The 55,144-nt window shown below is 41.0% G+C and overlaps 1 protein-coding gene across 1 annotated transcript; it reads left to right on the top strand.

Annotated features, from left to right (window-relative positions):
- Window positions 1–2,639: 2,639 nt before the first annotated feature.
- HSPA12A (heat shock protein family A (Hsp70) member 12A) lies at window positions 2,640–54,733 on the top strand. The gene is made up of 13 exons (XM_041415660.1): window positions 2,640–2,764; window positions 14,223–14,375; window positions 16,220–16,305; window positions 18,172–18,299; window positions 24,662–24,848; window positions 25,694–25,798; window positions 27,658–27,774; window positions 41,818–41,989; window positions 45,009–45,095; window positions 45,639–45,743; window positions 46,256–46,514; window positions 48,151–48,254; window positions 49,599–54,733. Exons 2-13 carry the CDS (start codon window positions 14,360–14,362, stop codon window positions 50,231–50,233), a joined length of 2,001 nt encoding a protein of 666 aa, XP_041271594.1. The 5' UTR covers window positions 2,640–2,764; window positions 14,223–14,359; the 3' UTR covers window positions 50,234–54,733.
- Window positions 54,734–55,144: the final 411 nt, after the last annotated feature.

The following is a 55,144-nucleotide window of genomic DNA, read 5'->3' as shown; positions in this document are numbered from 1 at the left end:
GTTTCCTGAGAAGGAAAGAAACTCTTTCCAGACCCACACAAAAATGGACTCTTGTGCAAGGGACAAGCTAAGGTGTCTGTAAGTACAGGTGTTCAGAGGATGTAGATGACTACTCGTGGCATCCTTTTCAAAGTTTGACCATCCATTTTTACATTTTGATCACTACATTTTGACTCATTTTCTGTTGTTCTTATAAGATAATCTTTAAAATCACAAAGTCCAAACAACCTGGCAAAATGACCATAAGAATGACAAACTTCCTATGGAGTAAGTAACAAAAATGAAGCCACTTCAGCCCCAGGGCAGGCTCACTTGAGACGGTGACCTTTTCAAAAAGTGTTTTTCTTTCACATGAAATGTAATTTTTTGTTTCATTTCCAGGAGAGAGAGATGACAAGAGAAAAAAAAAAAAAAAAAAAAAAAAAAAAAAAAAAAAAAAAGCTGTGTTTCATTGTTCTATAATTTATTTTCCTATGATTTTTTGCCTTTATAAAACAAAATTAAATTTAAGAGGCTTTAGTTCTTAATTTTATATTTCAGATTGAGAATCTGATTTTACTTCAAATGCTTTTTTTAATGTGGTTCCTCTCATTAGGCTTTAAAAGGACATACTAAACTCTCTGGAAAAGGGTCTAATTTCTGAAACTAGCAGTCAGTCACATGCCTTCAAATATTCTCCTTCTGCATTATTCAAAACACCTACAGCTGAGTGTGTAACTTAGGCAACCTGGCTTGATATTGAATAATGTAGTCACTGCCGTGGCACTTAGAAAGATGTCTGTACCTAGTAAAATGCTATTTTTGTGGGTTGTCTTGTTGCTTGAGGGATCACAGAAAACTAGCCTGAGTACTACATTTTTTTTTTCCCAGAAAGTATATGATTTGGATGTGTGTTTACAAGTTTTTTGGTTGCTTCTTTTCTTTTCCCCAGCCTTTGTTAATTACCTCAATACATGTTTAAAGCCTACCATTAATTGCTATTGAAGTGCATTTAATCTGAAGCAAAAGTTTCTGCTATTTAAGTCTCTTGTCAGGAAACCAAGTATTAGAGTTGTTTGGTTTCTTATTTCCGAAGCTGTTTAATGACAGCATAAATATTCAGCCTGACTCTGAATAGGTAATTAAAGCCGACTCTTGGCCAGATGTTCCCCTTTGTTGCCTGGCGTGGAGCTGAGGGAAGAGCAGGAAGCTGCAATTCCAGTGCCTGCTGTCCCACTGCACTCTGTGGTATTGGAAATTGTGTGAGTTAGTTAGAGTGCCCCCAAGAACAGAAGGTTTCTCCCATGTGAACAGAGGAATGAGCTGCTGTCCTCCATCCCAGAGTGCTCCTTCCCTATCTCCTCCTCAACCGTTTAGAAAATCCCTTTGTGCAGCGGATTTTGGGAGGCAGGAGGAATGAGTTCTGCATTTTCCCTGGGCGAGACAATGGATTTCAGGATGAGACAGTCTTTTAAGTGTGTACAGTGTGGGTGAAGGCTTTTGAGACGAGTCAGGTGTGCAGATGTGAAGATATTTACTGCTTTAACTTTTGTGCCACACCTTCAGTCCCCAGAGGCAATAAAGCTCTCAGGGAGCAGAGCAAATGCCATGAGAGCAAGAAACCAGGGAACAAATAGAGGGAGATGCTGAGAGGAACCGGCAGTGCCAGGGGCTTTGCTTCAGAATTCCCTGGTCCTCAGGGGTTTCACAGGGATCCCACCTTGTGTGAGCAACAGCTCTGGTGAGAGGATTTGGGAGAACTTTGTGTGGATTTTACCCTGTCATGAATACCAGTGACCTCCTGAGCCCAGGAGTCAGCAAGGACTGAGGCTGTGCTTGGAGTGAACGTCCTTATTTATTTCACGTGAAATAGTAGCACTGCTTTCAAAAGATGAATGGCTGCTGAGGCTGGAAAGTAAAGGAGAATTACACCATGAAGCACGGGTGGACAAGAGGAAAAATATTTTCTGGCTTCAGGATTGTTTGCAGGAGGATACCAGCCTTATTTTTATTCTCTTGTGCTAGTAAAGGCTTCTTACTTAGTTTGGAAAACTCTTAAATTTCACCATGGATCAAGTGCCAGTAGAGGTGTCTCTCTCCCAGGTCCTGGAGACAAGCAGCTAAAAATCAGTGCAAACAAGAAGTTCTTGGCCTGACAGCACTGCAGAACCATGTGGGAGAGCTCACTCCGAAGACAAATATAAAGAATCCCATACCGTACAAGCCACCCCGTAAAGCATGATGTCAGGGGACCCGTCCACGATTTCTGCCTGTCCGGCTTAGCTGTGCCTACACCCCTGACAAGCGGGGGAGCAGCTGGGGTAACCTTCGCAGCCTTCTCACGCTCCGTCCCTGCAGGACCCCAGCTCCCTTTCCCGGCGCACGGGGCTGAGCCGGGGTGTCCCCTCCGGCCACAGGCAGGGGTCTCTTTCTACGGCTGTCACCGCGGAGGGCTTTCCGCTTCAGTGGCCGTGAAATCCGCATCTGGGGCCGGGCCGCCCCTCAGTCGCAGGCGGCCCCCCCGCCGGTGCCTTCCTTGTGCGGCTGCGGGGCGGGGAGGGGCGGCGCAGCCCCGCAGCCGGCGCGGGAAGCCCGTCAGCGCCGGCCCGGGCGCGCAGCCTCTTCCCCTCGGCTCCGCACCGGCCGCAGGAAGGCGCAGCGGGGCGGAGACTACAGCAAGCGGCGGAGCCTCCCCCGGGGTGGGCAGCGCAGCTCCGCCGCCGGCCCGTGCCCCGGCGAGCGCGGCGGCACCGGGCCATGTCGGAGGCGGAGAGCGGTGCCGCAGGTGAGGGGGCCCCGCCGCAATGCAGGAGCGCTGCCGGCGGCCACGGCTCGTGGGGGGAAACGCTCTGGAGCCGGAGGGAGCCCCGTCCGGAGCGGGGGAAGGCGGGAGGCGGCAGACAATGTCCCGGCTGTGGCCGCGCAGGCGGGGCAGGGCAGGGCCGGGCCGCCGGCCCCGCGGTGCCCGGCTCGGGGGATGCCCCGCGGGCAGGGCCGGCCGGCGCCGGGCGCTGCGGCGGGCGCGGCATCCCCGCCGGACGGGCCTTTGTGGCCGCGTCCTCCCCGCGGGTCGGGGTCTCTCCCTTTCCCAGCAGCGGCCAGAGGGAGGAGGGCTCGGACTGGAGCTCGGGGGCTGCTGCTGCCATAGAGGCAGCCCCCCTGTATAGCGAGGAGCCTGATGCACTGGGAAAGAAAGACCTGGCAGCCGGGTGGGAGAGACGGCGCTGTCTGACTGAGCGCCTGAGCATCCTGGCGCAGCCCCGGGGACCAGCGAGGTGTAGGGGTGGGGGAAACCCCCACCGGTGCCGGTTTACCACGTTAAGGGGCCCACATGTCTCCGATTCTGCAGACTTGACCCGAGATGAGCTGAATCTTGTTTTGCCTGAAACAAGGATGCTGTGGGTTTGATCCGTTTGGGGTTACACTGCCCGATGGAAACAACACAGCCTTTTGCAGGACGGGGTGGGCTCTCCTTTTGTGGGAAGGGAGCTGGGGGAGGGAAGAGGATTCCTAGGATACAAATGATATGGGTGAATAACCCTAAGGGAAATGCAGACTCAGCCTGATCTCATTCGATCTCTCCATGCCTTCTTCCTCACTGTGTGCTGCAAAGGCTTGAGGAAACTGCAGTGCTGAGCCAACGGTGCTGGCAGAAATGTGTGAGGAAACTTAAAAGTTTAAGTTTGATTATAGTAGGATTTGGGGAGCGTTTTGAATGACATAGCTTAATTTCGGTGTAAGTGGAATAAAAGAGCCATAAAGTGTCCATTAAAAAAACCCAAACTAAACCAGAAAATACTACTTAGAAACTAGGTGGATCTTCAGGATGCTCTACTGGCTTCTTCCCCCTCCCCATCTAAATGTTCTCTCCATGCTTCCTAAATGAAGTCTCTGATGTCTGTTTGGTTTGAAGTAACCTGTAACAATTTTCTAGCATGCAGCTGACAAAGGGAAGAATAGACTGACAGATTCATTTGTCTTTCAGATGACAGGGTATCACGTTCTGTTTTCTGCCAAGTTGCAAGGTTGGTGCAATGCAATACTGAAATGAAGTAACTTGTGACATAGTGAGAATCTGTGCAGGAGGGATTTGGTTAGAAGACAGAAGACCAGGTAGTAAAGCAATGATTTGTGATGCCAGAAATCTTTATGTTCTTTCCATGCGCTGGAATGCGGAGACTGTCAGGGGAAAAAAAGGCTTGAGGGATAAAGTGTGATTTAGTGTGTGTTGTATTGACAGTATTGAAGCTGCAGCCACTTCTTGCAGCACAGTACAATGCATAAAAGAAATGTCTGTATGTAAAATAGCTGAGTGCTGTATGCAGTGCCTGCCCATCATCTTTATAGCTCCACTTAGCACAGCACTGCGGTATCTGCAGCTTGGTGAGCGAAATTGTTCATACCCAGGAGCTACTGCATGTAAAGCTTCTAATTATACTGATTTCTGGCATTTTTCAAGCCTTTGGCTTGTAATTGGGTAATGCTGGTTGAGCTGACAAGTTTTCCTTCATGACGGGCACCCTGTAAGCTTTCAGTCTGAATGTTTAGTTCACTCCCGTGGGGACAGCACCTGGTGTTCAACAGATCTGTCCCTGCAAAGTCTCCCCAAAGCTTCAGTCAGCTGTAGAGAGGCCCCAAGAGGTCTGTTCTGTCCTGAGGCATTTTCAGCTGATGCATTTCTGGGTAAAGGGGCTTTATCCTGGTCTGCAGGGAGTGACCAGGGTTTCTGACAAATGCAACTGTCACCAGGAGCTGGGAGAGGATGCTGCAGCCTTGGGTGTCAGCTCAAGTTAGAGCAGCCTCTGGGAGGCCAGGTCTGTGCAGCACGGCCAGAATGCTGCCTCTGCTATAAAAGACCTGATCCCTTCATGAACATGTCAGGGTTTAGGATATGTTTTGCTTTGGTGTCTCATCTTGTGCTTCTATTTCTGCCAAATGCTTCTTTTGTTGGTTGAGTTGATGTGACCTGCCATGGCCAATTTCTCCCATTTTCACGGCAATGCTGTTGAAATTTTTTAGGCCCCTTCTGGACATCATATCTGCTGTTGCAGTTAAGTCTGGATTTCTTTTCATTTTTTCCTTTTAAAGTTACAGATCTGGTCAAGTATTTTAAAATTTCCAGTTACTTGTTCTTCCAAGCTGTTCCAAGGGATGAATTCCTTTTTGCTCCCCTCTACTATGATTTCACCTGTTCTCTCTATAAATGCACAAAGCAACCATCCGTTTCTTAAAAAAATCTTAAGAATATACTTTTTACTTTAAAACAATAATATTAAAAGATCCCATTGTGTCAGTTTTCTCTACCTGAATTGGTTCTGCCTTTTGACGATGTGTCAGATGGGATTTCACAAGTATTTGACTTCAAAGAGCATACCAGTTATGGTTTTAGAAACTTCTCCCTGTGGATGTTTTAGTCTGTAGGTATTGTGAAGAAGCAAATTGGCTTTTTGGATTTTAAAAAAAGCTGTGCTGGCTCCCAGAAAATGTGAAAGGAGTAAAAAACAATGCACGCAAACAATGCTACTTTCAATTAAGAGCATGAGTACAGTCATGACCTTAATTTGGTTTGAAGCAGCATGACCTTTTTGGGGAGTTTGCATCTGTTCCTTTTTTTAAATTTTCTTCAGTGAACTAGCTGTTTATATTTTCTTTATGCAGCTTTAGTGAACTTTGTCCATCCACAGATGACTTCTTACATAATTACTGAGGTTTTGTATGGCACTTGTCACGTTTCTATTAAATATTCTGGCTGGTTGAAAAGAAGGATGGGTGAGGCTCCAGGTTGCATCAGGTTGGTGTTTCTGCTGTGGTGAGAGCGGTGCCAGGAGGACCTGGAGTCTGTTTCAGGGGGAGCTCTGATGTCCATGGGCTGTGGCTGTAAATGGTACACTTGCTTCACAGATGTTCCACTGCAGAGTGTGCAGCTGTTTGGTGCTGTAAGGTCACAGATGTTGGTGTTGCACTGAGGGAATGCTGCTGCCAAGGCTGAGCCTTGGTGATCTGAAATGCCTGTGACAGACCTGCAGGCTTCATCTTCCTCGCTGTGACAAGTGTCCTGGCTCCTGGGTCATTACATCCAATCTGCCTTTTCTCAGTGACCAGGCACATTTTTGATATTGGAAGAACATTACATAGCTCTCATTATTCAAAATGTGTCAGCTCTGGCCCGTGTGCTGTGCTGTTAAGAATCATAGTGATATGCATTTAAAATAAACAAATGCAAGTTTAAAATTTTGCTGGAACTGCTATTAAAACAGCGACTTTGCAGTGTTTTAAAATTAGTATGGCAGTGGTGATCTGTGTCAGCAATCAGTATTAAAACAGGAAATTCCTTCAAAGGCTGTCTCAGAGGGATTTGAGAAACGTTTTCATGTAAATGAAGAGGAAAATGCGGTCATTTCTAAGAAGTAAGCAAATAAATAAACGAAACTCCTCAGAATATGGTGGCCAGAAGGCCTAGAATGCCTTTGTTCTTCACCCAGGACTGCACAGGGTGTGTCAAGGGCACCAGAGTGGCTTTGTGAGCTGTGCTGGTGCTCCCCTGCCCTTGCTCAGTGCTCTCCACTCCCCTGTGAGTCATGGGTGCTCCCTGGCCCAGATCAGGAGCTCTGTTACAGGTTTGCAGCCTCTGAGCACATGGATCAGTTCCAAGGGTACCTAAATTTGCAAGAATGGTAGACCTGGAGAGGATTTGGCTTTTAGCTTTTAACTCAACACTCACAGGCTGTGCTCTGCAGATGCACTCTCTGAGCAATATTGAGAGAGACTTCTAGTAATCATTACCAGTTGGAGTCCAGAAAAGTGTGGATGTGAATGTAGTTCAATAATAGCAATTCCGTATCATTTGAGGGAGTTAATTCACATTCTCTCTCTGAAGAAAATCAGTTCCTATTGCAGGAGCCTGCCCAACCTGCACTAGTTTCCTTGGGGAAGGAAGCAGAGATAAATTATTCTCCCTTTGCTACTTCCTTCGCCCAGAGGGAATGATCTGGGAACACAACTTCAATTTGTCCATTTCTGAATACATCCCTAGTTCTCAGTGCTATTCAGGACCAATCTCTAGGGTTGAAGCAGTTTTTCTCAAAGGGTTTACATTCCTGAGTACTCTATGTCCACCTGTCCCTACAATATTCTGTGCATTTCCATCCATGCTTGCTTTTTTTTTCCTGTTCCCTGTGAGGTTGGAAGAGTGATTATTTGGGTGTCTCTTTCCTCATTACAGGGATTGGGATATTTTTCTCTCTTGAGAGATAATAACACCATTAAAATAACAGCTCCTCAGTGCATCCTTGCACCTCCTTTTATCATTGTTTGGGAAATGTGACATTCGGTCAGTTTCACCATCATTTGAGGACTCTTGATGCCTTCTCCATGATTAAAGATCAGAATACCTGTGGTTAGACTGGACTAGCTGGCAACTAGTCCCATTCCCTGATGGCAAACAGATGCAACAAATTTAACATCTATCTCAAGTTTCCATGGATACCTGAGTAGAGCACTCGCAGTAATCAGAACGGCAGGGCATGCCACTTACAAAAGCTTTCAGTATTGGCACTGTGGAAGTGCTGCATTCAAAAATCAACCTTTTGTAGGAGCTCTCTTGCTTACTCAGCTATGGTCCTGTTAGGGTTTTAGCCACAGGAGCTCCTTTGAAGGTTGTGCCAGGGGCTTGTCACCGTGACAGTGTAAATCTGCAGTTGGTTTTCTGGCTGGTCACTGTGGTCTCTGGGCATGCACTGTCATGGCACTTGAAGGTAACAAGGTGTTAGCATAAAAACCTCTGCAAGTGGATTTTGGTTGGTGACCCCATGATTTTGTGATCTGCTCTATAAATACTAATAAGGCAATTTCTTCTTTTCTTATCAGGTATTTTTCCTTTAAGCTTTTCTTTAAGCCTGGTAACTGTGTGTTTTCGAGAGCAAAAAGAAAGAAAATCTGGTTTTTGATGTAGCAATGAAATATTGCTCAGAAGCTAAATCAATAGCCATAGACTGTGGTTTCATAGATGACTTTGCTAATGACTTTTCAAATGTGATACCTACATTTGATGTTTTGTCGCAGTTACTGTTTTATTTTTCCATCCTTAAACAATATAGGGTTTAATAGCCTTGAAGAATATGGAGGGATTTATATACAGCATCACTCATGCTGATTGCTATAAGTAATGGCTATTCTAGTTTGGCTTTTCTTTTTACCTTGCCCCATGCTTATCCTTTTTTTTTCTTCCTTTGAATTGATGAGAGGGGTTGGTTTTCTCTTGTCAAGACTCTGTAAATGTGTGAATCATGTTAAGCCTTCCAGAAGATTGTCAAAATGAAGACAAACATATTCAAATTTTTTTCCCAATTCATGTTTTAAGAAAAAGGTGTCACTACATTCATCCAGCTTGATGCATTGCAAGATGCTGTTTGAATCTAGGAATGCTTGAAAACTAAATAACCTTTTTGACTTCTAAGTAAACAAATGCCCCCTAAAATGTTCTTATTCCTGTGTGCTGGATGCACAGTCTGAAAACCTGAACACTGATTCTTTGAATGTCTTGATTGAGAAAAGTAGGATTGCATTTTCAGGATACAATTGCATCTTGACGTGGTTCTTAAATAGAAACTTGTAGTCAAACGTGTTTATAACTGTAATATTTTGATCTTGTTTTTTAAAAAGGAAAAGCAGTGAACCAGTCCAGTTGAGCTGGGAAATGGTGTTTTTCTCAAAGAGAATGATTAACATCACAAATGTTGTGGTTTTGGGTATGATCCTAGGAATTAAAGCACAATCTTAGTAGTGCCATTTCTGACAACCTTGCAGTGAGCCAAGTAGAGGAGGTAGGTGAGGACAGACAAGATGATGAAGGAGAAGCAGCAGGAAGCCTTTTCCAGGAAGGTTCTTTTCATCTGAGTTCTGTACATCTTGTGGTTTTGTTTTCTTTTCCTTACGTGTTCCTGGAAGCAGCAAGGGAGGAGGTGAGAGGTACAGGAAGACGGTGCTTGCTCAGAGGCAAATAGTGCAAGGAAGTGTGAAGGATGCAAGTTCAAAGAAGAGCTTATTGAAGGAAGAGAAGTTTAATTAGTGGGCACTGAAGGTGTCTCTTACAGAACTGTCAGGGAATATTTAGGGAAATCACGGAGAATTGTCTTTTACCACTCTGTTGTAAACCCACCCTTATCACAGCATGTAGCCTGCCTTTGGCAGCAGGTAAACCAGGATCAGAGTTGTGTCTCCTGGCAGTAATGCATGACTGTGGAAGAGCTGGAATGTGGGAAGAGAGGGATCACTGCAGGGCACTGCTGGTGAGTTCCCCTCACCCCAAGCTCTGGGGCATGAGCAGGTTTTGAGCACACTGGAATCCCATCAGGGGTGGGGAAGGAAATGGGAGGGAAAACGGAGCTGGCTGATCGCAGAAGCTGGAACATCTCAGGTCATTCAGGGTGAAGCTGGATTTGAGACCTTGAAGTGTAGATGGTGAAAGGGTTTGAGCTGAAGGTGGCTTAAGGGCAGATTTAGCTCTCGGTGAGGACCTGCTGGGGCATTACACACCCAGTGAATGTGATTGCTCAGCTTTAGTCCATCTTACCAAGCATCAGGGAGGTCAGATCACTTGTAGGTAAAGTAGTTTAGCCTATGTCCTGTCAAATAGAGAAGAAGTGAGCATAACCCATGTGGCATTTTCAGAAGGTTATTGCGAGTTCTTGCGTGTTTCTTTCATCTCAAATTAAGTTCACAGAAAATTGGTGGCATCTTTTGGTCTCCCTTTGTTGCTGAGGCTCAGGAAAATGAAAATGGTCCACAGAGTGAATGATGGAATGAAACTGGGGTTGGTTTTTGATACTCTTAACTTAATGGTAAAATCTTAAAATTACCTTAGAAAGCATTCATAGTGTAGTAAAAATGTAATTCCTCTAGTCAAAGCATGATCGTGATGGGAGACAATATAAAAGCAATACATGGAAAAGGTCAAAGTTATAATGACAAACTTGTCTTATTTTTAGAATTCTGTGCAAAGTATTGGGAGATTTTTTTTTTTAAACTTAGGAAATCCTTGTGCACTAATTGGTATCAGTGCAATGAATTCCACTTCTTTGGGGGACCAGATATTATGAAAGGGTATCAGGAAACTTGGATTTGTATCAGAGATTAGCTATGGCTGTATTCATGGAAGAGAAGTGTATTGCAGTCTTGAGCAAACCAGCTGGATGCCTACTGGCATTTTAAAACAAAGAACTCTAATTCCATTGATGGTCATAACAGTGGTGCTATTGGTTTCAGTAGGAACAGAAGGTTCTTACTTCTGATATGACATATGGGATCTTTTTATTATGCATAAGAATATTTTAAGATTTTTTTATTTGCTTCTCTCCATCTCTTTTTTTATTGTTCTGTAATTATTTTAAAAGGCCATCTTTGTATTTGCAGTAAATGCTCTAGGTTGTCACGTTACATTTGGAAGTTCTGACATTTTGTGCTTAATGCAAAGGAAAATCTCAGCAATAGGAAAAGCTGAATAAGGTTTTCTTCATCAATGCAGCAGTTGCCAGCTAATGGCAGTATAGTAAACCCTTATTTTCTTGTGCAAACATCATTAGGAAGGTTTGCTTGGGTCAAAAGAAACAAATCATTTTGATGTTCAAAAGGTTATAATCTTTTGAATGAAAAAAATGGGTTTATTCCATTCTTTTGTTGCCTGATGGCTAATCTATACCCATGTTTCGTTCAGTACATCCTTATTATTCCCTTTTTTCCCCTTGTTTTTTCCTAAATTTTAAATCTAGATATAGTGCCTGAATGGGACATAAAAAAATTTGGCTAAGAGTTTGGTATTACCAGCAACCTGACTGAGAGCAGAGCAGTGTATATACACATAGCAGCAGTCACCTTTACCACATGCTGGATGGCTGGAAATTCCAGATAAATGGCCATGAGATATGTGCAAGTGACATATTTGTGACATATTCAGTGTGTTCATGGTGAATTCAGTTAACATGGATTTATTGGAGCCACAAAGATCAGCTGCAGTAGTGACATTTTTAGTAGGTCTAATGCATCCCACCTTCCCCTGTGCACCTGGTTCAGCAGCCTACAAATAGCTGAGTGCTGGGATGATTTGGCTTTTGGAGCAGTGGATGTGCATTACACTAATAAAAAAGAGTTATTGCAGCTTTCCTTTTGAGCCAGGGTGGTGTCCTGCAGCCACTCTCATCTGGGAGTTTGGGAGAGCCTGGAAAAGGCTGTGCTGGGACCCACTGGTGTCTTTATTGTGAAAAACTTACTGAAATACTGGAACTCTGATCTGAAATGGGGAATGGTATTGATCCTGTTGTTAATTCAGAAAATTGTGGGAAGAGTTTGTGTTGGGTTTGTGGCCACTCTGTCAGGATAGAAATATAAATTAACTTGTGTTGATTGGGATATAACACACACTGGTGTTCAGGCATGTTCTTACAGAGGTGATACCACAGTGATGCTCCTTTGCTTATTCTTTGATTTGTGAAACAGCTGTAGGAGAGAGATCCAGTCACATGGGAGTGAGGTCTGAGAAAATTTGGAAAGTGCAACTTCTCTGGTGAAGCCTTTGCTTTTGTAGTCATCACTCTAAAGTAGTGCAGAATGTGCCTGAAATGGTTTCTGACGGCAGACATGGGGGTTGCATCCTTATTTCTTCTTTTTTACAAAGTCATTTCTCTTTCATGCATAGAACTGGTGACACGAGGCACATGCAGAAATGCCTCCCCTTCCCTGGTGTGACAGCATTTCTGGGCACTGTGCTGCACAGCCCCACACCCTGATTCCCAGGTTCCTGATTTACTTGTCCTGTAAAATTCTGCCTGGTGACAAAAGCCCACTTTAGCTTAATCCATAGTTTATGGCACCTGGGTTACACAGAATCCACTGCTCTGGCATCTGTTCCACTGGGGAGATGTACAAGGTCCGTAATATGTGAAGCAGAAAATTTTACTGATGCCTTATGTAGCTGAATTATATGCAGATGAAAAGTTGAACAGAAAAGAGAAGATTTTGTGTGGCTGCTGAATTTTTTTGTTTTGTTTGAGTACCACCTTAGTGGCTTGTGGCTGGGAAGTCCAGCAGTCACCCTTCTTTACCTGCTGCCTTGAAACTGATTATCTGGGACTGTATTGGTCCATGTCTGGCTTTTTTAGTAGTTCCCTAAAGTTTATTCATCCAATCCTGAATAGGAATGTGTGGCAGGAGCTCTCAAAAATTCAGAATAGACTGATGGCCTTACAGCTGCCATTAACTGATCTTTCTAATTAAATAATGAGCTTGCTCCTGCTCTCCAGTTCTATCAGAAAGTCAGATTCAGCTGAACACACAATCACTGAAATATCCACACTGCATCAGCAAAGTTTTTATAAATGTTGTGGATTTTGCTTTTAGTCTGCATTCTTTGACACTTAAAGGTTAATCCTTCCTTGCATTTTGTCAAAATTTATAACATTGCTGATTATTTACTGAAAAACGGAAAGAGCTAAACAGATTAGGCATTGCAGGAAACCACAGAAAATAAACTCCTGCATCTGTTTAGATGAAAAGAAGGATTAATTTAAATTAGGTCTGCTAAACGAGCAATTGGAGCTAATGTGATAATGGACATGATTTCGTTATTAATGCAATATATTCTGATCTCATAAGTTTACTAATTCTGTAATGGTTTGGGAATCTGCCTGAAAGTGGGGGCCTTCTCTGTTTTCCCTTCTACTTCTGATCTTAGAAATGTACAAGGTGTTCTTTGGCAATTGCTTAGGTTAGGACTAAAGTCAGAAATCTTAATGTGTGTGTTCAAATTTAGTCTATATACATTTATTGCAATTTCCCAAACCATGTTCCAGGTTAATATTCATATCAGAAGTAAATACAGGACTTTTTATTCAAGAAGTTTGCATAATATTTGGAAGAATATTATTTTAAATACTGGTTTGTTTGAGGACTTACTTAATTTGGATTCTAAATCAGATTCCTTAGTTTAATTTGGTGTGTAAATTGGCAAGAATTTAAGTGTTTATGTAGTACATACTGTTTAGCTGTGTTTTTGTCGTAGCATGTAGTTTGACAGAGATAAAGATCCTTAGTAAACATGGAGATAAAGCTGGAACTTGAGCTATGTAGAACATGACTTGATTATGTTTTTTTTTTTTTGTTGCAGAAGCTATAATAAGTCATTTTAATTCTAAGAACTGTTCGAAATGCCCTGATCCTATCCAGGACAGTCTAGGCATCAATTTTCAGTTTCGTGATTGCAAATCAGGTTCCTTGGAACCCTTTTTCCATTCTCTGGTTTGGAGCAGTTACTTTTGTTTCTGTCAGATCAACCAATCACAGTGCTTTAGAGATAAGGGATTTTTAAAATATCCTGGAATATCCATGCATTTACTGCTCTTCAGAACACAGCTGTAAAAATTGTTACACATGCACATTTTTTTCACCATGGAAACACTTAACAAAATATGAAAGCCCCCACATAGACAAATATATTTTAACACCTCACAGTTCAGATGGGATAGATAGTATAATGTTACAAATAGCCTATTTTCATTTGCTTTTAACAGTCATTTCACTACTTGTTGAGAAGTTTTGGCATTAGATTCAGGATGCATTGCAGAATTATTTTATTTAGCTGGGTATTTGCAGGAGGGGCTGTGAATACAGTGCAGAAAAAGACCCTTCCTGGGTTTGGAAGGGTCTTTTTTATTAATTGACTTGAATCAATTCTTGGTAGGATACCACCCAAGTTAGTGGTTTCATTGGGTGGATGTCAGTATTGCTCTGGATATTTATTCACTGCTCTCTGAGATATGAAAATGTGTATCCTGTCACAGAGAATTTTCTGAGTTGCACACAGAGATATAAATAACTTTTCAAGGCTGATAGCTGAAGACAGGTTGGAAAATCCATCTTAGAAACACAGAATAGTTTGGGGGGTTGGAAAGGACCTTGAAGATCATCTTGTTTCAATGCCCTGCAGTGGGCAGGGACACCTTCCACTGGACCAGGTTGCTCCAAGCCCTGTCCAGCCTGGCTTTGAGCACTTGAAGGAGTGGGGCAGCCACAGCTTCTCTGGACAGCCTATGCCAGTGCATCTCCACTGTCACAGTAAAGAATTTCACCCTGATGTCTAAATGTCTAAATCATGTCTTGATGGAAATCTACCCTTGTTCATTTTAAAGTCTTTTTAAACCCTTTCTCCTGTCGTTAGCTGCCCTTGTAAAATGTCCCTCTCTGGCTCTTTTTAGGTCCCCTTTAGGTACTGGAAGGTGCTCTAAGGTCTCCCTGGAGCCTTCTCTCCCAGCCTGTCTCCACAGCAGAGGTGCTCCAGCCCTCTGATCCTCTCTGTGGCCTCCTCTGGACCTGCCCCAGCCATCTCTGAAACATGAGTGCCGAAACAGGTAACCATAACAATTAGTGGCAGAGTGAAACACTGAAAACACATGGGTTGATGTCTACATTTTGTGCTTCAAATCAGCATCCTAAGTGTGGGTAAAGTGCAGGTTTCCAAAGATGTTGAGTCAGTGTTGCCTGGTCTGCTCAGGAAGTATGGTTCAGGTCGAGCCAGGAATTACAGCAGGATGCAAGGAATATATTTTGTTAGTAATTTAATTTTTTTTTCTATGTTGAGATACTGTTCTTCAATTCTAAAATAAATACCATGTTGCTGGTGCAAAAATTAAGAGGTAAAAATGGCGCAAAGGAGGCTGATAACAGCATCTGTTCCAAAGATGTCTTAATGAACCGAGCAGATTCTGTGCTTGTCGCATTTGGCCTGTGACTTTTTGTACTTCACTGCAAGAGGAGTGACTTAATATATTCCTGAAGAACTTGTGTAGAAAATGCAAATACTGTGCTTCTGCACATGCTTCTGAAAATCAGGCTGAATATGCATGTTATAACTTCAAGAAATAAATGAAGTTTCAAGAGCAATATTAAGATTCAGAGGAAGTTTTTTTTTTTCCTGCACGTGAATTATCTCATACTTGCCCACTGCAGGGTTTTTGAATCTTCCCTAGGAAACAAGACATATTTGATTACTATTCTTCCCTGCCTAATTCTGAGGTCTTGGAGAGCAGCTCCAGTGTCATCTTGGAGTGATGCTCTGAATTGTCAGTTGTGTCTAGGAATTACGTGCTATGGATAAATGTGTGATGCATCCAAGTAGGCGATAAAAATGCATTGAAATGTATTACTTATTATTTAATTATTATTATTAATGTTCAGAGACCTATTACATCATTCTGCTGTACATCTAATTATAGCTTGTATTCTGTGGAAAATAATTCAGTAAGCATTTAGGGCTTAATTTGGAGCAGAGGGGTATGAGCATGGACAGGGTGTGTGGTACTTTTTCTACATTCTATTTTGATAAACTATTGCATTCTTCATTGGAGTACAGATTATATATAAATATATATATTTATATATATATATTTATATTTATATATATATATATATTTATATTTATATATATATGGATTTATTATATAAATCCATCTGAGCCATCAGTGCTTATTTTAAGTAATTTCCTTTTCTATCATCAACAACTTAAATAAAATAATGAAAAATAAAATTAGTGCATTACAATATTTGTCACTCATTTGGTCTGTGCCTTTAAATGAAGTTTTAGTATTGTATGCTGGGTAGAAATATTTCTTTGATGACTTGTTAATAATGCTTTCCTTTTTCCCAGCTGGATTCTGTCCTGCAGTAGTATTAACAGCTGCAGGATGTTCCAGTGCAGAGTGTAGTGAAGGATAAAAACAGAGACAGCATTGGGAAAGTTTCAGAATAAAGGCTCAGGATGGACGAATTTCAGCTTACTCTTCCTGCTTTCTCCAGTTGCTCTCAACTCCTCTTTTTCTTGTAAATGGGTCTGTCTTTTTGGATCTCACAGCTTGTGCTGAGTTTCTGCATTCATACATTTAAATCCTAGGTAGTGTGTGGTGCTCAAGCTGCTTGTACCAGCTATGGTTTTTGAATATGTTTAGGAAGACCTTTAAGATTGTACATGACAATGTAATAAAAGGATGTTAATGAAGGTCAGACATTTTAAAACCTAAACAGCAGTTGTGTCTTAGCATGTTTTAAAGGCAAAACATGTTTTAGATGGCAGCTGTGGAACTGGCTTTGTGTTTTAGCAGATTCTTTACAACTGGAAAACAGTTTAGCAGTATGCAAAGTAACTGTTGTATTCACTCATTCTGCTGGCTGACACTGATGGGTGTTTGTTTCCTTTTAGATGCAGTTTCCACATCTGCTTACTCATCACCAGCCAAAAGCTTGGGAGACCCTGGAATAACTCCACTGTCTCCATCACACATTGTGGTAAGAAATGCACTCTTAACTTATACTGCATGCTTACATTGCCTTCTCCTGCCTGTATAGTGTGACTTAATTTCTTTAGAATTGTCATTTCTTCCGTACTGATCCCCTTTATGCTATCCATAGTATTAAGTGAGATTTTGGGCATACTGGAGTTCCTGACAGAGCTCTGATTCCTTTCATCGGGCTCCTGGTTTTTGCTGTTTTTCATTTGCTAAACTCATAGTTGTGCTCCTGCATATTTTTATATCAAAAACTTCTTGATCCTGAGGGTTCCCCAGGTCTGTCTCTGTCTTTATCACTGATTTGTTTGGGCAGCCCCTGAAAAGTCTTCTTCCTTTCAGAAAAAAATAAAGATCTATATGGTACTCAGCAGTAAAATCCAAATTCTCAGAGAAAAGAATCTGCCCAAAGAGAGAGAGAGAGAGATAGAAGCTCAAAATAGAAGTAACTGGTTTTATTTCTTAAGGAAAATAACCACTTCTGTAAGCTTTTAGAACCAAGACCATGTCCCTATAGGTAGTGTGTTTTAATCTCTTGTACATCATGCTCATTTTGTTGATAAACTCCTATGAAAACTCCCACTCTTCTTTCAGATCACTTGTATGATTTGTAACACAGTACATGCAAATGTATTTCGTGTTATTGCAAGGGGTTGGGTTCAGAACATTTTTATCCTTGCAGCCCATGGTGGAACACTGCCTTAGCTTTCTGATTCCAGTTCAGAATTGTGCAAAAACCCATCTTCAGGATTTCCAGTGCTCTCCCATAGGTTTTGGCTCTTATTCCCTTCTTTCTCTGTATACTCTTGAAATTCCTCTTTTACTTCTGTCATACTAATGAATTACATCATGTTTCAGTTAGATTTGCTCCTTAAACACTTTGAGGAAGACATTGTCCTAGTTGAAAAACTCCTTTTATTAGGAGAATCCAAACAAATCTTTTATGATTGGACACCAAAACTTGTTGCTCTTGTTTCTCCATTTCAAGTAGCAGGTGTATGGAGTGATCTTGGAAAATGTAGGGATACAACAGGAATGTGCAGGAAGTGGGAGGTGTGGAATTAACAGAGATATGTGGTGGAACACTGCCCATAGAGTGAGGCCATGTGGCAGCTGGTCTGTGAAAGGTAACATCAGTTGCTTCCAAGTGTTTCTGGGAGTACAGGCTGAGCAGCCCTGGTGGATTTAGGGCAGCAAGGCTGGTGAAGGTCTGGAGCATATTGCCCTTGACTGTGTTTTTCAGGAATTGCAGGTAAAAGGCAGGGGAGAAGATTCAAATTCATCACGAGCAGCTGAACAGCTTCCCACATTCCAGCATAGGCAGGAGGAGTGCAGCATGTAGTGCTGGCTAAATAAGTGTTATATAAATTCTTCTTTTTAACATGGGATGTAAACCTTATTTCTGTATTTTGGGTGGGTTTGTCTCTGTTATTTCTGAATGGTAATAGTATCTCATGTTCATACTTATGATATAGCTAACTCCTAAAACCACCAAGTAAGGTCCCAAATATATCACATTGATGGACAAATTCTTCAGTTGATCAGTATAAGAAAAACAACCAAACCAGCCCCAAAACCATAAGTTTTAATAATACAGCATAAGAAGTATTCAAAAAATGAGTATGAAGGAAGCTTTGTATAGAAAATTATGTATAAAAGGCTCTAGCATACATGTTGAGTCATGTACTGAATTTCCAATTCCATTGGAATGTGCAGCTTTCTGATATCAACTTCAGTCACAAGGGCAAATATAGGGAAATCCTCATTTTCACTGAAGAGATACGCAGGTGTTGCAGAGCAGAACTTGTGACAGGTTACAATGATTCTGATCAGTGATTGTGTCTGTTTTGCTTCTGCTGTTCAACAGAAGGACTCTGATGCAGACGAGGCTGTAGAACAGTTATTTCTTGTTGTTGTGGCTATTGATTTTGGCACAACATCCAGTGGCTACGCCTACAGCTTCACCAAGGAGCCAGAATGTATTCATGTAATGAGGTAAGGGCTGCAATGCAGCATTTGGTTTGTGACTCTGATAACATGGGTTGCCTGCAGTAGCCATAGATATTTTCTGCAGGAGCCTGAAGTGTCTGGATTTGTCTGGCATTACCACAGTGTGCAGATTTCTCATGGTTATGACTTTTACTTGCATCTTATTGTATTCTGATTTGCTTTAGTAGTCCATGGGAGCACATCCCCTTTCTTATTTTGCTGAGTTTGCAAGATGACAGAGTAGAAGGAGCAATCTGAGTATTCAGAATTGTTCAGGGAGCAGAGTTAATAAGTAAATCAGGATGCCCTTATCTCAGACACTGATTTTCTAAAGGTCATGGCATCCAGGAGGTGCCCATCCCCTGGAATCACACTGGGTATAGTTGGGTGTAACACCTCATTACTTGCACTGGGAGTTCCTTTGGCTGATGTAAGCTTTGTGGTATTAAATCTGAATCAAATCTATAATAATGATCCATTGATATTGGGAAATAAGCAATCAAAAGGCATGAATTTGAAAATGAAGGTTTGATTTGAAATCTGTCTCTGTTATATATATGTAAAGGACAGACTTTTGATGCCGTGATGTAGGGAGTTTTTAATTTTTTTATTTCTTGATTAAATCAGCACAATACAACTCTGTGCAATCACAAATGCAAAAACTGTTATGGCAGTTACCTGAGATGTTTGTCCTACAAACTATTGCTATAATATTTTATAGTATTTGTTAAAAAGTTATTTATAACTTAAAACTTAATTTAAAATATTTAATTCTTATTATAGTATATTTAAAATGACTATATTGTAATGAGAGCAAGATATAGATAATTTTAGACATAAAAAGTATATGTATAAGGATATATAAGGGTATGTAACTTAAAACTTAATTAAAAATATTTGATTCTTATAGTATATTTAAAATTACTATATTGTAATGAGAGCAAGATACAGATAATTTTAGACATAAAAAGTATATGTATAAGGATATGTAAGGATATATATGTACGAAAAACTCAGCCATAGATGCTCTTCTAAACAATGCTGCCATTGCACAAGTAGGTACTGTGCTGTAATAGTGAGAACAAAAGGTCAAAAAGCCTAATTTGCTGCAGTCCAGTGTGATACACTGCATTTTTTCTAAGCAAAGGTGGTAGCTGAATGCAGCTCCCTAAATCTCAGCAGACATTATTGATTGTGCAGTCAGCCTGCATAGTTGGTTTGTGTATGGCTGCAAACTAATGCAGCTGAGGGACTTAAAGTACTGTCTAAAGGAAAGTAAATTTAGAAATGGTATTCTGCCATCCAGATGAAAAGATATATACCATTTGCAGGATGGGCAAGTAATGCTTTCCAGGTCTTTTCTGCATTTCAGCCCTCTCTTGTTCTCTGAGCAGCACAGGAAGGTGCACAAGGCTGCAGTCAAAGGACACGCCCTGTGTTGCTGCCTCAGTCAGCTCTCAGGGTGGGCAGGCTGCACCCCGTGTTTGTCATCTCCTGTTCTGTTTGGCAGCACGTAATTAATTAAAGTTCTTAAAGAAATTGGATGGAATAGGGAAGAATCTCTGAAGCTGTATCTGAGCAAGCCTAAATTGTGTTTAGAACAACTCTGTGTTCATGTAAACGCTGGAGGTTTTACTGTGTGGGATCGCTGCTGTTTCTGGGGTAGTCCTTGAGGTGCCTTGGACTCAAGTTTTACTTTAGGACCTGATTTTGCTGCTGGATTCACAGTATGGATTAGATTCTCCTTCCCTGAGGAAATCCCTTCTCTTTACCAGACTTCCTGCTGTCAGTCACTGGGACATTGAAATCCAGGTGCTGATTCCAAATCTCAGCTGACATTTGGCTACTTGTGGTTCAAAACATGACATTTTCCTCCTTATGCCGTAATGGCAGCATGACTGTGATTTCAGAGCTATGTGGCTATGATAGGAGATACTGGAATTGATATGTACTTCATGTGCTTCCAACCAGAGGAGAAGAACTTTTTTTTTTGAGGGGGGTGTATTTGTGTTTCCAGCAGGTATTTCAAACAGTGGTAAATATTTTAATACCAAGTATTATTTTAATTTTTTTCAAAATAGATATTTATATCTGGGAAGGATTTTTGCAAGATGTAATTAAAATGGACTTAGAAAATAACATATGTAATATTTTTATATATATTTATATATTAATACTCACGAAATCATGAAATTCAGTCAGAAGAATGCTTTATTTATTAAGGTAAGTCTACAGTAGTTCAGAAGGCATTAAGGGCTGTATATTATGGGGCTTACATGTAGGATAACTTACAAATATTTCAGCAGAGTAAATGTAGCTTCCTGCCGGCACTCGAGAATGTTTACATTAAAGTAAAGCATACCAGTGATGCATGGTCCTCTCCACTTCCTAACATTTTTTCCACCTTCCCTCCTTAGTGTTGATTCTTTCCAGATACTTAGATTTCTGACTGCCTTTTAACAAAGCTGCTTTTTTCTAAAAGGGTAAGCTGGGTTTATTTAGAAGGTCCAACTTTGGAAAGGAGTGAAACACACAAGGATTTAGCTCCAGGTTTGAGTGTAGTGCCAGCAGTGCCATGATTCTTGTTGTGTAATTAGGATGTAAGCAAAGTAATTTTTGACTGTGTGTTTAATTGCTGCGATGCCCAAAGCTAAAAATAAAAAAAAAAAAGAGTTTATAAGCATTGACTGAACAAAGTTCTTTAAGCATATATTTATCTTCAAATGTATGAGTGGCCTCACTCATCTCAGCGTGTTTGGAGTTGGGTGTGGGTTTGTAAATGTTCAGTGAATGACTTCACTTTGATTGCAAAACATTGGTTACTGTTTTATCAGTTTTAGGTAGTACTGACAACTCTTGATGGTTGCCTCCAGCTTCTGTTACAGGTAGCTGTGGTTCAGGTTCTTTTTGCAGAGGGAGTGTGTTACAATGAGTGCTGTTTGCAGCATAACTTGAGACTGGAGGAAAGGCATCTGAGCTGCCTGGCCATGAGCTCAGCACTTCAGTGAGCAGGGCAGTGCCAGAGCCGCATGGAAAATTTGCTGCTGTAGAACGAGTTAATAACATCTCATTTGGAGGGAATACATGAGATATTACACAGTTCTGAAAAACTCCTCTTGAGTTATATGCACGTACACGAAGTTACAGATGTTTTGGCTACTGGCTAGATAGCTGAATGGGACTATTTCACTGATGGAGAATAAATAAAAAAATGCATGTGGCTATGAAACAAATGGCATCTGTCTTTGGAAGGAGGGAGAATGTGGTGTCTTTTCAGTGCAACTTCAGCTTTTTCCCCTTTCCCTCTCTTCCCTGTTTGACTGTAGTTATTGGGAGGCACACACCTGCCTTTTTTCTGCCTACACACTGCTGGTGGCATTCAGCTGCGTTTTGATGACCCCAGTGTTTCATTTCCTTGGCTGTGGTGCTGCAGCTCTGGATCAAATTCTCATCACTCTGTACAAGTCCCTCTTTGATCTGTCTTAGCCAGATTGAAGTGCAAGTAAAGGCATTTCTCTAACCTTCTTGTAACCTTGTGCCTCTTTCCTCTCTTTCCTCACTGACTCTCTTGCCTCTTCTAGTATACAGTTAGATGCTCTGTGGCTATAAACAGGTCTATGTTGTTTATATTTCTGTTCAGATATTCCACTTTATATCAGCTTGGGAACTCATATGCCTGCATTTGAAAGAAATCTACCTTGGTTCTCTTTGAATAGTTTTTTTAGCTGTGATTCTGCACTGCAAAAATAGCCCACACGTGTATTTAGAGCAATTCTGGCTTTATGCTTTTGATAGGCATTTCCTTTTTATTTTTATTTTTCCTGATTTTTACCATTATTTTGCCTGTTTTGGTCCTGTGAAAGGAAACTGCAAACAAAAGTATTGCAGTCCTAGTCCTACTGACTAAAATCCTCCAGTAACTGGAGTGAGGCCAGGGCTCCACCTGGCAAGAGTGTTGCTGCCAGGAGTTGCCATTCCCATACTTTACCTGCTTCTCTCTAGAAAAACATCACACAGGAATATTTCTAAATCTCTGATTGCAAATGGTAGTCATGCTTCCCCTTCTCTTTCCTTGCTGTCCTTTCTGTGACTGAACAGTAATACAAGCTGAGGGCTTTAGAAGGTGCTGAGCAATTACCGTGTCCAGTTTCCATCAGAAACTCATCAGGAAGCAAACATCCAATTCTCCAGGTGGCTTTGAAAATTCCATCCCGCGGCATTGAATGTAAATTTGTCTTCATTTAAACTGCACCTTAAGCACGCTTGTTTTGGAAAGAGAAAATGTGCCTGGCCATAATGAAAAACAAAGAGGCATTGTTATTAGCCACAGCCTATTTATGGCGTTTCCCACCAGTGACTCAGAATGAATCATTAATGATTCCAAGCAAAAACGATATCAGTCTGTCTCCTCTCTGCTTGCAGCGGGTGTGTGGGATTTAACAATCTGCTGGAATAGCAGTGTTTTCTGTTCATGAGCTGTGAGATCCCCGCTTCTTCACATTGGAACCATATGTTTGCTGTAACACCTACTCAAAGATTTTGGAGTTGACCAAGTGGATTTCTAGCAGCAGGTTAGAAGAAATGACCTGGAGCAGAGCCCTTGCCAGCTGATCATGGCTCAGGGGCTGAGCAGCGGAACTGGGCAGATTTAGGGAAGTTTTTTCAAGTGGATGAATGTGGAAATCATTTCGCTCCTCATCATGCTGTTTCTGCTTTCAGGGCGGTGGAATTGTCATCTGCACTGAAGGAAGTTCAGATGTGTTATTCTCCGCTGCTGGAGCTAAAAAGAGAGATTTTACCCTGTTTGATCCAGTTGAATGATCTGAAGGGGTCCCAGCCCTTCAGAAAATCCCATTCCTTGTTAGTTTATCAAGTACCAACCCCTTAGATTGCAGTTTGCCATGTCAGTTTTCTGCCTTGGTCTGGAGGTCAGGTAGTGTTCAATGGATTGAGCTGTTTCTGAGAGTGAAATGGAAATGATTTTTTCTACATACTCTTCCTATGTCACATAAACAGCTACCACAGAGCAAGGCAGACTTTTTATGCTTCAGAATGAGGGCTTTGGCAGGAGTATGTTCTGAAAGTACGTTTTGCTATCTTTAGAAAAAGCAATTGACGTGTAGTTTAATAATGAATGCAGTTGCCTGTGTGATCTTAACTTGGCTCCTGTTTGAGCTGTGTTATGATTATGTCTGAGAGCATAAACAGATTTTCCACTGATGCCTTTTTAAGAAAATGTTTTCTGGTAAATGTTTGTTTCTCATACAGAAAGTACTTGTATATGGTGGGGGCAGGAACAGTAATATGAGTTTCTTCCATTCTGCCTTTTTTTGTGATGGAGAAGGAATGCTCACAGCTGTTTCTACAACTTTCTACTGTCTGACCTTTTTGTCCTGCCATGCCCCCTTCAGTTCCTGCTGCTGGGTGTTCCCATATTCAATGTTCTTATTTATTTCCTTATTTATTTCCTTATCCGTTCTGTGAAAGCAACTTTGGGTTTACTGTTGCCTTAATACTTTCGTGGGTATCCCCTAAAAATACCTTGATGAGATAGGATAGTTTTATTCACCAGTAGTGACAGAAATATTTAGGTGCCTTTAACATCCTTGGAGGTTGGGGAAATCTGCTTCATTTTTGACATTTTAAAACTTGTGCAGCATTTTGGGTATTTGAAATACAAAATCCATCAACTTCACATGAGTAGAAAGTGCAGTGCAGAAAGCTCAGCATCTGCAGGCATGGATGCCTTCAGAGTTTCAGGTGTCTAGGGAATGAAGCACATGATCAGATATTGGTTGAACTGGCTTGTCCTGTTTCAGGGAATATTCTGGGACAGAAATGGGGATTTAATCAACCTCCCCCAGGTGATGTTAGGTGACTTAAGCAGGTCCCTAAAAATGGGAAAAATACACCTTGCAAGTAACCATTCATGAAGTCTGAATCACAATTGGAAAGGCCATATTTGGGGTTTTATTAGTAGTGTCCTTGGATAATTACTGGGTTTTTTCTCTGCAATATTTATTACATGTGTTGGCTTAGGTAGAAATTTTAAGTGCAGAACTGTTTCCTTAGTTTTGTATGGCTTACTTCAGGGAACCTGTGTTCTTATCTGAGTGTGATGTATCCTTAAGAATTATACATAATCACAAAAATGTGTTGAATTACCTGAAATGAAAATTCCACTCCTTTTTTCTTATGTGGGAGTAAAACCACTTGATTTTGGTATTACAAGGTTTGAAATTACTGTCTTTGGAGGGAAAAGCAGTCTGTGCAATTTGCCACCGCATAGCTTTTTCTCATGATACACTTGTTTTTTCTTGCTCTAACCTTGAGTATCACTTACTGGAGCTGTTTCACTTTTTGGCCAGACGATGGGAAGGTGGAGATCCAGGTGTTTCCAACCAGAAGACCCCAACCACTATCCTCCTAACACCTGAGAGAAAGTTCCATAGCTTTGGCTATGCAGCAAGAGACTTCTACCATGACTTGGATCCCACTGAATCAAAGCACTGGTTGTATTTTGAAAAGTTTAAGATGAAGCTGCATACCACTGGTGTAAGTAACACCCAAACTGTGTTTGCTACTCAAGTTGTTTTCCTCTACTAAACACTACTAAATTTTCGTGAACTGGAAGGGAAGCATCTCTACTTTTGGAGAGTAAATTGAGTCAATTAAACTCTTCTCTTAGCATTATGATTCCTTTTGTTTCTCACTGCATTTGGCAGCTGTATCTTGCCAGCCTTCCTTGTAGATCTTAAAAGTTCAGTATCTGCTTTGCTTAGATCTTCATGTCCTGTGTGGGGAGTCTGCATGAGGTTGCTTTGTTCAATAAATCTGGTCAGCAGAAATGGGATATAAGAGCCAGACTGAGCTCTAGAGCAGCCAAGCAAATCCACCCAGAATTCATTGCCAGAACTGCAAGTGCCAGTAGGGCTGTTAATTTGACATTATTCCTACTGATTGTGTTTTTGTCTTTAATCCGTTTTAGAGCTTTGGGAATTAGCCAGTACTTTCTGTTTTGAGGTGTTTTCTGATTTCATCTGTTGGTGGGAAACCAAAAATCTGTACTTTTAACTTGAATTAAATATCTTGCATGTGCAACTTCATTGCAGTTATTTACAGATATATTTATTGCAGTTGTTTAATATTTAGTCCATATTTCTTTCTCTGCCTGCAGTTATTTGTAGGCATGGTAAGTGTTTAAAAACAAAGTCTAAAATAAGCAGCAAAGTGTCATGCTCCAGGAAACTCAAGTGATGAGTTAAATCCTCATCAGAATAGTTCTGTCACTTTTTCCTAATCAGGTGAATAATGAAGAGTTCACTGTCCTCAAGCAGTGGGAATTAATTTCATGTTTGCCTTTTTCTTTTAATAACTTCCAGTTATTTTCTTTCATGTAGAATCTTACCATGGAGACAGACCTGACAGCTGCAAATGGCAAAAAAGTCAAAGCACTTGAGATATTTGCTTATGCTCTGCAATTCTTTAAGGAACAGGCATTAAAGGTGGGGTAATGCTTCCTTATCAAGATTTTTCTGTATTTATAACTAGTATAAATGTGAGCTTAATATTTTTAGCATTGCCAAGCTTTGACCTAAGTTGTATTTGATGTAAACAAAGCAAGGCAGGTGTAGAAACTCTGGGCAGGCTGTGGGCTCTGGAGAGCTCACAATAGCCTGAAGTAATTTCCCCTTGCACAGGTCAAGCTTGATTCACTAATAGCATCCCTGTGATGCATGCAGAGTTCTGAATAGCTTTTTACTGGTTTTGGTATTTTCTACTGCATTTTTAATGAAGCAAAAAAAAAAAAAGGTACATTTGACAGGAAAATGTAAAAGCTTATTATTATTTTCCATTTCTGATTTGAAATGTTGCAGTGCTCACTTCTTGCAGTCTTCATGGATCACAAGGTTGTTTTTCTTATTCTCCAATGGAATACATGTCCCCAGTAAACAGGTTCTGAGATGCTGAATCTCATGTAAATAGTCAATTGTGAGTTAAGTAAACATTGGCTTCCAACGTGCCAGTATAATGTCAATGTGAGCAGAGCAATTCCTGGGTCAAATCAGAGTATTCATCCAAGCAAGTGTTGTTTAAAATAGCCTTGTGGTTAAGAGCTAACCTACTTTTTTGAATGGGTTTAATTTATTTTCTCTGAGATCCCAGTTTATTCCTTATGACTGCAGAGAAACAATCCTGCCACTACAGCTCAAATGCCTCATCTTGTCAGGGACATTTTTAACTGTACTTTTTTGGGGTTGGTTGTGGAGTCACAGACTTGGGCCTGTGTGTAGACTGGGGATATTCTTAGCAATTATGAATGTTGTATAAAATCCCGTATATTTACTGTGCTGCCTGCCCAGGACTACATCCTTTTCCTGATGTTAATAACTAAATCCCTGGCATTTGTGAGTGAATCCTGGAACTAATTAGGCATGCCATGTGAGTGAGCTGTAACTTTGGACTGTACTGTGTCTGTCTGTGGTGCCCTGTGCAGTATAAAGGTGCTACTTTTCCAGCATGGATTTTTGAGCTGCAGCATAGCTAAACAAACACAACACCCTGGCTCAGCACACGCAGAAACACTTTTTTTACATTCTAAAGGCCTGTTGTCCACCTTTCTGAACCTTTCTCTGTTTGGATGGAGATTTAGATAGGACATATGGTAATGACATTTTACTTGGAACCTTGCCCAAAACATGTCAGTATATCACCTAATTTACAAATGCAATACAGACTTCCCTCTTTTTTAAGGGGAGAAAAAAAAAAAGACAATAAAAGTACTAAACCAGTCTTGAATGTTTGCTTAAAGTAAAATTTTGAAGGACCAGTCAGTCATTTTTTAGAGGGGTTAACTGTAACTTCCCCTTGTTAACTGCATTATAAAAGTTTGATTTAAAGGTAAGTGGTGTATAAAGAAGTCATTGAAACATCCAGATTGTAAAACATAAATGTTCATCACTGACACGCCAAATATTTTTTGTGTAATCAAGATGTAATAAGTGTGAATTCTTCAAGCTAACAGCAAATCCCACACTGTGGCTAAGGTTGTACATAAATGTGCTATAATATTCTGTAAATTGCTGCTTTTGCAAAAGCCAACTTTTCTACTTTATTTTGAGCAGTAAGCTTTTCTCTAGGCCTCCTTGAGAAAGCTTCAACCTTAATCCCACCTTTTGGCACAGTAAAGCATTCTTGGCAGGTTGGAAGTAATTCTGATTTGTAGCATGGATGTAACAGGAAAAAAATGGAAAAGAGGGTTACTGTTATCAGAGCCAGCAGAAAATAACGTTTTCCTGTAGACACCCATCATTTTACATTCCCCTCTATTTTCCTTTTTTTTTTTTTTTTGTTTCTTTTTTAGGAGCTCAGTGACCAAGGAGGCTCGGACTTTGAAAACACTGAAGTAAGATGGGTCATTACAGTGCCTGCTATTTGGAAGCAGCCTGCAAAGCAGTTCATGAGACAAGCTGCCTACAAGGTAATATTACAGCTGAATATAGAAATGCCCCTTTAAAGCCCTAGTTTATAAGGTAAATGATAAAATGTATTTGGGGCAGTTCAGTATAAATACAGTCTGGAAACGTTGAAAGAGGAATTAACTCTACCAAGCAGTAGCTGTAGGTTGTATGTGTTCACCTCTTAAATGCCTTTTGCTTACTATTTACTTTTATATATTGGTGTCCCTCACTGCAGACTGATATTTTAGTATCATGTATTCCTGCAGAATTCAGTGCACATGGAACAGATGCAGTTTTGAGACCCTAGGGAAAGTTGAGTTTAAAATACTGGACACAGTTTTGTTTTGTTACTTTCTTTAGGTCATCACAGACTTTTAAAGATTAAAAAAAAAAAAAAAAAAAAAAAAAAAAAAAAAAGGAAAAAGGAGGAAAAGAAAAGAGCCTCCTTGGTGGGACTTTTTTCCCAGTTCCCATTTTCCCACAGTAAGAATGAAAGGACTGTGAACCGGATAGTCTGGATATAAAATAAAATTCAAATTATATTTTTGCCAGTAAGAGTTTTATCTGCATTTAATTCTTTCCCCCCAACCGCCCCTCAGATATGTGCACTTTCCATATGCATGTCCTTTATTTCAAATTCAGTTTGTGTCTCTAATTCATGAGATGTACACATTCTTCTTTTCATCAGGATATTAATTTTTAGGGTTTTTTTTTTTTTTTTTAAATTTTTGGTCAGAGACTTGTGTTAGGCATTGGCAGCAGCTATGCAATGCAGAGTTTGTAAAATATCTTCTAGCACATGAGTTATTTGCAGAGTGCTTCTGGGAAGCACCCAGATTTTTCTAACTCTGTTTCTAATGTTGAGCAACATTTTTTTTAACAGTCTGTATTGTGGGATTGCTAATGCTAGTGCCAGAAGCAAAACACTCTTAAAGTTCTGATGGAAGGACACGGTTGTAGGTAAATCTGAAACACTAGAGACCCATTCATTATCTCTGTATATTGTTGTCTGCCTGCTGTCTGTGTGCATGTGTGCTCGTGAAGTGGGAGCTGTGTAAGGAGCAGGGCAGGGTGCAGGTAGATCTCTTGGCATTTTTCATTTGTGGCACAATGGAATGTTGTTAATTAGTGTCTGTGTCTGTGGTTGTGTCTGTGGTTGTGTACTTCTATGGGCAAGCTTGACAAACACCAAGGGCTGACAAGGCTTTTAACTTGGGGTGTGTGATCCACTGCAGGAAAACTCGGGTTTTGGGAAATAATTCACGTTAACTTGACACGTGGCTGATTTTTTTCAAAGCAGTGGGGATGAAGAAACAAATACAGAAAACAGAATTCTGAATTGCCATTCAGTCTTTCAGATTCCTATTGCTGCATCCAAATGTTCCTCATGGATGGATCAGAAATTGCGGCTTTTGTTAGCTACTGGAAGATAGAAGAATCATGAAAATGAGGGGCATCATGTAGAGAAAAGTGTGAAAAGGCAGTTGTAGAAACCTTGTAACAGGAGACACACTGAAGTACAACCACCAGTCTGAGCTGAGAGTCAACTTGCAGAAAATATTAATGAGCTGTGGAGATGTGCTGAGCAATCCATGTCAAATGAGGTAGCTCCAAGAGAACTGAAGTACTAAAACAGCTTCAGTCACTGGCTCACAGTGTAAAGCCCAGCCTTTCTGGAATGGTTAAGTAGTTGTCTAGGCAAAGCTAATGGAGTAAAGTAAGAAGTGTTGGAAGGCTGTTTCTATGCTCAACACCATCAGCTTGTGACCAGCCTATGATCTCAGAGCACCTCTGATGTCCCCTCATCTCTGCTTTGCCTTAAACAAAACATTGCTAACCTGGATCTCCTCATCTGCCCAGGGGCTCCTGCACTGTCCCCTTCCAGCTGCTCTGCTGCTTCCTCACTGAATGAGTAATCTGCTTGTTCCCTTCAGCTCCCAGCTCTTCCTCTCTCCTATCCAGCCTATCAAAATCCTGCTAACTCTGTCTGCATGACAGCTTTCCTGTCTTTGCACACTGCTGAGCTTTCATCCAAGCTGTCAGTGATTTTTGCATCTTGGTTATTGCAACATCATTTCCTTGGCTTCAGCAGTTGTGGTCTGGCCTGGTTTGTATCTCTTCAGAATATTGCCCCTAAAGAGTTTTGTAACCTTGCATTTGACAGGGAATCAGCCCACATTTGACTCCATCTGTGTCATCTCAGACATAAGTTGCATGAACATCTCTATTGCTTACTTATTTTCCTCTTCTGAAACTCTTTTTTAAAATGCTGGGTTTTTTTATGCCTACAAAAACTTGGCTGCGATTAACCTACTTACATGAGAAAACTACTCCTCATTGCTTCTTGTTGTTACTCTGCCTGCCCTATCTGTATCCATCTTTTGTGCTTTTTGTATCCTTAACAATTTTTATAGCTGAGTTACTACCTCTTTGAAGCAGGTATTTGCTTGTTCTCTCTGGGGCCTCTCTGAGGGACTCAGTCTGGCAGGCTGTAGAGAGTTTCATGTCTTTAAAATTACTTTATTCCTGAATGGCAGTTCACAGATGCTTTTTCCTGTGTCTCATGTTTAACTCCCATGTATCCAGAGATGGCTCTGAGGCTCTGGGACACTTGTTGAGGTCTGGTCAGAACTGGAGAGAGCTCTGTGGCAAGAGCAGGGTGTCAGCTCTGTAGGACTCACTTAACTTTAAGTTTCTTTTCCCAAACCATGTCTGCTGGGATTAATGTGCATTGCATCAGTGTTCACTACATCCTTAGGAATGACTTTTAGGGTTTATAGTAATATTTGCTATTTTCCCTGCTAGTAAAAGATAAGACATCATAAATAGCATCAACTTTTTTTGTTTCTGTGTCCCAGTTGTTCTGCTTCATGTTCTTTGGGCACAGGAAGTGCAGAGCAGAATCTGCAGGCTGGAATTCCTTGAACATGCTAATAGGAATAAATCCTAAGGAAGAGTGTGGAATGTGGCAGGAATATGTTAATGCAGAAGCTGTGAGATAAGAAAGCAAAACATGGCATAACAAATGCATTCAGGGCAGGGCAAAGTAAAGGAAAGGCTGGTGCATTTTCATAAGCTTGTCCAAAATACTCTCTGGGCTTTCAAACATCAGTCAGTTGGTCTAGTCTGAGATACTGAAGGTTCTTTTCTTTTTAATATGAACTCTGGAGTTTTGAAATTGAGCTATAGAGCTCTGAAGTAGATTTATTTTTCAATTACAAATAGCAAATAAAATCATTTGCATGGTAAACTCATATAAACAAAAAGGCAGTCTAGATTACAGGATTAAACCATGTGAGCCTAAAATTCCAGAGGCTTTATTTAAGCAGCTCCTATGCTGAACATTTATTATTGTTTTCACATCAGTTTTGTCATGGAATGTGCACAATGAGAATTATTTAACACATTGTGTTCTGGGGTCAATGACATTACATTGATCAATATTGCTTTACTCTGGAGAAACCTTCAGAGAAAAATAAACAAACTTGGCAAGAGAATAATGTGACAGCACAAGAAATTCCTTGCCAATAAAAACGTGACATGAAGTATATTTGATTTTTAAAAAGTGGCTTGGGAGGCTTAAGCAGATGGAAATTTGTGAAGCTACTCTTATTCCCTCATAAGTCTGTTCTGCACATAAAAGACATGCAACTAAAATTTATTTGTGTAGGGACAGTGTGTCAGGCTTCTGCTGTAAACTGCCTAAGAAGGTGCAAGCAGCACTGGGAAGCTGGTTATTTTTTTGAAACAGTACTTGTTAGTGAGGCAGATGAGGCAGAAGTGTGTTAATCCATCAGCCATCCTGATTATTTGTAGCTTCTGGGGGTCTGTTGAGTCTCTGATTTCACTTTTGTGATATTAATATCTTTTTAATGGTGATGATTAAATTGTTTCTTGAGTGATGTTAGGGAGAATTCTGCAACTTATAGCTATGCTTAATTAGGAAATGATAGCTAATTGGGGGGTGAAGATTACAGAGTGGAAAATGGGTACCAGTTGATCTCTGCTCACGTTTGAGTTCCTCAGCCAGGTTCACATGAAGGCAGAGACATCTGCTAATCCATTTCCATACGTTTCTGCTTGTCCACTTCTGTGGCACAAGTTGGAGCATTTGGAGTTTTTTTCTTCTGCTAAACAAGTGAAACAAGAGGTTTTCATAGCATTCTGTGAAATTGTCAGTCTGTGCCTGTCTCTTACGAAGTTTCGGGGCGCATTTCTTAGGTTCTTAGAAATTGGCTGAAAGCAACAGAAATAGCCAAAAAATGGAATCTTCATTCTGCCTGGTGAAAAGGCTGTGGTAGGTGGCATTTACCAGCCCAAAAAGAAAATGGTGGTCTGAAAGGCTGTAAACTACAATCATTAGGGAGTGATAGAAACCCACAAATGTAACTCAGCATGGACAGGGTCTGAAACTAATGGGTTTGATTATAATAAATTCATAGAAAAGGTCAATAGATTGGTCTAAAAGACATCTTAGATGCCAATATTCAGTTACAGAGAAAAGAAATATGAGCTGAAACTCATATTTGGAACTGTAGTGAAAAATATTAAGGCAGAATGAGAAAGCCCAAGGTACAGAACAAGATGCATCTTACACAAAACAGCAAGCAAGTTTCTCAGTGCAGGTCCTTCTCAGTGAGCACCACTTGTGTCTTTTCAGTAAAATCAGCCTGAGCCATAAGGACCCACAATGAGGATAGTTCTAAATAAAGGGAAGGAGAGAGCCTGAGACATTAGGAAGAGACTTGAATAGGAAGGGTCAGGCTTTGCTGTTGTGGTAACTGGTGCATTCCCTGGGTACAAAAAGCATTTCTAGAGTTTTATAACATTAAAAATTGAAAAGCTTATGAGAATTTAATGGCTTCATTTTTCTAATGCACGCTACTCATCAAACTTGCAAGTAATGTTCTCTTGCACCTTGGGGGATATAATGTAGTGCAGCAAAAAATTCTTGGTAATGCCACTTGGAGCTAAGCTTTCAGTTACTGCCCAAATGTGATCTGTGACAAGAGTCCCTTGGGAAGGAGCTGCAGCAACATCACCCTGGAGAAATATGGACCAAATGCCACTGTGGTCCTATTGAACTTGTCAAAAAACATGGCTTCTACTTGTTATCATTCAGCAATATGTAATTCGGCTTTAGTAATGCTAATTTCAATTTATTTGTGGTCCCAGTACCTGAGAAGCTTTTTGAGGGCACAACAAAACAAGCAATTTGTGCAAAGAAAATTGTTGGTGATGTCAGTCTCTTGTACGTAAGGTAAGAAATAACCTAAAAAATGATCCAAGATTCTTCTACTTGGAAAATTGTGTCTGGGATTACTTCTGAGACCAAAATGTGATGCACTGGATCTGATGTCCTAAGTAAGGTTTGCTGCAATTACTGGTATTCTTTCATGTCTCACAAATATCATAAATACTTTTTTCTCTCATGGGGTAGAATTCTTCTGCCTGGCCTGTGTGTAGCAAGAAATTATCTTTCTTAGGAGCAGTTAATAAAAGATTTTTGTCAAATAGGCACAGGTAAACTCCAGAAACTTTTCCATGAATTGTAAACAAAAGTGCTGCTTCATGATTGGTAGCCAGTGGTCGTAATTCAGGTATTTCCTGCCTTATGTTCCATCTTTCTTCCTAAAAGGAAAAAAAAAATGTTTATAAATTAAAAAGGGGAAATTGTAATACAAAATCCAAAATCCGATAAGTATTAATTTTATTAATAGAGTCAAACAGTCTCTACATTTCCAAAGAATTCCAAGCTCAGGTTGAAAATAGAAGTACAGATAATAAAAGTAATGTATAAAAATTATCTATGTATATAGAAAATAAAAGGAATGTATAAAAGTATACATATAAAATGTATCATTTTGTACTAAAAAATGTAATGTACAAAGTATAGAAATGCTCAGGTAAAGCAATTTGTACTCTTAGCTGGGTAATAGCAACACCAGAAAAATAAATTGAGGCAGTCTGGCTGTGCTTGGCAAAGGCATTTATCTCAATCAGACAGCCTAGCTGTCTGTAACAAACTGCTTCATCTAATCAGTGGCCACACAAATGCAGCAGTTCTGGCTACAGCCAGTGCAGCTCCACACATTCATTATTTTAAGTGTCTTGAAAATAAAAGTCACACTTCATTATGGTTCCAGGTGCCCCTTTTGTTTTCTTGTTTTTTACAATGAGATAATGCCATAGTTTCTAGGCAGCCATTAAGAGGGAGAAGTGTTCCATGTTATTTCTTACCGAAGAAATAGCTTTACTGACAGGTTAGCAAACAGCAGTGAAATATCAAATGGATTCTGCTTTGGCCCAAAGTGACTTGCTAAGTAACATGATCAGGTATGTGCATGCACAGACAGCCAGGGTGATTATTCAGAGCCTGAGCACCTCTCATTCCAGCAAACTTAAGCAACAGCTCCACTGAAAATCTTAGTATTGATTTGGGTACTCAGAAGTTGATGCTTTTTCATTACTGGGTTGTTTCACAAAATTTCTTCTTAGTGATTTGCAAAATATTATATAGGAAGATTGGAGCAGAGCTGAATGCAAAAGCTGGGTTTCAAGTCCACATCTTCTATTTGTATCCTCATGTTTTTAAGCATAAAGATCATTTTTACCTCTACAACTAATTAATTACTTAGGAACTGAATTTCCTTCTCTGACAAGACACTGGACTGAGGCAGATAATTTTTTTGAGAGCAGATTGTGTCAGTGTTGTAAACTCAACTTGTGCACCCCTGATGCATTGAACCAATTGCTTTCCATATGTTGCATCACTTTTTTAATGCTCATGGCTGATGTTTAGGATTACAGGACTGCTTGAGGCTGTTGTGCTCTATGTATTTTTAGCTTTAAAAATAAAAAAAAAATGTGCTGTGACAAATGTTTCCTTTTGATTCCAAGACACTTGAACAAAAGTTCTAATTACAATCCATACAGAAACCTCTGAGGACCTGAATATCTTCAGCAGTGAGTCTGGTCCTGCTGTCAGCCTGTCAGACACCCTGGGCTCTCTCTCACTGACACACACAAGGATTTGACACATGGCAGAAGGGAAAATGTCTGAGACCCCAAAGAGCCCTCTCAGGATAAACCCAAAATCTTAAGGAAGGTTTAAAGGCTGATTTTTACTTTGGATTTCATCCTTTGATACCTTAAATATTATTCGATCACTTATATTTGTGCAAAGTGAGTAAATGAAAACTATTACAGGGGTCTCTTAGCTTCCAGTTTGTGCCCCTCCATTTGTGCTTTTTTATCTTCTATAGCTTGTGTTTCCCTTGTCTGCAAAATGAAGTTACTACTATTTTACCATAGCCTGAGATGTCCTTTATGCTTTCTCAAGCAGTTTTCTCAGAGAGAGATAAGTATCTTTGTCCTGTCCCTAAGCTGTACAGATGGGGAAGCTGACACTGGAAGAATTCTGCAGCTGTGACAATTATCCACAATGTTCTCACTTGTGAAATGTGAAGTATCAGTGACACTTGATCAGGCTAGGATGAGGGACAGCCTGTGCCACAAGCCTGATTTTTAGTTCAGCCAGCAGTAATAGTGTGAAAATGTATGCATTCATGTATATCTGTTAGCTATATGCATGTATCTATAGTGAATGTTAAGAGAAAGCAAAATGCTCTTGTTTCTGTGAAGCAGAAAGTGCCTCTGACATTGTAGATGTCAGATCTTAGCAGGATCATCTGCCACCCAAACATTGTGTTGATTGGATTTTTAAAAAAACCTCAATATTCTGTTTTCATCTAGGCTCTTCTATCCACAGTGTATAATTTTGAAAGGAAGCACCCAGCAGCTCTTCCTCCTGCCTTTGGCAAACCCAGCCTCTTTGCTGTGGTCACCAAGAGGAATCTTTGAAAATCCTGTTTATTTTGTGGCTGTTGAGCAATTTTAAGAATCTGTCTTTGAAGAGATAAGTGGGCAGAGCTAACTGTGCTGTCTGACCTCAGTCTATTCTATTTACCCACAATATTTCCTGTACTGCAGCACTCCTCATCACTCTGAAGTCTAAGGGCAAAGCATCAGAGTATGTGATGGTGTAGTGAGTTTCAAACATTTTTTTTAAACCTTCTCCAGGTTAAAGATCCAGTGAAAGTGCATTCACTGTGCTTTTCCTGCAGCTTTGTGGTACCCACCCACCCCACTCCCTGCCAGCCCTGCTTCCCCTCCAGTGCCTTTTTGGGATAATGCTGGGAGTCCTTTCCCATGTTGCTCATCTTCTTTCCTGGCACGCTCTGCCTCTGTAATTAGATCTCAGTGGTTTATTTGTGACATCCCAGTCTGATGCCATAGGACTGGAGAAAGTGCTTGCTAGTGGAAAAGGAGGAGGATTAGAAGAGCTCACTTCCCAAGGCACTAAGTGGATGGTGTTATCATGAACTGATTAGTTTAAAGAGTGGAAGTTCCACAAGGCACTTAATTTCTAGCCACTGTTTTGTCTTCCCTTGATTCAGCCTCACCACACTTTCTCCATGCAGCCTGCAGAGTGCTTAACTTGCAATCATACCTTTCCTATTGTTACTAATTATAATAAGTGTCTTGGAAAATAGGAAAATGTTGATGTTAATTCTCAGCTTCTCTTGTTTTGGCTGAATGATGTTGTCTTGCAGAGCTTTGTTTCCTAATGAACCCCATCATTTCTACAGAGCTGTTTCATGGGATCCAACTTCTAAATTTTATCTCTGGTGCTTACAAATGGGGCTTTAGTGGTAAAACAAGTTTAAAAGGTTTTTCTTACTGACCAGAAGAATGGATCATTGCACTTGTCTGGTCTGCAGCATTGCTTCAGCAGTGATTAAAGTAGTGCACTTGGCAGAGGTGACAAAAGTGGGGACCCAAGGCTGTGGAGGTGATGGATGAAGCTGTTCCTGCAGCTTCTGCATGTGCTCCATGCCATGGGCAGACGTGGAACCTTGCTGGCTGGGGAAGAGTAGCATTTGGCTGTGACACTGGAGTTCTGGGGTTGTGGATGGAATTCCCACTTTTTTGTGGGTTTCTGTGCAACCTTAAGGAAAGCCTTTTAGTCTCTGTGCCTGGTTTTTCCAACTGTCTAATGAGGCTGGCTCTTTTGCATGTGTTTATCTGTTCATTTATGCTACATTTTTGTATCTGGAAATGCTTTATTAATTGTGAATGCAATTCCTGCAGCAGTAGTGAATCAGGTCTTAGATGACTACAAAATATATCAAAGCTAAAAAAAAGTAGAATTTATCCAATCATTATTTTAATAAGTTTTATAACTCATGTAAGGCATGTTCCTTGTGTTATGAATCAGTGGTCAGGCTATTTTTTTCCCCCCTTTAAAAATATATCTGATGTATCTTTCTGAAAAACCCAAAAAAAAAAAAAAAGGAACTTTACCTGTTGCTTTCAATAACTTGAAAGGATAAGAATAGGAAAGAGGTACCTTGTCAATCATGGTGTATTTTCTAACATTGTACTTCTTTTGAAGTGGTGTAATAAAGAACACACTGGTATTCTATCTGGCTGCGGAGAACTGCAGCTAAATGCTGATGCTTCTAATGATAGCAGCCATCAGAGATGGGACATTTTCATCTAGGCCTACATTAAAAAGACTGACTACATGGAATATTCTATTATAATGCTGTCTTTAATGTCATATACATTACAATATTTAAAAAATAAGTGCTTTTATTTTAATTTTTTTTTTTTGTGTTGTGGCATGTGAGGCTGGGTTTTAAAAGCAGCATCTTTTAATCTGTATTAATGGTGATTCTGCATGTGGAGTGAGTGAAAACAGTTCTCTGAAGTGCTCAGACTGCTGCAGTGAGCTGCAGTCCAGACCTCAGTATTTGCTAGTGGTGAATTACTCCCAAAGCTGGCGGCTGATGCTGTTGAGGGAATCAGGAATGTGTTGTGGTCAGCTGTGGCTCTCTCCTGGTGACACTTCTCTGGCTATAAAAACAGAGCTGGTGGCCAGAAAGAATTCACCTGCATCTGGATGGTGAAATTATTTGTGCTCCAGTACCTGAGACTTCGAAATACTTCGAAGTTTGCTGTCCATGATAAATCTTGGCAAAGGAACAGCAGTGCGTTGGCACCAGCACACAGACCTGTGCTACTGGAGGGAGTGAGGTCTGGGAGTTCTCTTGTCAAAAAATGAAATCCTAGTCCTCAGGCATATGAGCAAAGTTGAATTTTAGAGCAGTTCTTTTCATAAAGTTCTTTGCTTCTTCCAGCTGTATAATTGCAGCAGTATCTTGCAAATTAATTTAAGAATTTTTTTGTGCTCAAATAATTTTTGTAATCCCATGATGAGTTTTCTACTTTTGTGTTCTTGGGGAAACTGCTTTTTGCTTCCTTCATGTTACATAAGTGATGACTGCTAGTGAGGGTTATGGGAGCAAGAAAATCTCCTTAGCAGGCTGGAGTCAAGACATTGCTCTCTTCTAAAGTCTGCTATAAGCTGCCCTGGACAAAAGCAAATTGGTGTGTCTGTCCCACTGCCAGAATAATCTTTAGAATGTTGAATATTGAGACATTGTTTAGATCTGCCCTGCTCAGGCCTGTTAACTGGTGAATCCCTGGTCTTTATTACAGTTGTGCTTGGGCAGCAGTGGGCAAGAACATGGAGTGAGGCAGACAGAAAGCAGAAAGTGAAAAAATACAGCAAATTCCCAAATGCCTGCAATTAATAATTTTAACAGATGCATCACTGTTTCTTCATGTTGGCTGCCTGCTGTTTCCACTCCTCTTTCTCTGCATGCTCAATATTTTTCTCCCATCTGTCCCTTGGCCGTAATGATGGGACAGATGCACTGCCTCAGTCTTCCTCTTGGAGCTTGTATTAAAACAACCTCATTGCTCCATTCCAATCCAGTATTTATGTGCTCAAGTTTCTTTATCATCTCCCCCTCTCCCATTTTCTCTGTGCTGTGTATAGATATATATGTAATGTGCTCTCTTTCATGGTTTAAGTAGAAATACTATATACACAAGGTATGAAATATTGATTGCTACATACACATATTTTTATATGTAAATATATATGTGTGTATATATGTACATATATGTGTGTCTACATATAAAATATGTGTTGGGTGCCTTGTACCTTTCAGTGTAAAAGATTCTCTATGTGGTCTTTTTATGATGTGAAGCAACACATTCTTTGTTGTAACTGGCCCTTCAAACTCTGTAAGAAAAGCTTTTAAACTAAAAACCTCAGCATTTTCTTCATGAGGTTCTGTTAGGATCAGCTGTGCTTTGAACTGTTAAAAACTGTCATTTCTGTTGCATGTTTTCCTCAGGAGATATTTTGGGTATGTTAAAATCATAGCTAGGGAGAAAAAGGAGCAAGAATAGCAACTGCTGTGCATGGAGGGTCTGAGAGCACAGATCGAGTCCATCCGCTGCAGGTCACTGCCTTCCTCTCCTGACTGCAGTGTGAAAAGTTCATGCTACAGGCTGCTGCTGGAGGAGGGGAGGAAGCAAATGTTATTGTTAATGGTTTACTGTTTGATTTTAGCAGGACCAGCCTTGGGACTTTGTACTAAAATTCCCCCTAGAACAGATGATTTGGCAATTAATGCAATCTTCTCCCCACCACCACCTCCAGTTAGGAAGTACCAGTGCATTCCATGTGTGTGCAACTCGGTTCTTGTCACCTCTGCAAATGCTTTATGTTGCAGCCTTTGCATTTTAATATCCTTAGCAATAATATTTTTTTCCTCTAAAATAGCATTTTGTCTTTAGTGTGTAGGTTAGCCTGAGATTAAGAATTGTCTGTGCTGCTGAGACATGCCCAGTACAAGGAGCAGACTGAGCACTCTTGATTTCGTTCACATCGCTAGATAGTGAAAAAAACCCACGTGCTGCTCAGATTCAGAGCTCTCACACAACATGAGAGTGAATTTAATATAGGTAAAAACTGAAGCAGGGTAGTCAGGAGCTATTTGCTCTCCATGCTCTTATTGGATAGAGCAGGATGTGCTGCCCTTAGAACTGCAGCAAGATCCATATTTGGCTTTTAGCAAAACTCTCCAAAGGCAAAGACAGTTTGTGTGCAGACACCATACATCTGTGGAATTCTTAAGCAGATCAGACAAATCTGTTTGTCAGGGACACGAGTATTGATTCATATCTGGAATGTTGCTCTTTCCAGTGTAACAAACCAAAACTTCTTGTGTGGAAAAGCTCAGCTGGAGATAAGTGATGTTGAAGTGAGCTGGCATGAAACCAGCCCTGCCTGTGCCTACAACATCCAGATGGGTCACAGGAGGGACTGGGTTTGTCCTGAGGCACATCTTCATCCCCAGTACAGCTTCAGGGCTGCTTCTGCCAACATGCTCACATGCAAGTGATGTGATGGCAGGACAGTCTGTGCTTAATTGATGCTCTTTTTATACATTTTAGGGTTACTCTGGCTGATGTAAATCTGTTTTCCAAAGTTTGAAAGTTTGGTTGCAAACATTCTTTTCAATATAGTATTTTTTTCAGTATGTGTTGCCACAGAGCTGGCAAGGTTTGAAATTGTGTACTATTTGTACAATATTTTCCTTGACACACAGTTCTGCTAATTTTGGATCATGCTGTTTAGTCCAGTGGATGTAACTGAAGCAGAAAGGTTTGCCCAACAGCAATAAAGGCTGTAAAGTGGCCATAATCCCAGTCATGGTATGCTTATAAAATAATGAGCAACCATTATTTAAGAGTTTAACTCTGAACTCTTTCTTATTTTAGAACTTATTTCTTGTTGTTTTGTCTTTTTTTTTTTGTTACCAGCAGTGAGAAATATGTTTTCTTCAAGAATCTGTTTATGTTGCTTATTAGGATGGAGAGGGTAAAGTGAGTCAGTAAATATGAAGGACAGTTTTGTGTCTCAAGTCTTACCCTGGTACTACTTTTTAAACCAACTTTACTTTGAGTTTCCAGCTGCAGTTGTCAATGAGGCAGCAATTCCCACAGCCCACAATGTAGCTGTATGAAAGAAGCCAAATTCCAGTCCAGGTCTGCAGACTTCCCATATCCTTTCCAGTCCTTCTTTTGGGGGTGCTCTAGAGACACCACTGTGTGTGTGTGTGTGTGTGTGTGTGTGTGTGTGTGTTTGTGTGTGTGTGTGTGAGTTGACGGCTGGAAGACTGACTGTGGAAGCAGAAAAATGTTCATTTTGTTTTATTTGTTTGCTACCAAGCTTTAGTGCTCAGGGACTTAACTGAAAAGTAATAGCAAGTAACCCAAAAGTTGGCAGAAAGAGTTGAAAGTTGTCTATTTTGTAGGCAGAAGTACCAGAGAAAAGAAATTAAAACAGAGTTTTGCGAACTGTTCTTTGAATATTTTTCTTTAAGCCCAGTTCTGAGACTGATGTAGTTACATAAGAACTTGTGGCTTTTTGAAAATATCTGTGTCTGAAGGCTGAAAATCCAGTAAGAAAATAGAAAGAATGGCAAACACTGATTTTTATTCTCTTGATTTTAGGGAACCTGCCCTGTTGTATTTTGTCTCCTTGAATATACTGAGCATTTTGAAGATGTTATAAAAGCAAATGTACTTTCAAGCAATGGATTTTGAACAAGAAAATGTTGGTTGTAAGACAGAAGATGCATTACTGGCAAAGTGTATTGTATATTCCTATACAGTTAAACAGTGCAGGAACCTCATTTTGGCAAGGACTGTGAATATCTGGAACATAAAGACATAAAATATTGTTGTGGCAAGGAGAGGCAAAAGGAGGCTGAAAGGAGGCCGGGGCCCTGTGAGCTGGTAGATTCACAGGTTAATTAGAATTAAGTTCAAGTTTTAGGCCAATTATTACAGGTTTCAAACCGATTTTCTTCGTTTCTCCACCTGTCATGTACACAAGTGCTCAGTTAGACACTTAGCATGGTAAGTGCATGCAGTGCTCCCTGTTACAGCCTGTGGAGTTGTGCTGTGCAGTGTGGGCAGGACAGTTCCCAGACGCAGATTTCCCCCTGGCAGCAGCTCCTTGCTGGGGTGAGCTCTGAGGCTGAGCCCGCGGGCTGGGGACAGCCTTGTGCTGAGAGGGTCTGCTGGCCTGCAGGGTTCCCCACGCCACTTCTCTGATCCCTTCTCTCTCACAGGCAGGAATGGCATCTCCTGAAAACCCCGAGCAGCTGATCATTGCCCTGGAGCCCGAGGCTGCCTCTATCTACTGCCGAAAGCTGCGCCTGCACCAGATGATAGAGCTGAGTAGCAGGGCACCTGTCAATGGCTACAGCCCGAGTGACACTATTGGAACTGGATTTACACAGGGTACTTCTGTTCGTTCACTTTGCAGATTCTCATTGCTTTGTCCCCCAGCGCTGCTTTCTCACCGTTTCTTGTCCTTGCTCTCTTGAAATGTTTCAGGCTGGCATCAGATTGCTTTTAAAAACTGCTTTACTGCTTAACGTAGTTAGCCTTGTTTATGTGTTGACCCAACAGACATCACAGAATGATTTGGGTTGGAAAGAAACTCAAAAATTATCTAGTTCCAACTCTCTGCCATGAGCAGGGACACCTTCCACTAGACCAGGTTGCTCCAAGCCCTGTCCAACCTGGCCTTGGACACTTCCAGGGATGGGGCAGCCACAGCTTCTCTGGGCACCCCTCACCACCCTCACAGGGAACAATTTCTTCCTAATATACACTTGAATTTTAGCATGTAGGTAGCTTCTTTGTCTTGCCTTTATTTGGATGTTGTGGGAGTCTTTCAGTATTTTCACAACAGTATTTTTCTTAACTTAAGTCATATTGGATCATTTTTTCATTTAATTTGTTGGAAGCAATTATGTCTTTGATTATCTGCATTACTGAGGCAGGGCAAAATAACTGGATCTGCAATGAAACAATTAGTCTGAGGTGTTCCCAAGTGTTGGCAGATGCTTTTTGATGTCATCTTTATGAAATATCATTAATGACTTTCAACACTCAGTGGAACTTACGGCATTGGAATGTAGCAATGAATTTATCTGCATGTTGGAGAGCAACTGGATAATGCACTTCTGGTTTATTGAGCTGGGATCTGTTGCTACTGTCACTGTTTGAAGGGGAGGGACAGAGATTGGAGCACTGTAAGTCACTTGACAGAAGATCCTTCATCACCAGAATTTTTTGAGCTTGGCAGCCTGCTGAAACTGGAGGCAAATAGAGGAAACAAAAAAGGAAAATGGCCTGCAGCAGTGAGATTTGATAGCTGCACAATATGCATATTTCTCTATCTCTGAATTGTAACAGTTGCCCTGATACTAATGGTAGTGTGACAGTCTATCCTAGAAGGAGTTTCTCAGAAGAGTCTGCATTTTATCACAATTTGCTAGGTCAAAACAGTAGAGGCAAGTGGGAGGTTAAGCTAGCAGAGCTATTCCTGCACTTACCAGACCTTTTTTTTTTTTTAGTTAGACAGACTGACTACATCATTTTCTCAAATCCATGGCTCTCCCAGCCAGCACTTGTCAGATGTGTTCAGTGTTTGGAGGCCCACGCAGAGTACAGGACACAATCTGTTTTCAGGATTCTGTCCCTTCAGGGCCCCTTGGCTTTTGTCCCCCTCATTCGTGCCCTGAACTGTTTCAGTTCCATGTGATTTTACATGAACTCACTTTCAGACAACACGGGGATTTGCTTCTGGGAAAATAATAAAGGAGTTTATCTGGTTAAGGTTTTGAAGCTGGGCAGAATCTGGCAGATCATGGATTTCTGCTAATGGGCTTTTTCTTGGGTGGGGGTACCACTCTCATTCTTGACTTTGTATGGTAAAAAGCTATTGGGGATGAGAGAGGTTTCATGTCAAAATTAATGAAAACAAAGTTTGGAGTGAATTAATTTGGGGTTGGAATTAAAATTTCATAAAGGCATGGCAAGCACCCAAGACAAGCTGAGAACAGATTAAGGAGAAAAACCCTTTAAATATAAACAGAGAGAAGCACTCCAAGGACCATATTATTGCTGTGAAGTCAAAACAGAAATTTTAGTGTTCATAGTAGCAAGGATAAGCTTGCCTCAGTTGTAGTTAAAGACTGGCTCTTGTGTTCACTTCTAGCCCACAGGAGGGAATGAAAGGATTGCCATTGATTTCTGGGGGCTTGACAGGCCCTGGCGTGGACCTAGTGCTTGTTCTGCCATGGAATGCTTCATCTGAGCCCTCCCTGTGCTGCCCAGTCCTGCACTGAGGCTGGGACAGCTTCTCTGCATCGTGGAGTCTGCTTGGGGAGGGTGCAGGAGCAAGTGGAGCTGATGCTCTATTTTCTGATGACAGGCACTACAGAGATAGGAAGCAAAGTGCATTCCATGATTTGCATGCTGGTATTTTCAGAAAAAATTTCTACTCATGACATGCTGCCTTTCTTGTAGTGTTTTATGAAGTGCCTTTGAAGGTGAGTGATGATAGCACAAGGAATGTAGGTTTTTTGGGTTGTTCAGTTATAGAGGCTGATTTAGTAGCATACATAGCAGAGGTTTTCACTACTCTTTCTCTTGACAGACTGTTCTGCATCTTTTAAATGTCTGAGTAGCAGTTAAGTCTTGTAAGTTAATGGGTTGTTACAACAGTCTTGCAAGATTACACTTAATTTTTAATTGGTGTATATTTTAAATACTGTGAGGGTCAGCCCTCACAATCGCTGTGTCCTTAAGATTAATTCTAATTCTTACTTATCCTTAAGATCAATTCTGACTAATCTGAGCAGCAGTACCTCTGGCTGCTTGTTTTGGGGTAGCCTGACATCCTGAGAGGCTGGGGAGGCGTATTTGCCTGAGCACTCAAAATGAGCAGTGGCTTTTGGAAATGTGGGAACGTTTTCCCATTCCGGGTGCTGGGGGGTTGTCTGGGCATGGGCTGGGGCTGCCACCTGCTGGTGGTGGAGGCTGCTGTGAGCACAGCTGGCTGCCAGCCCCCCACCCTGCTGCCAGCCCCCCACCCTGCTGCCAGCACATGCTCTGCAAGCCAGAGTGTATTGGAAAACTGCAAGTCAGACCTGCTTATGCCTTTCTTATTATTAGATTGTTACTATATATGATTAGTTTGCATTATTTCTATTAGGTAATTAATATAGATTAAAGGACAAGTATATATAACAATATCAAGGAAGATCAGTGTGGCTGTAAACTATTTTTCCTTCTTTCCAGGAATGACGTTCTAACTGTCGTGGTCCCAATGCAATACTTTTTGTGCATTTTTTAAGAAGGGATACATGCAGATCTGTCAGCCTGCTCGCACTTGTTTCCTGCAGTTTTTGATTCTATTTCTTCATGCTTTTTTATACTCAGTAACTTTTTTTCTGTCATTCACTAGGGAAGGAACACGTGCGCCGGAACCGGCAGAGCCGGACCTTCATGGTGGAAAATGTCATAGGAGAGATCTGGTCTGAGCTGGAGGAAGGTACTGTCCTTTCTTCAGCAAACTTTGCTTTCACTGGTTTTGTATTGCAGGCAAATACTGTGTTTCCCACAAAGATGCTGTGCACTGCATTGTTCTCACAGTGGTTATAAAGGGGAAAAGGAAAAAACCACGAGCTCATGTGCTGCTCTTAGTTACAAGTGCTGAATTGCAATTCTGTATGCTCTAGCATAATAAAATTTATTAATGAGATGGTGGAAAGCCATGCAACTGGAATATTTTCCTCAGAACGGGCTTTGTAAATCTGGAATAATATTTGGTAGCCCACTAGGATGTACACCAGCGGCATGAGCAGTCCCAATTTTCAGCTGTGGTACATTAATAGCTTTTGACATCTGCCTTTGATACTTGTTATCAATAATTGCGTTCTAATTACTAGCAAAGATCAGGTGTTCAGCATGGCCATTGCTGGCTGTCTGTAGGCCCTTATCTCCCTTATGTGGTGCCCTCAGGAGCTCTCACTGCAGTGAGCTGCTGTGCTCACAGTGGTGTAAATGGCCCTGGCCTGTCCCCTTGGCATTCCAGGTGATCGGTACATCGTGGTTGACAGCGGAGGAGGCACAGTGGACATGACTGTCCATCAGATCAGGCTCCCTGAAGGACATCTGAAGGAGCTCTACAAAGCAACAGGTATTCACAGAATTCACAGAATTACTAGGTTGGAAGAGACCTTAAGATCATCGAGTCCAATCCATGCCCTAACACCTCATGTAAAGTCACTTACACTGCTTGCTTTATGTAATTATAATACAATTATTAATTCTATCTATAATGTTTTGGCTTGTCAGTGAAGGAATTGTGTGCCTTTATTGCATTTTACTGACAGTTCTTCCTGAAATGAGACCAGCACTCAAAATTAGTATAACCCAGCTGCTGGTTGGCTGAATCACTCATTTATAGTGATAGTGTTAGAGTGGCTGTGATGATACAGGAGTAACAATGAGGCAAAGGTAAGATCATGTTGTGTATTAGACCAACTGTTACTTTAAGCAAAGATCCTCTTTTTGTGGACCTTCTCCTATGACAATGTGGACACTGTCCTATGAGAGTGTTGTTCTCATGTGCATGTGGCCAACTGGAAATGTCATAAGAATATTAAAGAATATCCCGAATATTAAAGCTGTGTTTTGTCTGTGCTACAGGTGGGCCGTACGGTTCTCTAGGTGTGGACTACGAGTTCGAGAAGCTGCTGTGTAAAATATTTGGGGAAGATTTCATTGAGCAGTTTAAAATCAAGCGCCCTGCGGCCTGGGTGGATCTGATGATCGCGTTTGAGTCCCGCAAGCGGGCGGCAGCTCCCGACAGGACCAACCCCCTGAACATCACCCTGCCCTTCTCCTTCATTGACTACTACAAGAAGTTCCGAGGTCACAGTGTAGAACATGCCTTGAGGAAAAGCAAGTGAGTGGACAAGCACATGGATGCAGAATTAACTACTGGTAGCAAAGACAAATAATTAGAATATCCTAATTACGTTAGGATTGAAAGGTAATAGTGTTCAAGTGTAGTGCAAGGATGAGAAAATGGGGTTTCATCTGGTGCAGTTTCCAGAATGAAGAATTCTCATCAATTTCTCGCAAAAGCTTTTCTGTACAAGACTTGCGCTTTTCAGGTATTGCTGTTTACGACTTCTGTTAGGCCACCACTGCATCACTTTCTTTGACTGTATACTGAGAGTCTCATGCATGTCTCTTACATGTTATGAATGTCAGGTCAAACACAGAATTTGTTGCCTAGGTCCTTAATTTTTAGTGGCCTGGATCCTAGAAAAAAGTCCAAGATGGTGAGATGTGTAAATATGGCTTGAGGGAAGTTATTAACAGTATCAGATCACTGAAGAAAACACACTGCTGCAGAAAGCTCTGTAAGGGGAAGCATTCAGCTTTTGAAGTGATGGCAGGCTTTTGCTTCTTACAGTATTTAACAAGTTTGATAATTTGCTTGATAGGCAGGGAGACATAATCCCCTCCAGAGATCTTAATTCATGATTTTCAGTATCAAGAAGTCACCCTAAATGACAAGATCATGGGCTGCTGTAGAAAAGGGAGTGAGCAGAAAGTAAAAATGGGAATTTTGCATCTCTTGAAGTTACATATTACAGAAAACCTCGAGTTTAATGGTGTAAAAGAGAATGGACAGGAGAACCTGTGATTCTGGGACAGAAGGCTTGGGACCTGAGAGGGGAAGATTTGATATTTAGTACCTGTACCTTAATTTTTTTAACTAGCCAGTGTTGAATGTAGTATGCAGGCTGGAACTCCTGCATCTCTTTCAGAAGTTATTGGTAAATGTACTGGAAGCTTAAGTGACTTGGAATCCTGCTAAAAGTTGCTTTCTAAATGAGACTGAGGTTCTGAAATTCTTAAAAATTTCTGGAAATCCTCCTCCTCACGAGGCCATCTCCTTTTTATTAGTAGTCTTAATGGTGAATCTTAGAGGAAATGATAAATGCTCCCTTCAAATGAAATTAAATCAATTGGATAACAGGATAGAAGCAGTGTAAAGGTTAACATATAAAGTGCATGAATGTAAGGGAGATTACTGAGCTATACAGATGTGTATCAGTGATAGAATAGCATAATGCCTGTGTTCACTTAATAAATGCTATGCCTCATTAAAAATGCAATTCTCTCTTCTGCCTCCTGAGGCTTCCCAACTTGCTTGTTTTCCTTGTGTGTTTCCAGTGGCTTTGGCCTGCCACTGCTATAATCTAAGTGTTGCCCTTCTGGGGATGAATCAGTGCTGTTTCAGATGAGTGAGCACTGCGTTGACTGCCAGCTGTTTCAGAGAGCAGTTGAGCATTGCTAATGCTGCAGAAGGCAATCAGGCAAAGAAAACAACAATTAGACAAGCCAAAATAATAATTCTCCCTTCAAGTTTTACGTAACTGCAGTTGGTATGGGGCTAGGGTGAGGTGGGGCACTTTGTTCCAAGGAAAACGCATGTGGATTCTGTGAATTCATTAATTTATTTAATGCTGGTTGTTTCACAGCTCAGCTGCAGTGCTTTAATGTTCTTTCCCACTGTTCCTTTGCAGTGTGGACTTTGTGAAGTGGTCCTCCCAGGGAATGCTGAGGATGAGCCCGGATGCAATGAATGCTCTTTTCAAACCCACGATTGACCAGATCGTTCAGCACCTGAGTACGTATCTATCTGTGGGTGGTTCCACTTCCTGGCTGAGCTCAAACTGAAGTTTTGCTCTCCTGTTTCAACCCACTAACAACCCTCCTGGTATGCCCCAGTGTGGACAAGGAATTCAGTTCTGAAACTTGCAGCTCTCTACAAATCAGCTAGGAAAACAGTAAAAGTAAGGGATGTGTCCTGAGCACATAATCCTGCCTAGCTCTAGTGCTGACTACTGAGTGTGATTGAATTCTGATACTGCCTAAACTCCAATTACTCTATGCTTCCAGGGCTGCAAGCATTCAGAGGGCTGACATCCACTGAGAAACCCAGACCCTGCCTTTCTTTTTCTGAGTTCAGGCAACAATCAAATTATGCCAGAGTTCTATCTCATTTCTGACTATGCCAGCTATTAAGACCTCCAGTTCATTCTTCTCTAGTGGAAGGTTGCATTTGTTCATGACCATCACTGACCTCTCTAAAGCACAAATAGTAAATGATGCATCATGGTAAAAGTACTTCCAGGCATGGCTTAAGCAGCAGTATATTTATTTGTCCAGTAATGGAAAGTGACATGTGTTTTTTGGGAAAGTTACTATTTAAGGTCTTCCTAGCCAAAGATGAAATTAGTATCAAGTAGAGTATAATGTTTGTGGTGAGAAAAGTGTTTCTTTCTACACATTACAAAGCACTATTTGGAATAAATATCCAGCTTTGCTCGTCATGTGTGAGGGATTATTAGCTAAATTTCAGAACTTAATAAGACAACAAGTATAGAGCAGCTTATATGTGAGCAGGGAGGACTGCAACAGTTGTGACAGGTAACTCACTTGTTTGAACTAAATGTCAGCCTACAACTGCACTGCATGGTTTTCTTGAAAGTAGATGTGGGGTTAAGCTAAGAAGGAAAATCTGTAAAAGTGTAAAGAGGGATTATTTTGCAGATGGTATTTATTGTGCTTCTGCTGGGGTCAGAAATAATAAGTGAATTTGAAATTGAGTGATTTATCTGGACTGCAATAAAGAGTCGGTTTTAAATGCCCCTTCAGCAATGCTGTATGGTTTGAGGTGAATGAATTCATAATGAAAATATACTAGAGATAAAATGGAGTGATTTATCTGGAATGCAATAAAGGGTCAGTTTTCAATGCCCCTTCAGCAATGCTGTATGATTTGAGGTGAATGAACTCATACTGGAGGTAACAGCAGTGGGACTGGTCCTGCTGAGGGTGGCAGTGTGGGCACGGATGTGGCAGTTTCAGATCGTGTGCATGGAGCACTCAGTGCGCTCAGACATGGGCATTTTCACTCGCATTGCCTTGTTGAAGTGGATTTTATTGAATGGTCTCTGTTTCTGTTCAGGTGAGGTGTTTGATAAGCCAGAGGTGACCAACGTGAAGTTCCTCTTCCTGGTGGGCGGCTTTGCTGAATCCCCCTTGCTCCAACAAGCCGTCCAGAGCGCTTTTGGCTCGAGGTGCCGGGTCATCATTCCCCAGGATGTGGGTCTGACCATCCTCAAAGGAGCTGTTCTCTTTGGCCTCGACCCTGCAGTCATCAAGGTGCGGCGCTCCCCTCTGACCTACGGCGTCGGGGTGCTCAACCGCTTCGTGGAGGGCAAGCACCCCCCGGAGAAGCTCCTCGTCAAAGACGGCACGCGCTGGTGCACCGACGTCTTTGACAAATTCATCTCAGCCGACCAGTCTGTAGCCCTGGGAGAGACTGTGACACGCAGTTACACACCTGCCAAGCCTTCTCAGTTAGTAATAGTGATCAATATCTACAGCTCGGAGCAAGACAACGTCAGCTTCATCACCGAGCCCGGCGTGAAGAAGTGCGGCACCCTGCGCTTGGATCTCACGGGAACTGACGCTTCCGTGCCCAACCGGCGCGAGATCAAAACGCTGATGCAGTTTGGGGACACTGAAATCAAAGCCATGGCTGTTGATGTTGCGACTTCTAAAAGTGTCAAAGTTGGTATTGATTTCTTAAATTACTGACGGCCCTTTCCCCCACCACAGCCTGTTTGTGAGACTGATCTTCCACTGTTCCATTTTTTGACTTCTGTCTGTCATGTCATCGCCTTGAATTTCAGCAGGCTATATGAGAACAGCTAGTAAGGTGGGGTATGTTGTGTTTGTGTCCTTTGGTGACCAAGGACTGCATTTTGAAAGACCCTTAGAAGTTTTGGGAGCAAAAGTTCCAGAGGTAGTAAAAGTTACCAAGTTACTCACGCATGCTTAAAGATCTACCTTTATAAAATAAACACTGATTATTGTTGGGTCCTGAAAGTTAGTTAAAAAAATACCAAGTTATAATCTCTTTGCCTTGTTCTTCTTCCTCTTCCTTCTGAGAAAAACTCACTAACCCATGTGGCTGTTGTAGGGGGGTGTATCTGTGTGGGATATCTGTTTAAACAGCACCATCCTCTGGCAATGGGAACAAATTAGTAGTTTTATTGTATTCTTTTGATTTTGCCCAGTGCTTTCAGAATTTAAAGTGCTGAAAATCAGTGACTCAAAAGAAATAGGATCTAAATTACTTAAATTCTGAGGAGAGAAAATCCTCAGAAATCCTTCAAATCATATTTAGGAAATATGTGTGTATTTTGGGGGCCTAATATTGATTGCTCTAGGTTGAAAACAATGCCTTTGGTATCAAAGCTCTCAGAACAAGCTGTCAGATTAATTACATAGCATTACCCTCATTATACTTTGGAAAATAATATTAAGAGCAAACCTATTTCTCTTTTGGGTCTTCTAAATTTATTTTTATTAGTCTCCATCTGAAACCACAGAATGACAGAGTGGTTGAGCTTGAAGGGGACATCCATTGACTATCTGATAAAACCTCTCCATTCTAAGCAGTATCAGTCAGAGCAAGTTTCTTTTCCCAATTTTATGGTCTCCAGAATGAAGATCCCTAAACTGCAGACAATTTATTTGACAACCTTCACTGCAAAAGTTTTTTTTCTTACGCTTTAAAGGAATTTATTGAGTTTAAATTTGTGCGTGTTGCCTCCTTCTTGCTCCTTCACTGAATACCTCTGAGAAGTCTGGCTCCATCCTCTTTCCTGTCTGCTCTCTGACATTCCTAGCATCCCCTGGGCCTCCTTGAGTCCAGCAGCCCCAGCTCTCACAGCCTCTCCTCACATGAAAGGTCCCCCAGTCCCTTCTCCCGTCCACGGCCCTTTGCTGCTCTCAGAGCTGTGTCCCTGTCTCTCTTGTCCTGGGAAGCTCAGAGCTGGTCCTGGCGCTCAGACATGGTCTCAGCAGGGCTGGCTCAGGGCGTGATCCCTTCCCAGGACCTGCTGACCGTGCTGTTCCCAGTGCAGCCCAGAGGCTGGTGGCACTCTGTGTGGCAGGGGCACGCTGTGGCTCATTCAGCCTCGCTCGGTGTCTGCCACCATGCCAAGGTGACGTGGTGCTGCCAGGCTGCTTCCCACACAGCTCCTGCTGCATGGGCTCCTTCCTGCCCACGTTCAGGACTCTGCTCTTGCCTTTGCTGAACTTCGTGAGGTTCCTGTCTGCACATTTCTCCAGCCTGTCAACATCCCTCTGACCATCTGCTTTATCAAGCACTTCCCCAGGTGATTATATTTTTTTGCTTCATTCCTGTGTTAAGATTTGGAGCACAGCTAGATGATGACTTTCCAGAAACATTTAAACAACTCAGAAGAGAGAAAACATTCAAATATCAAATACTGTAATACATTTTTTGTAGCAAACATTTTAATTCAGTAAAATATATTGCTGGGTTGAGTTGAATGGCCAATGAAGTGGAAGGCAGAAGCCAATAGAATGGAACTAAAAATAGCATTAAATAAAGCATTCCTTACTTGGCAGTGAGCACATAGCTCTTGATGCAGGAGAAATGCACTGATGGCCATGGTAGCATCTTGTTTTCCAAATAACTTTGTGAAAATGTTTCCTTAAGCGTGCTCACCTTGCAAATTTCTTTTGCAACTAGAGTAGTTTTTATTTTGCAAAATGCTACAGGAAGAAAACTTCTGAAACCTACATTCTGTATCTGACACGAACTGACAACTTCAGATTCAGCTCCTAATTCCACTCCAAATTAGCAGTGATACCAACCTGTAGAATCACCCAAAAATGCTGACACTTTCCAGTGCATTTATACAGAGCTGCCTGATTACCTGCTGGAATTCATTACATTTTCAAAATGTTGCAATGTTAATTATTAATCTAAACCTTCCTTTTTAAAAAGTTGAGCACGAGTTGAATCCATTACTGACACTTTTGGGAGATTAAAGCTTTATCAGTTATTTCATTAATTTATGTTCCAATCCTGCACTTAAACTTTCTGTGTTTGTCCTGGAGTTTTGCCACAGAGAGATGGACAACTGTTCCACTGCATTTTGTCATTGAGTTTTCTGTGTTTCCTGCAGAATTCCCTGATTTAATGGGAAATGTGTTCTGCATTCAGCTTTAAAATAAATAAATAAAGGACTATGGAGAATGCTAGTCACAGTATCCTGCTGGATACTTTCTATAATTACAAAGTGTGCTTGCTAGCAGTCGATTTCCTGCTGCCTGCTAAATGCTTTAAAAGCTAAATACTGGGATTTTTTTTGTGTGTGCTGCTTTCCATGGTTTACAAACAAGAGAAACTTTAAGATGAGTTATGAACAATATAATTTTATGTATATACAATATTTAAATATTGTACAGACTCTTTCTTTCTACAGTGCTATTTTCTTGTATAAAAATGCACTTTGCCTCTGTTGATTTCATTCAGCTGTTAATTTTAAATAACACAGTTTCTCAATCAGCTTCTGTAATTATAGGCTTTTAAAGATGGTAAGATATGAAATGTAAAAGGCCGATCTTATAATAATAGGAAAGAAATGTTGGTGTGTCAGAGAATACAACATTCTTCCTGCAATGCAAGTCATACCAGCTCAGCACATCACCCAAATGCAATAGTCTGTTTGCTGGGGTTTTCATTTCTTTGTTTCAGATGGTGACCATTCCACCTCCAGCAATTCTTCATAATAATGGATGAATCCTCCTGTAAAATCAAATATCAGATTGTAAAATCTGGGTATACATCTCCTTCACTAGGTTTTGGGTTTTTAATAAGGATCTTCTCTAGTTTAAAAAACAACAACAACAAATGGAAAACTACCTCCCAAAGCCAGGTAACACTCTTGTATTGTAGCTACAGGTATGACACAGTCTCTGTCTACCACTTCCACCTGCCAAAAACCAAAATTCTTACAGAAAAATAGCCTTTGCTGTCTTTGCATGCTATGTTTAGCTGAGTCTGTCCAGTTCTGCACAGATTTGTTTTCAGTGGCCTTAACACAGGATTTGGTCTAATAAATGGCTGTCACCCTCTGACCCCCCTGTGAAGAGGAGGTGACCCTGCAAGATCAGGTGGCCCATGGGTTTGTGCTGTTTCCAGCCTGTCTGCAGGGACAGCTACAGGTGGTTTTTGCAGCTCTTGTGAAGCACAGTTCTGTGCCCAGCAGTGATTCTCTGCCCTTTCTGATTCACCTTTTGGAAGATCCCATCTGGATCCGATCTGAAATCCCTGTAACTGTAAAACGTGGTTTACATATTTTTGCACTTCCTCCTTCAGTCTGGTGAGAACACTATCAAGCTTATCTTTGCAGAGCACTGAACTACTGAACAAACTCCCAGCTGTCCTTGTTGCCCTCTTTCAGAATGGAAAATTAGCTTGTCTCTCTAAGGAATTAGAATTGTTAAGTAGAATATTATGCTGTGGTCTGTAGACAATAACCCAATTAAACAACTTTACATTGTAAAAGGCATGTGGATGCCCATTTCGATAAGGGATGTTAGGCTGTAAAATTTATATGAAATTCACTAGGAAATGAGGCATTTTTAGAGTTGTAGTTGTGAGACTTTTGCAGGACATTCCTCTGCAGAGCATTTTTTTGGTAGGGGTTTCAGATGACATTGTGCAACTTAGTGTTGGAAAGACAACAAGGCCAGCTATCCATAGGGAAAGCAGAAGGTCTTGGCAGGAGTTTTGCTCTAAGCAGCAATTTGCAAGTTTGGGTCCAAGTTACTGAACTCTAGGCTGAAGTTTAGCAGCTAATTGTGATGGAATGATTAATTGTGCTAGAATAAGATAAATGTGCAGTGGTGGTTAGGACAGTTTTCAGTGGTATGAGTATACCAATATTCATATACAGGAGTTTTAATGCATTATTATGAGAAGGCTAATTATATATTGCAGAGATTTAATAGCCAAGATAAGCTGCATATTTATGATATGAAGTGGCTTAAGCGGATGAATAGTATAAAAGTTGTTGGGCATAATGTCACAGTACTCACCTGCTTGAAATAGTCTTAAACTATATTATAAAACCAACCATTGTGGTCTTGTTCACCTCTGTGCAAGATAAATTCAGATTTCACTGATACTTGGAGCTGTTCACAACTTGTCTGGATTGTATCTTGAGTGTTCTTGTGTCTTCAATCATGTCAAATAAAATACCTTAAAACTAATTTCTCTTTTTGGGTGCTGCTGTTCTTATGGAAATGGCTATAAAAAGAAACCTAAGTTATTGTGAAAGTGAGGCAGGCCAAGTGGTTATGGTTGAATTTGGGTGCTCCTTTCTGTGTGTAACTGAGCAGAAGTGACACCAGGCTTTAGTTCACTCTTGTGCCCAAGGTGGAACTTCACTGCTGCTCATGACTCAGCTTCAGCAGAATTGGTGTAGCTCTGAGTAAGATGTTTTGGAGCTCAGGCAGAAAGACCTTGGGCAATACCAAAAGCAGATCAGGTATTTTCTGTAATGATGCTCTCAGAGAGCCAGGAAATCAAGTACAAAATCTGATATATCAAAGAGAGGTGTAATCTCTTAGGCCTTGTATCATTAAAAGCTGTTTTATTGCTAAAAATGCATTATCAGGCCA

Source organism: Onychostruthus taczanowskii, unplaced genomic scaffold (genome assembly GCF_017590055.1).
Source record: "Onychostruthus taczanowskii isolate IOZ18803 unplaced genomic scaffold, ASM1759005v1 scaffold5, whole genome shotgun sequence".
Lineage (NCBI taxonomy): Eukaryota > Metazoa > Chordata > Aves > Passeriformes > Passeridae > Onychostruthus > Onychostruthus taczanowskii.
The sequence above is the reverse complement of the archived record's forward strand: the minus strand, read 5'-3'. Positions and strand labels throughout refer to the sequence as shown.

Coding starts and splice junctions, on each gene's coding strand:
- HSPA12A (XM_041415660.1), top strand. Junction 25,799..27,657: donor TTAAGGAACAGGCATTAAAG/GTGGGGTAATGC, acceptor TTTCTTTTTTAG/GAGCTCAGTGACCAAGGAGG. Junction 27,775..41,817: donor TGAGACAAGCTGCCTACAAG/GTAATATTACAG, acceptor TCTCTCTCACAG/GCAGGAATGGCATCTCCTGA.